This window comes from Symphalangus syndactylus, chromosome 18 (assembly GCF_028878055.3).
Source record: "Symphalangus syndactylus isolate Jambi chromosome 18, NHGRI_mSymSyn1-v2.1_pri, whole genome shotgun sequence".
In the NCBI taxonomy this organism is placed as follows: Eukaryota; Metazoa; Chordata; class Mammalia; order Primates; family Hylobatidae; genus Symphalangus; species Symphalangus syndactylus.
Window position 1 is genome coordinate 21,118,878 of NC_072440.2, and position 58,437 is coordinate 21,177,314.

The 58,437-nt window shown below is 43.0% G+C and overlaps 1 protein-coding gene across 6 annotated transcripts; it reads left to right on the forward strand.

Annotated features, from left to right (window-relative positions):
* Positions 1-578: 578 nt before the first annotated feature.
* Positions 579-56,933, forward strand: DMC1 (DNA meiotic recombinase 1). 6 transcript variants are annotated; one of them, XM_055253216.2, is made up of 14 exons: positions 579-2,151; positions 4,129-4,212; positions 4,797-4,841; positions 6,003-6,149; positions 10,668-10,750; positions 18,199-18,251; positions 20,913-20,954; positions 23,297-23,369; positions 35,034-35,125; positions 35,839-35,912; positions 36,042-36,156; positions 36,797-36,857; positions 53,840-53,956; positions 55,745-56,933. In XM_055253216.2, the coding sequence occupies exons 2-14, from the start codon at positions 4,162-4,164 to the stop codon at positions 55,812-55,814; spliced, it is 1,023 nt and encodes a 340-aa protein (XP_055109191.2). In that variant the 5' UTR covers positions 579-2,151; positions 4,129-4,161; the 3' UTR covers positions 55,815-56,933. The 6 variants fall into 6 exon arrangements, with proteins under 6 accessions (XP_055109191.2, XP_063479163.1, XP_063479164.1 ...); XM_063623093.1 differs by having other exon boundaries at positions 4,132-4,212; XM_063623094.1 differs by lacking the exon at positions 53,840-53,956.
* Positions 56,934-58,437: the final 1,504 nt, after the last annotated feature.

Consider the following 58,437-nt stretch of genomic DNA (forward strand, 5'->3'; position numbering starts at 1 on the left):
AAGAATGTGAAAAATTAGGCAAGCTATATTATCCAGTTAATAATTGACACAAAAGCTCTGGTTTGCCATGTTCTATATTGTGGATAGGAAAGTACCATTTTGCCGTGCAGGATATATTTTTTTTAAATATAAGCATACTTAACCAATCTTTCATGGCTTCTGAGTTTTGTAGCATGCTTAAAAAGACGTTCCTTATTACAAAGTAATTTTAAATGTCCCATATTTTCTTCTAGTACTTTTATTATTTTATTGTTCAGATTTAATTTTTTGATCTGTCTGGAATTTATTTTGGTATAATGTGTAAAGTGTGGTTCCAATTTTATTTTTCTTCCAGATGGTTACCTAGTTGTTCTAACACTATTCACTGAATTCATCGTTTCTCCACTGATGTGAAATGCCACCTTCATGATATCAGAGTTTTTGTATGATACAAAAGACTAATTTTTTTTGGTCCCGATTTGAGTGGAAAGGTCTTCATGTGCACTTTTTAACTATCCCAGAGTTTGTTGTTGTTTTAAATATTTTAAAAGTTGTCTCTAACCATCAATATGATACCCAAATAAGATTTTTCTCCTCCCTTCATGAATTTGTCATTACCCAGCTCATTTTAGTTTCTTTAAGTGTACTGCACACAACCTTCAAATATTATGAACATTTCTCTCTCCCAGCTGTCACTACACCAAACTACATATGTTATATTTCCCTAAATCATCTTGCTGTGCTCTTTGCAGCTCTTCTGTAGACTGTTGATGTCTTCACCTAACGAGTTGCTCAAAAGTTCCCATAATTATTTAGGTGAGGCCTCAGAGTGAAAGCCTTTCACCACTATCCAGTTCCTCCCCGAAATGGGCATTCATCTGCATATAACAAGGACGGCTATGTTTGGGGGAAAATGACAGATTTGGAAGTACAATGGCAGTTATTTGCTGGCTCTTGAAACAATCCACCTGTTGGGGGGGGCGTCCTACACAAAATGCCAGCTGCTATTGTGGGAATGTTTTGCTATTTATTCCAACAAAATGATTCAGACAGAAAAAACAAAAAGGATCGCCCTGTACTAGGTCTTGAACCCAAAGAACTGTTTGCACAGAGATTCATCCAAGATACATCACAGCCTCCACCTCGGCAGCTGCTCTCTCAAATGTTTCCTGACTCTCCCCAAGTCAGTCTCCACGTGAGGGGAGGAGGAGGACGCTGCCAGCGATGGCGCTGCTGGCACGAAGGCTGGCCTGCGACTTCTATTTAAAAGCTGAACCAAAATACACTTGGCGTCTGTGGTCTATTTAAAACTTCAAGTTAAGACAGAGAAAAAATTACTCTCCATCCTGAATGGGCCTTGGGTGTCTCAATCACAGACAAGAGTGGCAAATGGTGAGAGTCAGAAAGTGGGAAATTAGGAACGCTGAGGGAGCACGGCCAAACTCTGAAGCCAGCATGAAAACCTGGAGGTGAAAAGAGAAGCCATGGGCAGCGGGGGAGGGGGGAAACGGGCCTGGATTCGACCTTCTAACCCAAGGCTCCATCTGCGACCCTCGCGACCAAGACCTATCGCCAAATTCAGCCACCTCTGCTCATCGCCCCTCCCCCGACTCAAGGCTTCCTCCTCAGAATCCTCGCCTCAGGGTCTTCTCCCGGACTTTAGCGAGGTGCTCAGTTCGAGGGACGCCCCAGCCCAACGGTCTCCCTTCAAGGCCCCGCTCCTCAGCGCGCTCCCTCCACAGCGCCCCTCCCTCTGTTACCCAGCTCGCCACCAGCTGGAGGCTCCCCTTCTTTTCCCGCCCCTCAGCCTTCGCCCCGCCCCCGCGCCCTGCGCCCCCTCCAGGCCACGCCCTCTGGTCCCCCAACTGTGAGCCCGCTCGTCCGCCCCCTTCGGTCTTCGCCCTGCCCCCATTGCTCCCCGCCCCGCGTCGCCCACTGTGGGCCTGTTCGCTCGCCGCCCTTTCACCCTCACCCTAGGCCCCGCCCCGGCCCCTTGGTCCTCGCCTCGCCCTCCTCGTTTGGCGCCAAACCCTGTGGTCAACTGCGCGCGGGTCTCCAGGCTCCGCGTTCTGGGCCCGAGTTAGAATCCTGTCAGCTGAGGACTGGAAAGGTCGGGCGGGGACGGAGGGGCTTCACCTTGAAAATCTCGGGGAGACTGTGGGCACGAGGAGGGTAAGTGGCAAAAACGGACAGCGTGCGAAGACTCTGAGGGGACGCTCGTTTTGAGAAGGCGCGCTTCCCTTTCTCGCTCCTTTTTGGGGTCCCTGGGCTAGTGACTTTGAGCGTTCCGCTCCGACCCCTGGGGAGGAATTTTGGTGACCTTGAGGGATTTCCAACCTCCTTATTTTCAATCGAATCAGACCTAAGTCTAGGAGAGCCCGCCTCATCCTCTTGACCAGGAAATCCGGTGTCAGGAAAACGTGCGGCGGCCGCACGGGGTCTGCCCAGGCCTCCTGCTGAGGGAGGCGTCGAGGGCCACCCGACCGCGCTGCTGCCCCCACCAGAGGGGACAGCTGGGTCGTCTTAAACCGGGGGACTGGGGAACCCTACCTTCAATCCAACCGTTCAGTCCATCGACGGCTCCTTGAGAGATGGGGGACAATCTTTTCATCACGGGGAGAAGAAATGGATGACTTTTTTTCTTCGATGGGGACAGTAAATGTGGAATTGGGGTACTCATAGCTAGCCATCTGAAGGACAGTGCCCCCGAAGATCCCATCCAAACGGTCTCGGTTGCCTTCCATCCTTTGCCGTTTGAGGTGCTGGGTGGTAGGACCCTGCTCCTGCCCTGGTATTTTTAGTTCGTTCCCTTTGTTCTAGGGTCCAACCCCTGACTTTGGTATCAAATGAGGAAATGGAATCGACCAAGAAAAATGATTATTTGGACGGCATTTTATTGTAATAAACACAATCACGCCTTGTGGATTCCTGAAATTTCTTTTTGCTTCTACAATGTTAAAAAATTTAACTGCTTATCAGCCTTAATATAATATTATGATCCACCAATTTTTTTTTTTTTTTTTATTTAGACTGAGACTCTCACTGTCGCCCAGTGGTCTCGAACTCCTGACCTCGTGATCTGCCCGTGTCGGCCTCCCAAAGTGCTGGGATTACAGGCGTGAGCCACCACGCCCGGCCCTGTGCATACATTATTTCCTTTAATTGGTGCATTCGCCGTAGAGGGAGATAGTGTTCACAGTCTAACAGGATCAGGGTTAGGTAACTTGCCCAGCCCACCATATTTTTAAATCTTAAAAAAATCATGAAACTAGTAAATACTGTGAAAGAAAGTATAGCTAATGTTCTATGAAACGAAAAGGTAGATGTTACAGGAGTACCCATTCATAATCACCAGGCAGGAAGGCATTCATCATAGATGAGGAAAATAAAATCCATTTATTGAGGACAAAGTTGGAGGTGTCAGGGAGGACACAAGGAAGAATGATATAATGTCAAGGTTCCTAGAGTATTGTTGTTAAACATAAACAAGAAAGGTTAAAAGCAATATGCGGCCGGGCGCGGTGGCTCACGCTTGTAATCCCAGCACTTTGGGAGGCTGAGGCGGGCGGATCACGAGGTCAGGAGATCGAGACCACGGTGAAACCCCGTCTCTACTAAAAATACAAAAAAAAAAAAATTAGCCGGGCGTGGTGGCGGGCGCCTGTAGTCCCAGCTACTCGGAGAGGCTGAGGCAGGAGAATGGCGTGAACCCGGGAGGCGGAGCTTGCAGTGAGCCGAGATTGCGCCACTGCACTCCAGCCTGGGCGACAGAGACTCCGTCTCAAAAAAAAAAAAGCAATATGCAATTCTAAATAACATTCAAGGCAGTAATAAAGTCATGATTAGCTGTGCAATGGAAACCAGATGATAAGTGATCACTGCTGGGGAAAGAGAAGAAACTAAATAAGCACCCCCCAATTTGCCCCTCAGGCATCTGTGTGCATGTGGGGACACACACACACACGCACACACACACATACACACACAAGAAATAATGCCACACGCCTAGCAGAAAGAAGATAGGCTGGCCTCGTCTTTCCAAGCTAAATGCTTCTCTTATTGTCCTTCTAGTCCTTGTTGACTTTGAAATGAAATCAGAGGCCCCTGGACAAAGGACTACTTCTTACATAATATTTCTTATTTTCCCAGAAGTGATTATTTTTCTGTTGCTCACTTTTCAATATGAAGGAGGATCAAGTTGTGGTGGAAGAACCAGGATTCCAAGATGAAGAGGTATGACTAGAATGTTGAAAGATATATAGACATTCGGTCATTTCACAAAAATCAAGTTCCTTCTCTGTTAGCTACTATTTTTAGAAGCTGAAAGTAGAAATAACACATAGTTATATATTGCAAATATGTAACAACTTGTTTGGCAAGGATGCTAAGATTAGCTACTTAGCAACTGGTATGAAAGTATTTTAATAACTTAACAGCTGGTATGGCCATACTGGTACCTATACACACTGATACCGAATAGCAGCCTGGTCCTAGAGGAAGGAGTTTAGGATCTGGAGGGGAAGAGGGTTGAGAAAACATATTTAAAATAGGTCAAATGTTGTTCCAGTCCTTTGGGTAAAGGTTTTAAAATTTTAGGGAGGACATGACAAAGGTAACTGGATTCCCAGCCCTTTCAATGTTGGTGCTTCTTCTAAGTAGGTGTTTGAAAAACAGTATTGATCCTTCCTCAATCTCTAGAGAAGCGGAATTTGAGGCATTTTGGAGTGACTCATAGTATTGAATTACCTCTTTAAAAGATGTGAAATAGCTGGATATGAAGAATCAAAACTTCATTTTTTCTGTTTCATCTCCTTTAGGAATCTTTGTTTCAAGATATTGACCTGTTACAGAAACATGGAATTGTAAGTAGTTTTTCAATGCTGTGTTAAATTGTCTGATTTAGGATTTCTCAACATCAACCTTGTGGACATTTGGGCCTGGATAATTCTTTGTTGCAAGGGGACGTCCTGTGCATTGTAGGGTGTTTGCAACATCCTTGGCCTCTACTCACTCACTGCATGCCAGTAGCACCCCTGCAGCTGTGACAATCAAAATGTCTCCAGACATTGCCAAGTGTATCCAGAGGACAAAATTAAGTTCTATATGTCAGGCAACTGGAATAAATGATGTTGGCAGAAATCCAGCCTTTGAATAATGACCTGGGTGGATTTCAACAGCAATCAGTTGATAGTAAAACTGTGCTGACATTACCTGTTGTAGCCCTAACATTTAATCTCTTTCAGTGGTTTTAGAAAATAGAAGCAAGAGGGCCGGGCGCGGTGGCTCAAGCCTGTAATCCCAGCACTTTGGGAGGCCGAGGCGGGTGGATTACGAGGTCAGGAGATCGAGACCATCCTGGCTAACACAGTGAAACCCCGTCTCTACTAAAAAATACAAAAAATTAGCCGGGCGTGTTGGCGGGTGCCTGTGGTCCCAGCTACTCGGGAGGCTGAGGCAGGAGAATGGCGTGAACCCAGGAGGTGGAGGTTGTGGTGAGCCGAGATCGCGCCACTGCACTCCAGCCTGGGGGACAGAGAAAGACTCCGTCTCAAAAAAAAAAAAAGAAAAGAAAATAGAAGCAAGAGAAAATCCTGGTCCTTTGGTGATGTAGTTATTTGCATTCTCCAGGGGCAGAGGAAAAAAAATCTTTAAAAATTTAAAAGAACATGTTGGTAATGAAGTTCTGTAGAAGGAAGGAGCTGAACTGAGGGGGTGAATGTGTGATAAATTTGTTAGCTTTTCCACCAACAGGCTTTTCTTTTGAATTCCTTGTTACATTGCCATGGTCTCACTAACATTCTTGGGAAATCAGGGCACAGTCAGAACATTTGGCAGCCTGCTGAGTATGTTCTACTCAGATATTTCCAGAACATTTGGCTACATGGTGGGTGGGTTCCACCTGGCAGCTTGTATAAAATTGGCATCATGGTGGAAGGAGATGGACACAGAAACACATGACATAGTATGGGAGCCTTTCAGGCTGGCATCTTATCAGTCTGCTGTGCCCATTCTTTAATTTACAGAACGTGGCTGACATTAAGAAACTGAAATCAGTAGGAATCTGTACCATCAAAGGTATACAGATGACAACAAGAAGAGCTCTATGCAATGTCAAAGGACTCTCAGAAGCCAAAGTAGACAAGATTAAAGAGGCAGCGAACAAACTAATTGTAAGCAAAATCCATTCTTTGCTGTTTTAGCTTGGAAGGGCCTTGTGAATCTTTATAGGCTTTCTCATGAAAACTAGAAATTATTGTGGGAACTGGGTTCCTGTAGATCACAGTATATTATACTCCCCATGTTAACTTTTTATCACTTCAGTTTCAAAGCAACAGCAATTGATTTCTGAAAGATGAAGGTAGGGACTAAGAGACCTGGAACACTAACGAAGGTAATTATTTTTGCCAAAACTTTTTGTCTCTCTTTATATTACTTTTTCTGGCTGTCTCTGCCTTTCCTTCTCTTTTCCTTTTTTTTTTTTTTTCTTGAGACAGAGTCTTGCTCTGTCACCAGGCCCGAGTGCAGTGGCGTGATCTCAGCTCACTGCAACCTCCACCTCCAGGGTTCAAGCGATTCTCCTGCCTCAGCCTCCTGAGTAGCTGGGACTACAGGCACACACCACCACGCCCAGCTAATTTTTGTATTTTTAGTAGAGACGAGGTTTCACCATGTTGGCCAAGATGGTCTCGATTTCCTGACCTCGTGATCTGCCTGCCCTGGCCTCCCAAAGTGCTGGGATTACAGGCATGAGCCACCATGCTCGGCCTTCATTTTTATTTTTTACCTTTCTCCTCCTCAGTTTTGTCTTGTCTCCTCAAATGTCATACCTATGGCTGTTGTGAAGCACTCAGTACCAAAGAAGTTGCTCTCTCCTGGTATAGGAGATTGATATATAGCCAATTGATAAGAGAGCACTGGGTTAGAAAAAGACCAACAGTGGTTGGGTCTACATATGCGCAGTTGAGATAGACATGACCAAGCATGTGCTCACTGAAGCAGCTGAGCTAAGCTAACCCATACTGATGCAGGGCAGGTGAGCCCCCAAATTGGGGCTTAACCTGGGAGGGTTCTTGGCTTTGCCCAAAGGTGAGCCAGTGGTGTTGGACAGCAACTTTTGTTGAAGCAGCCCAGTACAGTGCAGCAGAGGTACTGCTCCTTGCAGAGCAGGGCTACCCCATAGGCAGTGTGCCCAGAAGTAGCAGCTCAGAGGCAGTTTTGCCATTATAGTTATACCCACTTTTAATTACATGCAAATTAAGGGGCAGGGGCAGTTTATGCATAAATTTCTAGAAAAAGAGTGGTAATTTCTGGGTCATTGGGTCATTGCCATGGAAAGGGGCAGTAACTTCCAGGTGTTGCCATAGCAATGGCAAACTGACATGGCACATTGGTGGGCATGTCTTATGGAAAGTTGCTTCTGCCCTGGACCCTGTTTTAGCTAGTTCTCAATTTGATCTGGTGTCTGAGCCCCACCTCTGGAGTCAAATCCCATCTCCTACCTTACTACTTTCTAGCAGGGCCCACTGACTGTGAGGGGCCTTTGCAACTGCCAGGCTGCCAGACAAAAGCATATATACCTTTGACCCAAGCTTTTATGTAGAGCTTTTGGGAATCACTAGAGGTACCAGCTCTTGAAATAGGAAAGCAAAGAAAGGTAGTCACTAAGTCTTCCTCTTCATTTAATAGCAGGCCTCTCCATTTCTCTATTGGTATGTGAGGGTCTCAATCCCAGTGAGTCTGAGAAGCTGTCTTCACCGACAGCCATTTGGTTTCCTTCTTCAGAGGCAGTCAAGGCAGGAGAGTGATGCAAGTGGCAGTGTGATCCTGAACTTGGAGAGGACTCAACCGAACTGAATTACTCTGAACCCAGCTCAGTTGCTCTAGCTTCTGAGTATACTCAGGCAGTGTACCCACAAGTCAATTCCACAACTGCCAGAGTGTTTAAGAAAGCCCTGGAGCAGTACTCAGGGTTTGGGAAACTGCTCTATGACATTAGAGTTGTTTTCTTTGGAAATTAAATATTATTACCAAAGAAAAGAACCTCTCTCTTTCTCAAGCACCCACTACTGCACCAAGAATCTTCTCCTTTCTTAGCTTAAACTGTTTATTCTTTTTTTATATTTATTTTTTAAGAGACGGGTATCGGGCCAGGTGCAGTGGCTTACGCCTGTAATCCCAGCACTTTGGGAGGCTGAGGCGGGCGGATCATGAGGTCAGGAGTTCAAGACCAACATAGTGGCCAACATAGTGAAACCCCGTCTCTACTAAAAATACAAAAATTAGCCAGGCATGGTGGCAGGTGCCTGTAGTCCCAGCTACTTGGGAGGCTGAGACAGGAGAATCACTTGAAACTGAGAGGCGGAGGTTGCAGTGAGGCAAGATCACGCCACTACGCTCCAGCCTGGGTGACACAGCGAGACTCTGTCTCAAAAAGAAAAAAAAAGAGAGAGAGAGAAGGGTATCTCACTATGTTGCCCACCCAGTATGGGCTTGAACTCCTGGGTTCAAGTGATCCTCCTGCCTCTGCTTCTGAAGTACATGGGACTACAGGAATATGCCACTGTGCCCAGTTTTATTTATTCATTTATTTTTTATTTTTATTTTTTTTTTTGAGACGGAGTCTTGCTCTGTCGCCCAGGCTGGAGTGCAGTGGCGCAATCTCGGCTCACTGCAAGCTCCGCCTCCCGGGTTCACGCCATTCTCCTGCCTCAGCCTCTCCGAGTAGCTGGGACTACAGGCGCCCACCACCACGCCCGGCTAATTTTTTGTATTTTTAGTAGAGACGGGGTTTCACCGTGGTCTCGATCTCCTGACCTCGTGATCCGCCCGCCTCGGCCTCCCAAAGTGCTGGGATTACAAGCGTGAGCCACCGCGCCCGGCTATTCATTTATTTTTGAGACAAGGTCTCACTCTATCACCCAGGCTGGAGTACAGTGGCTCAATCACAGTTGACTGCAGCCTTGACCTCCCAGGCTGAAGCGATCCTCCCACCTCAGCCTCCTCAGTAGCTGGGACTACAGGCACATGCTACCATGTCCAGCTAATTTTTTAAAATTTCTGTGGAGGCCGGACGTGGTGGCTCACGTCTGTAATCCCAGCACTTTGGGAGGCCGAGGCAGGCGGATCATGAAGTCAGGCGCCTGTAGTCCCAGCTACTCGGGAGGCTGAGGCAGGAGAATGTCGTGAACCCAGGAGGTGGAGCTTGCAGTGAGCTGAGATCACACCACTGCACTCCAGCCTGGGCAACAGAGCGAGACTCCATCTCAAAAAAAAAAAAAAAAAAAATTTTGTGGAGATAGGGAGTCTTACTCTGTTGGCCAGGCTGGTCTTGAACTGCTGGCATCAAGCAGTCCTCCTGCCTCAGCCTCTCAAAGTGCTGGGATTACAGGTGTGAGCTACTGCACCCAGTTGTTTATTCTTAGAGATAGAGAAAGCGATTGAGAGAGAGAGACAGAAAGAAGAGAGGAGAGAAAGAAAGGAAGTTAATTTCATAGTACGGTGGTTCTAAACATTGATGTGTATCAGAATCACCTGGTGTGGCTAATAAAGAAAACAGAAGCCCAGACTTGGCTCACTCAAGTAGGATAGGACCTGGGCTTGGCTGTCCCCATTCTCCAAGTTCTCCAAAGTTTAAGAACCACAGTCATAGTATAAAACAACAAAGAGGGACACCCATTAGACTACATTGGGGCCCATTTTCACTAGTCCTCCACTGCATCAGCTATACCTTTTTAATCAGTCAATAAGTAGTATATCTACCATGTGAAAAATGTTGTCTCAAGAATAATGAAAACTGGAATTTCTGTGCCCCTTGAAACTTCCACAGCTGGAAAAAAAAAGATGCTGTTGAGTGAAACAAAGTGAATTGCTAGTAAAATACCCTCTGCTTTATGCCATAATTATATCTCATTTGGCTGGGCACGGTGGCTCACGCCTGTAATCCCAGCACTTTAGGAGGCCGAGGTGGGTGGATCACCTGAGGTCAGGAGTTTGAGACCAACCTGGCCAACATTGTGAAACCCCATCTCTACTAAAAATACAAAAAATTAGCTGGGCATGGTGGCAAGTGCCTGTAATCCCAGCTACTTGGGAGGCTGAGGCAGGAGAATCACTTGAATCCAGGAGGTGGAGGTTGCAGTGAGCCGAGATCACACCATTGCACTCCAGCCTGGGCAATAGAGCGAGACTCGGTCTCAAAAAAAAAAAATATATATATATATATATGTATATACACATATATATGTATGTATATATGTATATATGTATGTATATATGTGTATATATGTGTATATATATGTGTATATGTATATATGTGTATATGTATATATATGTATATATGTGTATATATGTGTGTGTATATATATATAAAATTTAGTTTTCACAGCTACTCTTTGAAGAAACACTGTTATCTGTTTGACCCAAAAGAGGAAGCTGAAGTACAGCAAGATTAAGTAGTTTACTCCATATCATACAACTAATAACTATTAGAGACATGATTTGAACCTAGAAAGGGCAGCTCTAAAGCCTGTGTTCCTAACCATAATCTTGTACTACCTTCAAGGACAAGTGAACTGTAGCTTATACCAAATGATGATGTTAATAATTGAGTATATCATTTTGAGCAACATTTGAAAATAAAACCATGATCTTTAAACCCTTTTTGAACATTTCCTTTTATCTTTCTGTAGGAACCAGGATTCTTGACTGCATTTGAGTATAGTGAAAAGAGAAAAATGGTTTTCCATATCACCACCGGGAGCCAGGAATTTGAGTGTGTATCTTACATTTTTTATAATCACTATGCATAATCTTTGGAATACCATGTTTCTTTTCCTCTTTCTGGTTATTTCTACTATAAGTAGTAGAAGTAGCTTCTTCATTTGAAGTTTGGGTTTGTTTGTCTTTTTTTTCTAAATGATAACTGAAACAAATTCTAGACTGCTTGGAGGAGCAAGATTAAATGTCTTACAAAATTCAGACACAAAATCTAGTTTCTGAATCAGCCAATATTAATCTCAAACCACTTTTAAAAATCAGTTTAACTTTTCATTTACTTTCCTTCTCCATATGAAGGAGGTTTCATTGCATATTTTGGGTTTACTCAAAAAGCAATTGTTAGATTAAATATTTCAGAAATATTGCAGTTATTTTTGCTCTTCTGCAGGAGAAGTTTTAACATCCCTTTTTATTTACTATTTTATGATCCGCAAGACATATCATCTACTCAATGCAAGTTTACTAAAATGTGGGTTTTTTCTCCCTACTTTACTAGAAAGAATTAGTGTTTCATGTTTCACAGCAGTGCCCAAGAGCAATTAGAACAAAAGCAGTATTTCCTCTAAGTATTTCTCAAAACCCTGGCCTCACAAGATACATTAAGAAAAAAAGGATTTCATAGTCAAATATACCTCCACTTGAATGTCTAATCGATAGCTCAGACTTTACAGGTCCAAAAATCAAACTTCTGACCTTTGCCCCAAATCTGCTTCTCCCAGTCTCCCTCATCTTAGATCTATCTCTTTCCTGATCCTCTGACCTAAAACCTGGGTGTTATCCTTGACATCTTTTTTCTCTCACACACCCTAACTCTAACCCATTAACAAATCCTGTCTGTTCTACTTTCAAAATATATTTAGTCAGAACAAACCTCCCAGTTTCGTCAACAAATAAATTACAAGGAGGAAAAAAGAGATGGAGTCAGGGAGAAGACCTATAGATTAAAGAGATTTAAAAGACATATCACCGGCTGGGTGCGGTGGCTCCAGCCTGTAATCCCAGCACTTTGGGAGGCCGAGGAGGGCGGGTCACGAGGTCAGGAGATCGAGACCATCCTGGCTAACACGGTGAAACCCCGTCTCTACTAAAAATATGAAAAAAATTAGCCAGGCGTGGTGGTGGGTACCTGTAGTCCCAGCTACTCAGGAGGCTGAGGCAGGAGAATGGCGTGAACCCGGGAGGCGGAGCTTGCAGTGAGCCGAGATCGGGCCACTTCACTCCAGCCTGGGGGACAGAGCAAGACTCCGTCTCAAAAAAAAAAAAAAAAAAAAAAAGACATATCACCTGGCCAGGTGCAGTGGGTGACACCTGTAATCCCAGCACCTTGGGAGGCCAAGGCTGGAGGTGGGGAGGGGATCTCTTGAGATCATCCTAGCGACACCTGTAATCCCAGCACCTTGGGAGGCCAAGGCTGGAGGTGGGGAGGGGATCTCTTGAGATCATCCTAGCGACCTTGTCTCTACAAAAAAATAAAAATAAAAATAAAAAATAAAATTAATTAGCTGGGTGTGATCGTGCACACCTGTAGTTCTAGCTACTCAGGAGTCTGAGATAGAAGGATAGCTAGAGCCCAGGAGGTTGAGGCTGAGGCTCTAGTGAGCCATGATCATGCCACTGCACTCTAGCCTGGGTGACACAGAGAGAAACCTTGTCTGAAAAAAAAAAATTAAGGAATTACTAAATTTAAGTGTGATAGTGGGAATATGGTTGTTAAAGATGAGAGTCTTCGTCTTTTAGGGATACATACTGAAATATTTATAATGAAATGATATGTTGCTTAGTATATGCTTAAAATAATATGGGAAGGGAGGCAAATGGTTAGTGGTCTGTATGAAAAAAGATTTACTGGCTGGGTGTGGTGGCTCACGCCTGTAATCCCAATACTTTGGGAGGCCGAGGCGGGCAGATCACAAGGTTGGGAGATCAAGACCATCCTAGTCTAACTCGGTGAAATCCCGTCTCTACTAAAAATACAAAAAATTAGCCGGGCGTGGTGGCGGGTGCCCGTGGTCCCAGCTACTCGGGAGGCTGAGGCAGGAGAATGGCGTGAACCCAGGAGGCGGAGCTTGCAGTGAGCCGAGATCGCGCCACTGCACTCCAGCCTGGGCGACAGAGCGAGACTCTGTCTCAAAAAAAAAAAAAAAAAAAAAAAGAAAAAATTTACCCTGAGTTCATAGTTGACAATTGTTGGAGCTGAGTGATACACATGATGGTTCATTATTTTTTTCTACATTTGTTTATGCTTGATATTTTCTATAATAAAAGATTAATATATATTATTTTTATGTGTATATGTGTGTGTGTACATAGGGAGTGAGAATATAATTCAACTATTTCTTACCACCTCTACTGTTACCTCACTGGACTAAACTACCACCTATTAATATCTCCCCTGGATTATTATAATAACCTCTAATTAACCTCCCTCCTTGAGACCTTGCCCCTACTGTTGTTTTTTTTTAATTCACGAAAGAGCCAGAATGGTCACTTTAAAACATAGGTTAGGCTGGAATGCAGTGGCTCATAACACCCTGATGATTCCCCCCTCACTCAGAAAAAAAGCCAAAGTCCTCTCCAATCTCTAATATTTCACTTTTTAGTTTTCTATGTACCAGCCATAGTGACCTCTTTGCTATTCCCAGAACATGTCAGATACACTCCTGCATCAGGGCCTTTGCACTTTGTGTTGCCTCTGCCTACCATACTCTTTCCTCTTAGATCTACATGGCTTGCTGTCATCTCTTTCAGGTCTTGGCAAAAATGTCCACGTCTCAATGAGAACTTCTCTGATCACTTTATTTGACAACATACCCTCCTCACTTTCATACTCTGTCTTCCTTGTCCCCTTTCCTGGCCTTATTTTTATCCATACCATTTAATAACATCTGACGTACTACATATTTTACTTATTTGTGTTTATTTTTTATTTTATTTATTTATTTATTTTTCAGACAGAGTCTTGCTCTGTCACCTAGGCTGGAGTGCAGTGGCACGATCTCAGCTCACTACAACCTCTGCTGCCCAGGTTCAAGCGATTCACCTGCCTCAGCTTCCTGAGTAGCTGGGATTACAGGTGCCCGCCATCACGCCCAGCTAATTTTTGTACTTTCAGTAGAGACAGGGTTTCAGCATTTTGCCAGGCTGGTCTTGAACTCCTGATCCCATGATCCACCCGCTTCAGCCTCCCAAAGTGCTGGGATTACAGGTGTGAGCTACCAGTGCCTGGCCTATTTGTGTTTATTATCTAATCTCTCACTAGATTGTAAGCTTCGTGAGAGAAAAAATTTCTCTCTTTTGTTCTCTAGTTTATCCCAAGTGCACAAAACAATCCTAGTATAAACCAGGTGTGCAATAAATATTTGTTGAATGACTAAATGAATGAATAAACAAAAGTGAATAAGTTTGAGGAGTACGATATACTATATATTCTTCTTGAAGATTCACAGTGCACACTAGCCTGTGAAATCCTGCAGTGATACAAAACACCTGTTTTGGCAGGGCGCAGTGGCTCACATCTGTAATCCCAGCACTTCGGGAGGCCAAGATGGGTGGATCACCTTAGTCAGGAATTCTAGACCAGCCTGGCCAACATGGTGAAACCCTGTCTCTACTAAAAAATACAAAAATGGCCAGGCGAGGTGGCTCACACCTTTAATCCCAGCATTTTGGGAGGCCGAGGTGGGTGGATCACTTGAGATCAGGAGTTCAAGACTGGCCTGACCAACATGGAGAAACCCCATCTCTACTAAAAATACAAAAAATTAGCCAGGCGTGGTGGCATGTGCCTGTGGTCGCAGCTACTCTGGAGGCTGAGGCAGGAGAATCGCTTGAACCCGGGAGATGGAGGTTGTAGTGAGCCGAGATCATACCACTGCACTCCAGCCTGGGCAATAGAGTGAGACTCAGTCTCAAAAGAAAAAAAGAAAAAGAAAAAGAAAACACCTGTTTAACCCAGCATCATCCCAGACTTTTAAAATCACAGACCCTTTTTTCAAGTAAAGTTAAGGAAGAGGCTTGGGGAAATCCTATCCCTAGGCAAATTGGTCAAAATGAGGTTGATCAACAAAACACTTGATTCAAATGACAACCTGATTTTCTTTAGTTACTCTACCACATGGTGGTCTAAGAACCACTGATCTAAAGAAATAATTACTGTTACTGTGAGTTTTCTGGTGCCCTTGATGTTTGCTCTTGAGAACAGAAAAGATCATTCAGGAGGTAGGTTTTTTTGTTGTTGTTTGTTTGCTTTTGAGACAGAGTCTTGCTCTGTCGCCCAGGCTGGAGTGCAGTGGCATGATCTCGGCTCACTGCAACCTCCTCCTCCCGGGTTCAAGCAATTCTGCCTCGGCCTCCTGAGTAGCTGGGACTACAGGTGCATGCCACCACACCGGGCTAATTTTTGTATTTTTAGTAGAGACAGAGTTTCACCATGTTGGCCAGGCTGGCCTGGAACTCCTGACCTCAGATGATCCACTTGCCTCGGCCTCCCAAAGTACTGGGATTACAGATGTGAGCCACTGCACCCAGCCAGGAGCTATGTTTTAAAAAATTAATATTTAATTAATTAAAATATTATACATTTTCCCTTAAGCTTTAAGTCCCTTTACAAATCTAGCACATTTTAAGGGAGCTTTTATAACAAGATTAACTAAATTCTCTTAAACATTTTAATTATGTTTATACATTTAGTGTATTGTATTTTCTTTAAGAACTTCATTTGTCGGCCAAGTGCGGTGGCTCACGCCTGTAATCCCAACACTTTGGGAGGCTGAGGCGGGTGGATCACAAGGTCAGGAGTTCAACACCAGCCTGGCCAAGATGGCAAAACGTTGTCTCTACTAAAAATACAAAAATTAGCCGGGCATGATGGCGAGTGCCTGTAATCCCAGCTACTCGGGAGGCTGATGCAGAGAATTGCTTGAACCCAGGAGGCAGAGGTTGCAGTGAGCCGAGATCTATCCCCAAAAAAAAAAAAGTATAGTGAGTTGTAGGCACCCTTAAATGTTCAAATACTATTTATAAAATTAGTTGTTATCAGCTTGAAAATTGAAGGAATGTACCATTTAATCAGTCAGAGGCCAATCCATTACAAAAAGTTCAAATTATCTTAAACGTTAAGTCTCAAATAGCAAATATGCACAGGTTATTACCAAATTTATTTATTTATATTCTATTTTATTTTTTGAGACATAGTCTCACTCTGTCACCCAGGCTAAAATGCAGTGGCTCCATCACGGCTCACTGCAGCCTGAGTAGATGGGACTGCAGGTGCAGGCCACCATACCTGGCTAATTTTTGTATTTTTTTGTAGAGACTGGGTTTCGCCATGTTATCCAGGCTGGTCTTGAACTCCCAGGCTCGGGCGATCCACCTGCCTCGGCCTCCCAGAGTGCTAATATTACAGACATGAGCCACCATGCCCATATTGCCAAATTTAATATGAAAATAGTAATCTATGGGTTTGATTTGTGTCTCTATTTTTAAATCTCCCTATATTTAAAAACACTATTTCTACACTTAATTCTAAATTTTCTTGAGTCTCAAAAAGGAAACAATTGTACTATCCCAAATAATTTGGGGTATCCTCACAGGTAAATTTTGGGGTTACCTTTTCAGCTGATTGAGATTACATATCAACCAGAAATTTTGTCTGGGATTTTCCAGAGGTATAGCTTTCCAGGGTAATTTTTCTCAGGAAGAAGAGGGACAAATAAAGCTTTCTTTAATAGTTGCTAGCCCAACCACCATGGCACACGTTTACCTATGTAACAAACCTGCATATCTGGCACATGTACCCCTGAATTTAAAATAAAAGCTGAAGAAAAAAGTAGTTGCTGGGCCTATAAGATTTCCAAGTGTATTCCCTCCAAATGGGTTGATCACTTAGCCCATGTCCTTTAGATTTAAGTTGTGCAGGTCACTATCTAGATTTTTCTTTTCCTTATTGAAGTCTGCAGCCCTCACTAAATTTGTGGATAACTTCCAACATTGTTTCAATTTACATTGAAATTGCTCTCTTAAACTATGTAAATGTAAATCTATTGGATTATCTATATATCTTAAATTTTTGTCAGACCTGTGATCACATCCCAAAAAATCGTGTTAATAGACTACATACAAGGTTTTTAAAGTGCCCCTACCAGGTCTTAGCACAATTAACACAATTAATATGTGTTGCATTTAATGAATGAATGAGATCATGACTTAAATTTAGGCCTTTTCATATCCAGAACTTTACATGCACTACAACATTGGGTTACCAATTAAATGTGTGCTGTCAAAATCTGACACTCTTCTAACTGCTAGCATTACCTACAACATCTTTGAACATTTACTATTCTGACATGTTCTCCATAAAATTTGGTTTATGTGAGATAACCTGACCATAATGACAATCACTGGATTTTCCTAATATCTGTTTTTCATATGTTTTTCAGTATATTAAAAACTGAAGCCAGGCATGATGGCTCATATCTATAATCCCAGAACTTTGGAAGGCCAAGGTGGGCAGATCTCTTGAGCCTCAGGAGTTTGAGACCAGCCTGGGCAACATAGCAAGACCCCAGCCGTACAAAAAATAAAAAATTAGCCCTGTGTCAGGCGACAGAACAAGATCCTGTCTCAAAAAAGAAAAAGAAAAAACATTGAAAATTCAATTGACTTTAGAAACATAGTTCCAGCACAATATTAAATACCCAATTAATAACTAAGATGGGCTGGGCATGGTGGCTTATGCCTGTAATCCCAGCACTTTGGGAGGCCAAGGCGGGCGGATCACCTGAGGTCAGGAGTTTGAGACCAAACTGGCCAATATGGTGAAACCCCGTTTCTACTAAAAATACAAAAATTAGCCTGGTGTGGTGGCAGGCACCTGTAATCCCAGCTACTCGTGAGGCTGAGGCAGGAGAATCTCTTGAACCTGGTAGGTGGAGGCTGCAGTGAGCCAAGATCACGCCACTGCACTCCAGCCTGAGCGACAGAGCAAGACTCCATCTCGAAAAAAATAATAATAATAATTAAGACAATCTATAAGTCCAATTCGATTCTAAAGACTAGTAAGACATAAGGCCTTGCTAACCCATTTAATATTTTTTAAGTTTTTTCTTAAAATAATTTTTTATTATTATTTTTTAAGCATACAGCATGCAATATTCCCAGGTTCCATTTACTATTGAAGTAAGAACGATAGGGCTTATCATTTGTTTTGCTGATCCACTTGCCCATACACAATAGAACCTGTGATCTGAGCAAGTGGCATGCTATTTGTTCAGCCAAGAATTGCTGTTCATGTTCTGTAAATAGATAGGTAGATGATAGAATAGATGATAGATAGATAGATAGATACATAGATAGATAGGAAGGATACTAATGATATGAATACTTTCTCCTCTCTTAATATTTCTATTTCTGTTCCTGTTACTAATGCTTTCTTTCTATTTCCAGTAAGTTGCTAGGAGGTGGAATTGAAAGTATGGCAATTACAGAAGCTTTTGGAGGTAGGTAGAACCTTAATATTTTGTTAAATGAAATATTATACACACACACACACACACATCTATGTGTATACATACACATATAATTAAACAACAAATAATAAACTGTAACTATTTTGGAACTTATAAAATCTCAATTATCATAACATGAGATCATTCTGTACTGCAATGAAAATATATACGAACATTAGCAGATGGGTCTTATTGACACTTTTCATCTTTTATTTGTGATTCCTATAGAAGATAGATTTTTTTTTTTTTTTTTTTTGAGACGGAGTCTCACTCTGTCACCCAGGCCCAGGCTAGAGTGCAATGGCGTGATCTCGGCTTACTGCAAGCTCCGCCTCCCGGGTTCACGCCATTCTCCTGCCTCAGCCTCCCGAGTAGCTGGGACTACAGGTGCCTGCCACCACGCCCAGCTAATTTTTTTGTATTTTTATTGGAGATGGGGTTTCACCGTGTTAGCCAGGATGGTCTTGATCTCCTGACCTCAGCCTCCCAAATTGCTGGGATTACAGGCGTGAGCCACTGTGCCCAGCTGATAATAGATTTTTTTTCACTTATTTGTTCAAAAGGTAATTGAATAATGAGGCTGATTTTATTTCTAGGCAATTAATGTTCCATGAACATAGAGACTAGATTCTCTCTTCCCTGATTATATCCTCTATTTTTTTTTTAAATAATAGATACAGGGTCTTGCTATGTTGCCCAAGATGGTCTTGAACTCCTGGACTCAAGCAATCCTCCCACTTTGACCTCCCAAAGTATTGGGATTACAGGCATGAGCCACTGTACCCGTCCTATCCTCTACTTTTAAAAAGCAATTCATGCATAGCTACCCTGTGTATCACATCTGGGAATTCCAGTATTTGCTGTCCTTGGAGAACTAAATCTGTTTTTTGTTTTTTTTTTTCTGTTGACTTGGGCACTAAATCTGGTTTTCATTATTTCTGTCGACTCAGTCTTAGTGGCTTACCTTCTTCTGTATTTATTGGTGTTTCTGAGCTTATTGTTTGATTTTAATCTGTGAAAGTTCAATGGACCTGGATTAGTAAGTAGGAAAGTTTTCCTCCAGAAAGAATTTGCTTTTGCTGGTAGCTAGGGGATGGCACCAGTTTAAGACTACTTCAGCTCCCCTTTAAGGACCTCAGTTCAGTAGGGGAACCCCAGGCTTTCTTTCCTGTGGTAGGATCTTTCTCTTCTTTTCTATTTATTTATTTATTTATTTATTTATTTATTTAGAGATGGAGTCTTGCTCTGTCTTCCAGGCTGGAGTGCAGTGGTGCCATCTCGGCTCACTGCAACCTCTGCCTCCAGGGTTCAAGCAATTCTGCCTCAGCTTCCTGTGTAGCTGGGATTATAGGCAACTGCCACCACGCCTGGCTAATTTTTTTTTTTTTTTTTTTGGAGATGGAGTCTTGCTCTGTCACCCAGGCTGGAGTGCAGTGGCCTGATCTCAGCTCACTGCAACCTCGGCCTCCCAGGTTCAAGCAATTCTCCTGCCTCAGCCTCCCAAGTAGCTGGGACTACAGGTACACGCCGCCACACCCAGCTAATTTTTTATTTTTTAGTAGAGATGGCATTTCACCATGTTGCCCAGGCTGGTCTCGAACTCCTGAGCTCATGCAGTCTGCCCGCCTCGGCCTCCCAAAGTGCTAGGATTACAGGCATGAGCCACCATGTCCAGCTAATTGTTGTATTTTTGGTAGAGATGGGGGTTTCACCATGTTTGCCAGGCTGGTCTCGAACTCCTGACCTCAAGTGATCCATTCATCTCATCCTCCCAAACTGCTGGGATTACAGGTGTGAGTCACTGCACTTTACCCCAGGTGGTAGGGTCTTAAGCTTTCTTTTTTTCTTTTTTTTTTTTTTTGAGACGGAGTCTCGCTCTGTTACCCAGGCTGGAGTGCAGTGGTGCGATCTCGGCTCACTGCAAGCTCCGCCTCCTGGGTTCACGCCATTCTCCTGCCTCAGCCTCCTGAGTAGCTGGGACTACAGGCGCCCACCACCACACCTGGCTAATTTTTTGTAGTTTTAGTAGAGATGGGGTTACACCGTGTTAGCCAGGATGGTCTCAATCTCCTGACCTTGTGATCCACCCGCCTCAGCCTCCCAAAGTGCTGGGATTACAGGCATAAGCCACCGCGCCCGGCCTTAAACTTTCATTTATATGACTGTTACTAAGGAAAACTTGGTTTAAATTAATTTATATTAAACAAATAAGGCCGGGCGTGGTGGCTCACGCCTGTAATCCCAGCACTTTGGGAGGCTGAGGTGGGAGGATCACCTGAGTTCAGGAGTTTGAGACCAGCCTGGCCAATATGGTGAAACCCCAACTCTACTTATAATACAAAAACTAGCCGGGTGTGGTGACAGGCACCTGTAATCCCAGCTACTCAGGAGGCTGAGTCGGGAGAATCACTTGAACCCAGGAGGCAGAGGTTGCAGTGAGCCGAGATCGTGCCACTGCACTCCAGCCTGAGTGACAGAGCAAGACTCCGTCTCAAAAAAAAAATAAAAAATAACACCCGAGATACTTTATAAGTAAGATTTGCCAGTTGGAAAAGAAAAAGAAAAGAGTAATATTCTGAAGCCATGTTTTATTCTTTATGAAAATATCAGGAAATTATGCATTTTTAAAATCTTTTTTTCTGTATTTCACAGAATTTCGTACTGGAAAAACCCAGCTCTCTCATACCCTCTGTGGTAAGGATATATAACAACAATAACAATAATAATCATAGCTATTACTTATCAAACATCTACTATGTGCCTGATGCTCTAATCTCATATAATCTGAACATACTTGCAAGGAAACTAAAACACAGGCAGATTAAGTAAACTGCCCGTGGTTATACAGCTGGTCTTTGAATGTGTGATCCTTGAGGTGATGTATGTGCTGCACTATGAACACCTGAGTAGAAATAGAGAGAAGTTGAATGGGTATATGAATGTGTTGGTGAGGAGTCCACTGTCTCAATTTTTCCCATTCCATCTTTTCTATATCTTTTTTAGAAGAGTGACACAAAATCTATTGAGTCCTAGAATCTTTCACTTTCCATGGCATAAAGTTGGCCCTAAGACAGACTTAAAAACAAAATTGTTTTAAACAAAACAACCAAAGATATCTCCTTTTCCACAAATACACTACTGTGCATTTCTTTGAGCTATGGAGAAGGAACTTGGCAAAGTGGTTAAGAAAGGAGTTCTGGAATCAAAATGCTGGACTTCAATCCTGGTTCTGTCATTAGTAGCTGTGTGACCTTGGGAAAGTTGTTCTACTTCTCTAATTTCCCCCACCAATAAAATTGAAATAACGACAGTGCCAAATCTTAGGATTGTTTTGAAAAGTAAATGAAATAATGTATGTACCTGGTATAAAGTAGCTCCTTAGTGTTAACTACTACTACATAAAAAGTAATTGCAGTCAAGCGTGGTGGCTCACACATGTAATCCCAGCACTTTGGGAGGCCAAGGCGGGAGGATCTCCCCAAGTCAGGAGTTTGAGACCAGCTTGGTCAACATGGTGAAACCCTGTCTCTACTAAAAAATACAAAAATTAGCTGGGCCTGGTTGAACGTGCCTGTAATCCCAGCTACTGGGGAGGCTGAGGTCGGAGAATCACTTGAACCCGGGAGGCAGAGGTTGCCGTGGGCCGAGATTGTGCCACTGCACTCCAGCCTGGGCAACAAAGTGAGACCTGTCTCAAAAAAAAAAGTAAATGCATTTTTAAAATTTGACATACATTAATTGAAAGGTAACTTAAATTAGTTATATAGCATAAATTATATTTGTGACTATTTCTTTTTTTTTTTTTTGAGACAGAGTCTCGCTCTGTCACCCAAGTTGGAGTGCAGTGGCGCGATCTCAGCTCACTGCAACCTCCGCCTCCCAGGTTCAAGCGATTCTCCTGCCTCAGTCTCCTGGGTAGCTGGGATTACAGGCACGCACCACCATGCCCGGCTAATTTTTGTTTTTTGTATTTTCAGTAGAGACGGGGTTTCACCATGTTGATGAGGCTGGTCTCAAACTCCTGACCTCATGATCTGCTCACTCGGCCTATTTGTGACTTTTCTTTCTTTTTTTTCTTTTTTCTTTCTTTCTTTTTTTTTTTTGAGATGGAGTCCTGCTCTGTCACCCGGGCTGGAGTGCAGTGGCATGATCTCAGCTCACTGCAACCTCCGCCTCCTGGGTTCAAGCAATTCTCCTGCCTCAGCCTCCAGAGTAGCTGGGATCACAGGCATGCACCACCACACCTGGCTTATTTTTGTATTTTTAGTAGAGACAGGGTTTTACCATGTTGGTCAGGCTGGTCTTGAACCCTTGACCTCAAATGATCCACCCACCTTGGCCTCCCAAAGTGCTGGGATTACAGGCATGAGCCACCACGCCCGGCCATATTTGTGACTATTTCTTGTAGAAAGAAATTTAGTAGGTTGGGCGCGGTGTCTCAAGCCTGTAATCCCAGCACTTTGGGAGGCCGAGGTGGGCAGATCACGAGGTCAGGAGATCAAGACAATCCTGGCCAACATGGTGAAACCCCATCTCTACTAAAAGTACAAAAATTAGCTGGGCATGGCAGTGCGTGCCTGTAGTCCCAGCTACTTGGGAGGCTGAGGCAGAAGAATTGCTTGAACCCGGAAGGCGGAGATTGCAGTGAGTCGAGATTGCGCCACTGCACCCCAACCTGACAACAGAGCTAGACTCGTCTCAAAAAAAAAAAAAAAAAAGAAAAAAGAAAAGAAAAGAAAAAGAAAGTTAGTAATATTTAAATTTTATTTCCATTCTTTGGGAGAACTTTCACGAATATCTTCCATTGTGAAAGATAGTGAAATTATTTGTTGAATTACAACTATGCTGGCAGAATACTTATAGTTTCACACTGGTTAAGTAATATGAAAATATATCATGTTGTTTAGAAACGAAAGGATCATGACTCTGCAAAATGTACTAAAGAGTTGCAACAGTAGATTCCATGTGTATTTTATATAGTCATTTGTACAAAGTTTATTCACTCCTATTAATATAAATTTTTAATTGCTTCCTAGTGACAGCTCAACTTCCAGGAGCTGGTGGCTACCCAGGAGGAAAGATTATCTTCATTGATACAGAAAATACTTTGTAACCTTTTTATTTAAAGTTGCTAACATAATAGTGTGATATAGGAATGTTACCGCTAAAGAGTTTGTCTGAGATATACAATCTTTGTAGTCATTCCATAAACCAGTAGTAATGAGACAAATCAAAGGGAAAACAATTACTGGTTAAGTTCTCAAATCACCTTTTATTTAATGAGGTTTCACTTCTTCATATGGGTTTATGAGACAAAACAAATACATGAGAGGAAATTATATCATCTTCATTTTTAATCCTCTTACTTCTCTAAAGATTTTGCTTAAATAGTTAGAAAAAATATTTTTTTTTTTTTTTGAGGGAATCTCCCTGTTGCCCAGGCTGGAGTCCAGTGGGGTGATCTCGGCTCACTGCAACCTCCATCTCTTGGGTTCACCAATTCTCCTGCCTCAGCCTACTGAGTAGCTGGGATTACAGATGTGTGCCACCACACCTGGCTAATTTTTTTGTATTTTTAGTAGAGACGGGGTTTTGCCATGTTGGCCAGGCTGGTCTGGAACTCCTGACCTCAGGTGATCCGCCTGCCTCGGCCTCCCACAGTGCTGGGATTACAGGGGTGACCCACTGAGCCTGGCTGAAAGATTATTGACTCACTGAAAGTCATAGTACCAAATGAAGGGAAAGGTAGGAAGAGGGTGAAAGTTCATAAGGAAAACAGGCAGAACCTGTTTGGGTAACACAAAGAATTGCAGTTTAATTAAAGTGTAAGATATTCCAGGATATGGGCTAGAAAGATGATTGGGATCTTAGACATGAAAGGCTTTGAAACAAGATAGTGGGTGTAAACTGGATACTTTAGCAATATTCTAGGCAAGTAATGAGAACTTGATCTAGGTTGGAACTGGTAAGAATAAAAAGAAAAGGAAAAGAAGTATTAGAGAGGAAAATTGATAGGACTTGATGGCTGTATTTGGTAGACAAAGGAAAGATAGGTTTGAGAAACCGCTCAGGTTTTTTGTCTAAATACTAGGAGAATAGTTATGTGATGCTAACAGTAGAACTGGAAAGATCATGTTTCAGAGAAAAGGTGATGTTTCATTTTAATGTACTAATTTTACTTTTTTTTTTGAGACAGGATCTTTCTCCATCACCCAGGCTGGAATGCAGTGGTGCATTCTCAACTCACTGCAACCTCAGCTTCCCAAGTAGCTAAGTTTACAAATGTGCACCACCACACCTGGCTAATTTTTGTATTTTTAGTACAGATGGGGTTTCGCCATGTTGGCCAGGCTGGTTTTGAACTCCTGACCTCAAGTGATCCACCCACCTCGGCCTCCCAAAGTGCTGGAATTACAGGCATGAGCCATCACGCCCGGCCTAATTTTTTTCTTCTTTTGAGACAGGGTCTTGCTCTGTTGCCCAGGCTGGAGTGCAGTGGCCCAATTACACTCACCGCAGACTCAAACTCCCAGGGTCAAGTGATCCTCCCACTTCAGCCTTCAGAGTAGCTAGAACTACAGACACATACCACCACGCCTGGCTAATTTTTTTTTTTATCTTTTGTAGAGACCAGGTTTCACCACGTTGCCCAGGCTGATCTCCAACTCCTGGGCTCAAGTGATCTGCCTGCCTTGGCCTCCCAAAGGACTGGGATTACAGAAATGAACCACTGCACCCAGCCTTCATTTTAATGTATTGAATATGATGTACATGAGGATATCCAGATGGCACTTGGAAATACTGAATTCAGCTTGAGAACGGGGTAGGCCCAGAAATATGGGCGAATTAACCAAGTGGGAAAGAGAACTTATAGAGAAAGAAGAGAGGAGAATTGAGAACATAACTTTGAGGTATGTTTATATTTAGGAAGAGGACTAAAATGAGAAACCCAGAGACAGAGGAAGTAGAAGGAAATCTGGTTGTAAAAGTCAAGCAAAAGGAAAGTTTCAAGACAATAAGAGTTGTCAGCAATGTTACGCACACACGGATTTTGAGGATACAGCCTGAGAAAGATCACTATAAGTTCAAAATTAGGAGTTCAAGCGAACATTTGCCATAGGGTGATGTGATAGAAGCTTTATGTAAACAAACAATAAGGGAGGGAGGCAGTATGAAATTGACCAATGAAAGGAAGAAGGCTAGGCACCGTGGCTCACGCCTGTAATCCCAGCACTTTGGGAGGCTGAGGCGGGTGGATCACCTGAGGTCAAGAGTTCGAGACCAGCCTGACCAACATGGAGAAACCCTGTCTCTACTAAAAATACAAAATTAGCTGGGCGTGGCGGCACATGCCTGTAATCCCAGCTACTCAGGAGGCTTAGGCAGGAGAATCGCTTGACCTGGGAGGCGGAGGTTGCGGTGAGCCGAGATCGTGCCATTGCACTCCAGCCTGGGCAACAAGAGGGAAACTCCGTCTCAAAAAAAAAAAAAAAAAAAAAAAAAGGAAGAAAAAATATACTAGTTTGAGGAGGTATTGAGAGGAAATTCTTTTTAATAACAAAGAAGACCTACGCACATTTGTAAGGCTGTTCACAGTGAAGCCCCAGCCTGCCCCTCCAAGCTCAGTACTCACCATTGCCACTATTAGAGGCAAAGAGATGAATCTGTTTTAGTCCATCCCATTGCCTGTAAACATACTTTGTTATCAAAATTTGCACGTATGTCTAGTCTCACTCCAGTGATCCCAGCACTTCGGGAAGCCAAGGCAGGAAGATCACTTGAGGCCAGGTGTTCAAGATCAGCCTGGGCAGCATAGTGTCTCTACAAAATAAATTTTAAATTAGCCAGGTGTGGTGGCTATAAATCCCAGCTACTCGGAAGGCTGAGGCAGGAGGCTCATTTGAGGCCAGGAGTTCATGATTAGCCTGGGCAACATAGCAAGACTCTGTCTCTACCAAAAGAAAAAAAAATCTAAAAACATTGTACATCAGCAGTTATTTAGATTTAACTATAAAGATTTTTGTTTTCTTTGTTCATTATGGTTTCTTGCATCCCAAATGTTATTCTTTCCTGTATTTTTGTTTTGCTGTAATACTTAAGTATTTCTTTCAGAAATGTAATCTAGGTAGTAAACTTTGAACCTTAGTATGTCTGAAAGTGCCTTTATTTTGCTCTCACTCTTGGCTGTTAATTTGTCTGGTCACAGAGAACTTTGCATGGTATATTTCTATCTTCTTGGGTATTTGCTCCTTCCATCCCCATCTCACAGTCTTTCTGAATTATACAAATCATTTAAGGCTCTCATTTCAAGGCCTGCTTTTTCTAATCTTCCCTAATTACTCAATTTAGAAAATCTTGTCCTTCTTGACCTATTATAGAATTTACTATCTAAAATACTCACTTAGAAAACAAAACAGAGAACTGTTTGTAGAAGTCCTTTTTCAGAAATGCCAGGCATGAGAAGACTCTGAAAGAGCCTTTTAACTTGGGGAAGGAGGGTGAAATGTTGGATAGGGCTTTAAAAAGGGTGCTCAGCTGGCGTTCAGCTGGTGTCAGAAACAATTGATTAAGGATGATTCTTATCTCAGAGAGGGAAGAATTGTTCTCGCAGAGTAGCAGCCACTGTTTGGGCAATTTGGATTTTTTTTTTTTCGAGATGGAGTTTCATTCTTGTTGCCCAGGCTGGAGTGCAATGGCGCGATCTTGGCTCACCGCAACCTCTGCCTCCCGGATTCAAGCGATTCTCCTGCCTCAGCCTCCCAAGTAGCTGCGATTACAGGTGCATGCCACTACGCCCGGCTAATTTTGTATTCTTAGTAGAGACAGGGTTTCTCCATGTTGGTCAGGCTGGTCTTGAATTCCCGACCTCTGGTGATCCACCCACCTTGGCCTCCCAAAGTGCTGGGATTACAGGCTTGAGCCACGACTCCCGGTCTGCAATTTGGATTTTATTAAGAACAATAGGAATAGTTAGGAGCTAAGTCATATGCAAGAGAGAGTGGAGAAGAACAGCTGGGTGGTGGTGCAGGGCACTGTGGCAAGGGCCACATTGGAATGTTCTCATTCTTTCGGTGTCTCTTATTTATACTGCTGTCTCTTGATATTTTTCTTTTTATATGTTTATATTTTGCCTCCTTAATTATGTTTTAAATTTACCTAGGGCATAGGTTGTCTTAGGACTCCTTATATCCTCCATAATGCTTTGCCTTGGTAATTGGTTAATATGGTAATTAATTCCATATGGTAATTGGTTAATAAATATTTATAATTGATCTGAACTTCCCTTCAGTATAAGCCCAAGTTTTTTCATTTTAAATTGTTTTGGCCAGGTGCTGTGTGGCTCACGCCTGTAATCCTAGTACTTTGGGAGGCCGAGGCGGGCAGATCACGAGGTCAGGAGATTGAGACCATCCTGGCTAACACAGTGAAACCCCGTCTCTACTAAAAATACAAAAAATTAGCCAGGCGCAGTGGTGGGCACCTGTAGTCCCAGCTACTCGGGAGGCTGAGGCAGGAGATGGTGTGAACCCAGGAGGCGGAGCTTGCGGTGAGCCGAGATAGTGCCACTGCAGTCCGGCCTGGGTGACAGAGCGAGACTCCATCTCAAAAAAAAAAAAATTGTTTTGTTTTGTTTTTGAGACAGGGTCTCGCTCTGTTGCCTAGGCTGGAGTGCAGTGACGTGACCATGGATCACTGCTGCCTCAACATCCAGGACTCAAGTGATCCTCCCACCTCAGCCTCTCAAGTAACTGGGACTACAGCATGCCACCATGCCCAGCTAATTTTTTTATTTTTTTGGTAGAGATAGGGTCTCACCATGTTGCCCAGTCTGGTCTCCAACTCCTGAGCTCTAGTGATCCTCCCACCTGGGCCTCCTAAAGTGCTGGGATTACAGGCATAAGCCACCATGCCTGGTTTTGTTATTCCCTGTCTTTTGCATAAAAGCCATATTAACTGGGGTGAGATGATATTTCATTGTAGTTTTGATTTGCATTTCTCTGATGATCAGTGACATTGAGCACATTTTCATATAGCTATTTGCCATTTGTATGTCTTCTGTGAACCCAGAGAATCTGAGACAGGTCTCAGTTAGTTTAGAGAGTTTATTTTGCGGCCGGGCGTGGTGGCTCATGCCTGTAATCCCAGCACTTTGGGAGGCCAAGGTGGGCAGATCACGAGGTCTGGAGATCGAGACCATCCTGGCCAACATGGTGAAACCCTGTCTCGGCCGGGCGCGGTGGCTCACGCTTGTAATCCCAGCACTTTGGGAGGCCGAGGCAGGCGGATCACGAGGTCAGGAGATCGAGACCATGGTGAAACCCCATCTCTACTAATACAAAAAATTAGCCGGGCGTGGTGGCGGGCGCCTGTAGTCCCAGCTACTCGGAGAGGCTGAGGCAGGAGAATGGCGTGAACCCGGGAGGCGGAGCTTGCAGTGAGCCGAGATTGCGCCACTGCACTCCAGCCTGGGCGACAGAGCGAGACTCCGTCTCAAAAAAAAAAAAAAAAAAAAAAGAAACCCTGTCTCTACTAAGATACAAAAAAAAAAAAAAAAATTAGCCAGGCCTGGTGGCATGTGCCTGTAGTCCCAGCTACTCGGGAGGCTAAGGCAGGGGAATCGCTCGATTCCAGGAGGTGGAGGTTGCAGTGCGCTGAGATCGCGCCACTGCACTCCAGCCTGGGGACAGAGCAAGACTCTGTCTCAAAAAAAAAAAAAGAAAGTTTATTTTGCCAAGGTTGGGGATACGCCCATGACACAGCCTCAGGAAGTCCTGACGACGTGTGCCCAAGGTGGTTGGGGCACAGCTTGGTTCTACACGTTTTGGGAGACATGAGACATCTATCAGTATATGTAAGAAGAACATTGGTCCAGTCTGGAGAGGCGGGACAACCTGAAGCAAAGACAGGAAGACTCTAAGCAAAGCAAGGAGTGGGCTTCCAGGTCACAGATAGGTGAGACACAAATGGTTGCATTCTTTTGAGTTTCTGATTAGCCTTTCCAAAAGAGGCAATCAGATATGCATCTATCTCAGTAAGCAGAGGAGTGACTTTGAATAGAATGAAAGGCAGGTTTGCCATAAGCAGTTTCCAGTTTGAGTTTTCCTTAGTGATTCTGGAGGCCCAAGATATTTTCCTTTCATACTTCTTTTGAGAAATGTCTTTTCAGGTATTTTGCCCATTTTTAAATAAGATTATTAGATTTTTTTTTCCTATAGAGTTGTTTGAACTTTTTATATATTCTGGTTATTAATCCCTTGTCAGATGGATAGTTTGCAAATATTTTCTCAGCAGGGCAATTTTACTTCTATAAAAGGGTGCGACTCACTGATGGAGCAATGGCAAGAGCACATCTGAACAAGGGAGGGGAAGGGGGTTTTATTCCTGACTCAAGTAGTGCCTACTGCTGTGTCATTCCCCTATTGGCTAGGGTTGGACTGCACAGTCTAAGCTAATTCCGATTGGCTATTTTAAAGGAGCAGGGGTATGAGTCGGAGTGGTGGAGTGAGTAGTTTGGCAGGAAGGATGGTTAGGAACAGGTGACTAAAGGTGACTCAGGTCAGAGCAGGTGACCAGGGGTGACTTAGGACGGAGCAGGTGACCAGGGGAGACTCAGCATGGAGCAGGTGACCAGGGGAACAGATGTAAACTGCTGATTAGAACTGATGGAAAAGGTCGTTTACTGAAACTAGGGGCAAGAAAGCGAGAAGAAGGAGGAAGTTAAACTTTAAAATGGAGAACAAAGAACAGGGGAGCTGAACATACTGATACTTTGGTTCCTTGGAGAGGATCTCAAAACTCATTGTACTTAACAATTTACAGGCAGCTGGGCACGGTGGCTCACGCCTGTAATCCCAGCACTTTGGGAGGCCGAGGTGGGCGGATCACGAGGTCAGGAGATCGAGACCATCCTGGCTAACACGGTGAAACCCTGTCTCTACTAAAAATACAAAAAATTAGCCGGGCGTGGTGAACTTTTTATATATTCTGGTTATTAATCCCTTGTCAGATGGATAGTTTGCAAATATTTTCTCAGCAGGGCAATTTTACTTCTATAAAAGGGTGAGACTCACTGATGGAGCAATGGCAAGAGCACATCTGAACAAGGGAGGGCAGGTATTTTGCCCATTTTTAAATAAGATTATTAGATTTTTTTTTCCTATAGAGTTGTTTGAACTCTATAGGGCACCTGTAGTCCCAGCTACTCAGGAGGCTGAGGCAGGAGAATGGCGTGAACCCGGGAGGTGGAACTTGCAGTGAGCCGAGATCATGCCATTGCACTCTAGCCTGGGTGACAGAGCAAGACTCCATCTCAAAAAAAAAAAAAAAAAACAACAATTTACAGGCTAAAACCTTTGAAGAGGAATTTATTATATCCTACAGTTGACTGTGCTTGTGTGGTATTACTCAAGAAATCTTTACCCAGTCCAATGCTTCCTTTTAGTAGTTTCATAGTTTGAGGTCTTAGATTTAAGTCTTTAATCCATTTTTATTTGATTTTTGTATATGGTGAGAGATAGGGGTCTAATTTCATTCTTCTGCATATGGATATCCCATTTTCCCAGCACCACTTACTGAAGAGACTGTCCTTTCTCCAATATATGTTATTGGCACCTTTGTTGAAAATGAGTTCACTGTAGGTGTGTGGATTTGTTTCTGGGTTTTATATTCTGTTTCATTGGTCTATGCGTCTGTTTTTATGCCCATACCATGCTGTTTGGGATACTATAGCTCTATAGTATAATTTGAAGTCAGGTTATGTGGTTCCTTTAGTTTCGTTCTTTTTGCTCAAGATAGCTTTGGCTATTCTGGGTATTTTGTGGTTCCATATAAATTTTAGGGTTGTTTTTCTATTTCTCTGAAGAATGTCATTGGTATTTTGATAGGAATTGCATTGACTCTGTAGATTGCTTTGTGTAGTATGGACATTTTAACAGTATTGATTCTTCCAACTCATGAACATGCAATATCTTTCTGATTTTTGTGTGTCCTCTTCAATTTATTTCATCAATGTTTTATAGTTTTCATTGTAGAGATCCTTCACTTCTTTGGTTAAGTTAATTTCTAGGTATTTAATTTTATTCATAGCTATTGTAAATGGGATTAATTTTTGAATTTCTTTTTCAGATTGTTCTCTGTTGGTATTTAGACATGCTGCTGATTTTTGTATGTTGATTTTGTATCCTGCAACTCTACTGAATTTGTTTATCAGTTCTAATAGTTTTTTGGTGGAGTCTGGGTTTTTCCAAATATAAGATCTTATTATTAGCAAACAAGGATAATTTGACTTCTTCCTTTTCAATCTGGATGACCTTTATTTATTTCTCTTATCTGATTGCTCTAGCTAGGACTTTGAGTACTATGTTGAATAACAGTGGTGAAAGTGGGCATACTTGTTCCAGATCTTAGAGGAAAGACTTTCAGATTTTCCCCATCCAGTATGATACTAGCTGTGACTCTGTTGTATATGGCTTTTATGTTGGGTTATGTTCCTTCTATACCCAATTTTTTTAGGTTTTTTTAATCATAAATGAATGTTGAATTTTATCAAATACTTTTTTCAGCATCAATTGAAATGATCATATGTTTTTTGTCCATTCTGTTGATATGATATATCACATTGATTTGTGTATGTTGAACCATCCTTGCATCCCTGAGCTGAATCCTACTTGGTCATGATGAATGATCTGTTTAATGTATTGTTGAATTTGGTTTGCTAGTATTTTGTTGAGGATTTAAGCCCAAGTTTTACACCCCTGGTCACATTGTTCCCAGACCAAACTGAGGATCAGGCTGCTTATTCTTGTGGCCCAATAATGAGATGCAAATGAACTGGGAAAGGAGGGAGTTTTTGTTTCTGTAACCAGTTACAGGGAGAAGACCTGGAAAATAACACCAGACCAACTCAAAATTACAAAGTCTTCCAGAACTTATATACCTTCTCAGCTGTATGTTTATTTTAAGTGTGCATTCATCTAAAGACATAAGTCACTTTGAGAGGCCAAGGTGGGTGGATCACTTGAAGTCAGGAGTTCAAGACTATCCTGGCCAACATGGCGAAATCTTGTCTCTACTAAAAATATAAAAATTAGCTGGGCATGGTGGCACACGCCTGTAGTCCCAGCTACTCAGGATGCCCAGGCAAGAGAATCACTTGAACCAGGGAGGCAGAGGTTGCAGTGAGCTGAGATTGCACCACTGGACTCCAGCCTGAGCAACAGAGTGAGACTCCATCTCAAAAAAATAAAATAAAGTTTTTAAAAAAGATGTAAATGATTAACTTCTTTTGATCTATAACTAAGATCTGAGTCCTAAAGACCTTCCTCTGGAGCCTCAGTAAATTTACTTAATCTAAATGGGTCCAGGTGCTGAGGTGATTACCCTTATCTTGTCTCCTGCTAAATCATGGAGGTTTGGGGAGTTCCTTCAGACCCCCAATAACTTGTTTGTGGAGACCTGGGGAGTTTCTTCAGACCCCCAATAAAACTCGTTTAATCCTAAACAGGTACTGTTAAGAATTTCTTCGTTATCTTGTCATGCTTCAAGGCCCAGGAAAGGCCTGGGCAAAACTCTTGGTGGGCTTTTGTTACATTCTAGCCTTTGTATAAGGGCACTTTCAGCTTTTAATATTTAACTTAACCACTCAGTCAGTGCTGAAACAGTTGTTATGGAGGCCTGCATTAGTAAGACCTGGCCTGCCACAACATAGTATCTGGGATTTGTAGAAACCGACATGATGAAAATTTTTTTTTTTTTTTTTTTTTTTTGAGACGGAGTCTCGCTCTGTCGCCCAGGCTGGAGTGCAGTGGCGCAATCTCGGCTCACTGCAAGCTCCGCCTCCCGGGTTCACACTATTCTCCTGCCTCAGCCTCTCCAAGTAGCTGGGACTACAGGCGCCCGCCACCACGCCCGGCTAATTTTTTTGTATTTTTAGTAGAGACAGGGTTTCACCGTGGTCTCGATCTCCTGACCTCGTGATCCGCCCGCCTCGGCCTCCCAAAGTGCTCGGATTACAAGTGTGAGCCACCGCGCCCGGCCGATGAAAATGTTTTTATTGCCTCTTCCAATTCTCTGTCTAACTTGTCCACCAAAAACATCTACTGGGTATACTCAATAGCAATGGAAGATTTTTGTGGCTGTCACCAAAGCTCTAACAACAAGAACATATCTAGTGCATTAGGATATAAATAGCTGGGAAATCCTAAAGACAATTCAACTAAACATTTATTAAATTAATTGCAAACATCACAGATAAGATTATAAATGGTCCTGGCCGGGCGCAGTGGCTTACGCTTGTAATCCCAGCACTTTGGGAGGCCAAGGCGGGCGGATCACAAGGTCAGGAGATCGAGACCACGGTGAAACCCCGTCTCTACTAAAAATACAAAAAATTAGCCAGGCGTGGTGGCGGGCGCCTGTAGTCCCAGCTACTCGGAGAGGCTGAGGCAGGAGAATGGCGTGAACCCGGGAGGCGGAGCTTGCAGCGAGCCGAGATTGCGCCACTGCACTCCAGCCTGGGCGACAGAGCGAGACTCCGTCTCAAAAAAAAAAAAAAAAAAAAAGATTATAAATGGTCCTTTATTTACAGTTACTTATACTGGGATCAGTGTTATGTAAACACTATAAACAAAGTGAAATAAGGTCACAAACATGCATTTAATTTTACCTCATTTTACTTCAGACATATTGTTGGGATCACCAAAGACCTAAAAAAAATGTTTATTACTCCTTTATAGTTTATAGGTATAAGTGATTTTTAGCTTCTTCCAGAATACCTTTGCAGGTGCACTTAGTTTGCTTCCCTATGAATTTGCTAATTTCAGAAAGCTAACAACTCCTGGGTAGGCATGGTGGCTCATGCCTGTAATCCTAGCACTTTGGGAGGCCGAGGCAGGCAGATCACTTGAGGTCAGGAGTTTGAAACCAGCCTGGCCAACATGGTGAAACCCCGTCTCCACTAAAAATACAAAAATTAGCTAGGTATGATGGCTCGCGCCTGTAATCACAGCTACTCAGGAGACTGAAGGAAGAGAAAACAAAAAAAAAAAGCTAACAACTCCTTTAGAAGAAAGTAGATTTTAAACTCTATATACTTTCCAGGTAAGATTTGAAAAGAAAAAGAAAACCTATGCAAACAAAAAATCTTTGATCGATATTTCTCTTCTGGGCCCTTGAAGTTACCTTTTTGACTCTTTGGTTCATGTAGTCAAATTTATCATTTAACAACATGTGATTAATGATATAATAAACTATTTCATATTGAGCAAATGAGGGGTATGAAGAGAGTGAATTAATTCACTTTGCAGTTATTGAATTATAACTCAGTAATATTATCTATTACAGGTCTATTTTTATAGATCTGAGAACAAAAGGACTCACAAAGCTTAGTTCCTAGTTTTTCTCTTGTAACTGATTTGCTGCATAAGCTCAAGTCATTCGCCAAATCTCTGTTTGCCAGTGTCTTACGTTGTAAAATGTAAAATAGGCCATAAAAACTAGCTTCCAAGGTTATTGTAAAGATTTAATAATTTAATAGTTAAATTCATTACTGCCCCACATTTCTATGACCATTATCACTACCTATGGCAAATTGAGGCACTTATGAATAAACAAATCTTGTATAGACTTTAGATGGTTGCTAGCATCCTCTAGAATACCTTCACAGGTACATTGTTTGGCTTCTCTGTTAATTTACGTAAGATATTATGTTTTGTAGTGGTTGTCTAAACTTTTTCAGAATTGGCTTATTGGATCCTTAATCTTGGCATACTCCAGCCGTCCAGATCGCCTTAGGGACATTGCTGATCGCTTCAATGTAGACCATGATGCAGTACTGGACAACGTACTTTATGCACGTGCATATACTAGTAAGAGCCCCATGCAGTTGGATGCTTGGGTCAATCAATGTAAGGTTGGCAGCACTGATTTACTACTTGAGTGATACAACATTTTGATACTTTTTTTCTATTTTATTTTTCTCTAAATTAATTTACTCAGTCTATAAATTTTATCATCTGGTAAGTCCTTAGATAATAAAGTGCCCTCAAATTATTTATTATTCTTTGTCTTTGAAATTAACAGTAACATTCTTTTTGGATAATGTAGCATTTGGTATATATGCTAAAGCAGAATATGCAATAATTTTTTTCTTTTTTTTGAGATGGAGTCTCGCTCTGTCACTCAGGCTGGAGTGCAGTGGTGTGATCTCAGCTCACTGCAACCTCCAACTCCTGGCTTCAAGTGATTCTCCTACCTCAACCTCCCAAGTTGCTGGGATTACAGGCACACGCCACCACACCCAGCTAATTTTTGTATTTTTTAGTAAAGTCAGGGTTTCACCATGTTGGCAAGGCTGGTCTTGAACTCCTGACCCCAAGTGATCCACCTGCCTCGGCCTCCCAAAGTGTTGGGATTATAGGCATGAGCCACCATGCCCGGCTGCAATAATATTTAATAAAGTCATAAAGAACTAAGAGAATCCTTCAAGGAATTTCTTTTGCCTGGCTCCCAAGAATATGAATGACCTTAGCCTCTGCTTCTTTCAACTTTTATAACATTTTCTCACTGCATTTCCCATCAGGTGAACATCAGATGGAGCTACTTGATTATGTAGCAGCAAAGTTCCATGAAGAAGCTGGCATCTTCAAGCTATTGGTACAAGCTTTTAAATATTGCTTTCACAGAGCTATTTAGCATAATATTTTTCTTCTGTTGATCTCTATTCAAATAACGTCTTCCTTCAATTTCCAAATGCATGTTTATTTTTACATTAATCCTGTGTAGATTATTGATTCAATAATGGCACTTTTTCGAGTGGATTTCAGTGGCCGTGGGGAGTTGGCCGAACGGCAGCAAAAATTGGCCCAGATGTTGTCACGACTCCAAAAAATCTCAGAAGGTATATCTTTAAAATAAAATGGCATCTGTGACTATGTTTGTCAAGTATACTTTGCAGAGAAGCTTGGAATATAATGTCAGGAGGCAGCGATTTTTTTTTTTTAATAAAATTACCTTTATGAGGATACAACTCTTCTTTTTTTTTTTTTGAGATGGTGTCTCGCTCTGTTGCCCAGGCTGGAGTGCAGTGGCGCGATCTCGGCTCATTGCAACCTCTGCCTCCCAGGTTCAAGCGATTCTTCCTCCTTAGCCTCCTGGGTAGCTGGGATTATAGGCGCCTGCCATCACGCCCGGCCAATTTTTTGTATTTTTAGTAGAGACGGGGTTTCACCATGTTGGCCAGGCTGGTCTCGAGCTCCTGACCTCGTGATCTGCCCGCCTCAGCCTCCCAAAGTGCTGGGATTACAGGCATGAGCCACTGAGCCCGGCTTTACAACTCTTTTTTTAAGCCAAAAATATTTATTCTAACCTTAATAATAATAATAACAAATAATTTCTGTTGTCAATGAAAAATAGGAAATGATATTATTTATAAAATAAATTCATGATGCAATATTTCTAAACTCTGAAATCTAAACAATGAACTTTTAAATATCTATATTGCCTTTCTCATAGTTGTAAAATTTTATCTCTTGATGCAGAATATAACGTGGCTGTTTTTGTGACCAATCAAATGACTGCCGATCCAGGAGCAGCTATGACGTAAGCCCCAATATTCTACTTTTTATTTCACAGAGGTTAATATAAAGAGGGTTAGAGTGTAGAATAGAAAATAATTTCAAGGCCTGGCGTGGTGGCTCATGCCTGTAATTCCAGCACTTTAGCAGACTGAGGCAGGCGGATCACGAGGTCAGGAGATGGAGACCAGCCTGACTAACATGGTGAAACTCCGTCTCTACTAAAAATACAGAAATTAGCTGGGTATGGTGGCACACACCTGTAATCTCAGCTACTCAGGAGGCTGAGGCAGAAGAATCACTTGAACCTGGGAGGCGGAGGTTGTAGTAAGCCGAGATCGCGCCGTTGCACTCCTCTCTGGGCAACAGAGCAAGATTCCGTCTCAAAAAAAAAAAAAAAGAAGAAAAGAAAAGAATTTAAAAATCATTAGTCTTTATGTGGGCACAAATATATCACAAATCACTTTATTACCGGGCGCAATGGCTCATGCCTGTAATCCCAACACTTTGGGAGTCCGAGATGGTTGGATCACCTGAGGTCAGGAGTTCGAGACCAGCCTGGCCAACATGGTGAAGCCTTGTCTCTACTAAAAATACAAAAAATTAACTGGGTGTGGTGTCGTGCGCCTGTAGTCACAGCTACTCGGGAGGCTGAGGTGGGAGAATCACTTGAACCCGGGAGGCGGAGGTTGCAGTGAGCCAGGATCACGCCATTGCACTCCAGCTTGTGCAACAAGAGCAAAACTGCATCTCAAAAAAAAAAATCACTTTATTGCACAGTGTATATGACTTCATAATTGTAAATATCACTACTTGGTATCCAGAATCTATTTTTCTCTAGTTCTTTATAGAATAAAGCGATACTTTAACCATTTTCAGCAGTACTTTGGGCTTCTCTTTGGTCTAGGGCTAAAGGGGTATGGGAGGACAATAAGAAATAGATCCTAGGGAAAGAAAAACTAATATTGCAGCTTATCAGTACAATAAAAACCATTCATAAAAACAAAAAAGTCATCTTTCTACAGGATATACATGAGATATATTTATCAGAGGCACTATGGGAGAAGTCTCCTGTTTGAAGAAAAAGAATTTCAGTTCACACTAGGCATATTCAGAATTTGTTGAAGTGTTTGTGCCCATAACTATTGATGACTCTGAAAGACGGCAGTGAATAGAAATACACAGAGAGCTAAAGCAGGATAATAAAAATAGATAAATCAAACAAAGGTTTGTTGCCACCATAACAAATTTTGAGCGTTATGTGTCTGAATAAGCAATCAAAATAATCCTAAATACACACCACTGCACTCCAGCCTGGGAGACAGAGCAAGACTGTCTCAAACAAAGCAAAACAAATCTAAATTCATGATAATGCTTTTTAAAAGTGTGTGTGTTTTTTTAAGAGACAAGGTTTCACTCTTTCACCCAAGCTGCAATGCAGTGGCACCATCTCTGCTCACTGCGACCTCTGCCTCCCAGGCTCAGGTGATGCTCCCGCCTCAGCCTCCCGAGTAGCTGGGAGGCACACATCACCACGCCTGGCTAATTTTTTTATTTTTAGAAGAGACAGGGTTTTGCCATGTTGGCCAGTCTGGTCTCGAACTCCTGGCCTCAAGCGATCCTCCCACCTCGGCATCCCAAAGTGCTAGGATTACATGTGTGAGCCCCCTTGCCTAGCCAAAAAGCTTTTTAAAAAATCTTTTAAAGGTTGGGTGCAGTGGGCAGTGGCTCACCCCTGTAATCTCAGCACTTTGGGAGGCCGACGTGGGTGGATCACCTGAGGTCAGGAGTTCAAGACCAGCCTGGCCAACATGGCAAAACCCTGTCTTTACTAAACATAAAAAAACTAGCCAGGCATGGTGGCGTGCACCTGTAGTCCTAGCTTCTTGGGAGGCAAAGACAGGAGGATCATTTGAACCCAGGAGGTGGAGGTTGCAGTGAGCCAAGATCGTGCCACTGCACTCCAGCCTGGGTGACAGAACAAGACTCTGTCTCAAAAACAAACAAAAAAAAAAGATTTTTTTAAAGGTTTTTATTTAGAAAATATTTTTACCAGAGAGAAGTTAAAAAACTAGTGCAATGAATTCATGCCACTGCATTTCAGCCTGGGAGACAGAGCAAGACATACTCATTTATCTAGATTCATCAGTTGTTAAATTTGCCACATTTTTTTCTCTCTCCTGTGTGTGTGTGTGTGTGTGTGTGTGTGTAGAGGTGTACATACACCTTTGTTTCTCCACACATACACACATTCTCATATGTATATGTATGTGGTATGTGTATACGGTTTTCTCCTGCCTCAGCCTCCCGAGTAGGTGGGATTACAGGCGCCTGCCACCATGGCCGGTTAATTTTTGTATTTTTAGTAGAGACGGGGTTTCTTCATGTTGGCCAGGCTGGTCTCGAACTCCTGACCTCAGGTGATTCGCCCACCTCAGCCTCCCAAAGTGCTGGGATTACAGGTGTGAGCCACCATGCCCAGCCTGTATATGTATTTTTTGGTGAACCATTTGAGAAGTTTCTTCTGAACCACTGAAAATTATTCGCAGACATCATGACACTTCACCTCTTAATACTTCAGCATATCTCTTCTAAGAATAATGATGTTCTTCTACATAGCCACAATATAATTATCACATTCAGAAGGCCGGGCGCGGTGGCTCACACCTGTAATCCCAGCACTTTGGGAGGCCGAGGCAGGCGAATCATCTGAGGTCGGGAGTTCAAGACCAGCCTGACCAACATGGAGAAACCCTGTCTCTACTAAAAAAAATATATATATATAAAATTAGCTGGGCGTGGTGGCACATGCCTGTAATCTCAGCTACTCAGGAGGCTGAGGCAGGAGAATCGCTTGAGCTCAGGAGGTAGATGTTGCGGTGAGCCGAGATTGCGCCATTGCACTCCAGCCTGGGCACCAAGAGTGAAACTCCGTCTCAAAAAAAAAAAAAAATTATCACATTCAGAAATTCTAACATTGGCATAATAATGTTATCTAATATACAGTTGTATTCAAGTGTCTCCAATTGCCCCAATAATGTCCTTTATAGTTGTTGGGGGTTTTTTTGTTTTGCATTCAATTCAGGATCAATTGAAGAACATGCACTGCATGTAATTGTCATGTCTCTTTAGTCTCCTTTAATCAGAACAGCTCTTCAACCTTTGTTAGACTTTTATGACACAGACATTTTTGTAGAACACAGGCCAACTGTTTTGCAATGTCCCTCAATTTGAAGTTGATTTTTTTCTTCATTATTTAAAATGTTAAGCATTTTGACAGGAAAACTACATAAGCAATATTATGGCCTTCTCAGTATATCATATCGGGAGACACATGATGGCAGTTTGTCCCATTATTGGTGATGTTAATTCTGATCATATGATTAAGATGATATTCACATGATGTCTCCATTGTAAAAGAAAATTACAAAACTTCTCTTTTATATTTAATTAGCAATTTGTGGGGTGATGATTTGAGACTGTGCAAATATCTTGCTCTGCAATAAGCTTTCATGCATTTATATTAGCATCCATTGAAGATTCTTGCCTAAATTAATTAGAGTAAATTAATTATTACTCTGATGGTTGCAATACAAAGTGCTATTACTTTAAAACAGAAGCAATGCATCATATGGTAGCAGATTAAATGAATCATTGACATATATATATTAAAATATATTTGATATGCTGGAGTAAATTCTGTAAATTACATTGAAATGAATGTGTCTCTCTTTAGGCATTTTCCAAACTTACCCTTAACAATTTTGCTTCATCTTTTGCAGTTTGATATCTATCTCTCACTTTTCAAGACTCTTTTTTTGTGTGTGTGTGACGGAGTCTTGCTCTGTCACTCAGGCTGAAGTGCAATGGCGCGATCTCGGCTCACTGCAAGCTCCGCCTCCCAGGTTGACGCCATTCTCTCACCTCAGCCTCCCTAGTAGCCTGGGACTACAGGCGCCCGCCACCACGCCCGGCTAGTTTTGTTTTTGTGTTTTAGTAGAGATGGGGTTTCACCGTGTTAGCTAGGATGGTCTCGATCTCCTCACCTCGTGATCCGTCTGCCTCAGCCTCCCAAAGTGCTGGGATTACAGGCATGAGCCACCGCGCCCGGCCTCAAGACCCTTTTTTTTTTTTTTTTTTTGAGACGGAGTTTCTCTCTGTCGCTCAGGCTGGAGTGCAGTGGCGGGATCTCCGCTCACTGCAAGCTCCGCTTCCCGGGTTCACGCCATTCTCCTGCCTCAGCCTCCTTAGTAGCTGGGACTACAGTCACCCGCCACCACGCCCGGCTAATTTTTTTTTGTATTTTTTAGTAGAGACGGGGTTTCACCGTGTTAGCCAGGATGGTCTCGATCTCCTGACCTCGTGATCCACCCGCCTCGGCCTCCCAAAGTGCTGGGATTACAGGCGTGAGCCACCGCGCCAGGCCAAGACCCTTTTATAAGTATTTTCTACTTAGTTACAAGAGATTCCTATGAAAAATATTAACTACTCAAATGTTATAAAGCAAGTTAAAAAAATTGAGCAGGGGAAATCATTTATTCACTCAATGAATATTTATTGAAAATCTACTATGTAACAATATTCTGAGAATTCACTAGTGAACAAAAAAGACAAAAATCCTGGCCTCGGCCAAGCACGGTGGCTCACGCCTGTAATCCCAGCACTTTGGGAGGCTGAGGCAGGAGGATCACTTGAGCCCAGGAGCCTGAGCCACATAGAGAGACCTCGTCTCTACAAAAAATTAAAAATTAGCCAAGCATGGTGGCACATGCCTGTAGTCCTAACTACTTGGGAGGCTGAGGCAGGAGGATTGCTTGAGCCTGGGAGGTCAAGGCTGCAGTGAGCCATGTTTGCACCACTGCACTCCAGCCTGGGCAAGAGAGTGAGAACCTGTCTCAAAAAAAAAAGTCTTGTGGCTGGGTGTGGTGGCTCACTCCTGTAATCCAGCACTTTGGGAGACCAAGGCAGGTGGATCATGAGGTCAGGAGATCGAGACCAGGCTGGCCAACATGGCGAAACCCCGTCTCTGCTAAAAATATAAAAATTAGCTGGGCGTAAATGCGCGTGCCTGTAATCTCAGCTACTTGGGAGGCTGAGGCAGAAGAATCGTTTGAACCTGGGAGGGGAGGTTGCAGTGAGCCAAGATCGCACCCCTGCACTCCAGCCTGGATGACAGAGTGAGACACTGTCTCAAAAAAAAAAAAAAAAGGAAGGACAATAAATGATGTCCATTCAACTCAAAATTTTAGTCTTGGTAAGTCACACATTGTCTATAGTAAGGCAATCATCTCTGTTTATGGGATGACTTTCATACACAGGACATGAAGTGCTTCACAAAGAGAATAATTTTAAACTGAAGAGAAATGGAAGATTTTTAAGGCTCGTTTTAAAAAGAGAAAATGACTCATTGGCTTAGAGGGAGGAAGTGGGTTGCATTCAAATAAAACAGTACAAGTTAAAGAGCAATGTTCTTTCTTCAGGTGTCGGGAGGGAACATTGAAGAGGCCAAAACTGTCACTCTAGAGTTAGAAGGCAAAGGAAATCAGCGGAAATTAGGTCAGATAGGGGTTCTTTTTCTTATATTTGTAGAAAGTTTCAAAAAGAGTAAAACAATTTTGAATTAATTCCAGTAAGACAATGAAAGAAATAGAGAGGTGACAGATAATTGAAGAGGGAGTTGGAATGGGGAGGAGAATGAAAATGAAGAAGCTAAGTAAAGTGCTAGACAAAGTAACAAAGGCTAGTATTTTAACTGGGTAAGTCAACTCTGAAACATCATCTCCTCCACCTAGCTGAATTGTTAGGAAACAGGGTTCACTATAATTGGTATGTTAATAAAGTATATTAAATTATAACAATACAAATTAAATGCTTGTCTTTGTATAAAGCACAAAAGTTGCCACAGCTAAATGGGGGAAAAAAAGGACAATTTTAAACTAAAGGATTTTAAATACTATTAGGAAACCTCCCATAAAGAAAATATCTCTGTTTCTCAGTGTTGAGAAACTCCAAGCTGCAGTTCCCCTGGGGCCTGTCAGGGAACTATCACTATAATTGGTATGAGTCCGCAAGTACACTGACAATAATTGGGGCTTATATCCCATGCATTATACTTGATTGCACATCTTATTAAAAAGGAACGAAATTATAGAGGTGAGGAGCTGCCATACGATATAGCAAGAGGAGTAGCTCCTAGATGAGGCTTACAGATACAGACTTTAGAACTGGAATGATCCAGTTGATGAAGACTTGGAGATAAAAAGTCAAAGTATCAGTCCATAAAGTCCCACACTGGGGCAAATAACAAGATGAACAACAAATAAGACCATGATGTTGTCACCTACTTCATTTGCGTATTTGTTTTGGGAAAACAAAAAGTCACCATAGAACATTTGCAGTCTTGTAAATGTACAGTCAGTTTATTCTCTAAGGATGTCACCTTCTTTTTGTTTGTTTGTTGTTGCCCAGGCTGGAGTGCAATGGCACGATCTTGGCTCACTGCAATCTCCGCCTTCCAGGTTCAAGAGATTCTCCTGCCTCAGCCTCCTGAGTAACTGGGATTACAGGAGCATGCCACCACACCTGGCTAATTTTTGTATTTTTAGTAGAGACAGGGTTTCACCATGTTGGCCAGGCTGGTCTTGAACTCCTGACCTCGGGCGATCCACCCGCCTCAGCCTCCCAAAGTGCTGGGATTACAGGTGTGAGCCACCACACCCGTCCTAAGGATGTCACCTTCTGATCCAACATCATTAGCATAAATTAAGAGGCAATATGATTAGAGAAAAAACATTAAACCAGGGTCACTAGCGTAGTGAACTTGTACAAGTGATTTAAACTATTTGAACTTCATTTTCCTCCCTCTCAAAATTAATTTATGTTTATTGATTACTTACCATGTGCCAGGTGCTTTTATGCATCATCTTATCTAATTCTCATGTGACCCCGATGTAACTCATATCCTCCTTGGACCTCCCTGTTGTTTTTGTGAAGCCAATCTCAGTATGTTGTTGAATCCCTCTCCATCTCACCTCCTCCCCCAAAAAAGAACCCAGAATTACATCTTTAAAATGTTGAAAAAAGTATATATTTTTCTGCGTATTTTGGGAGAAGACAGAGGGGAGAATTACTTAACAAAACTTCTTAAACATACCCTTTTTTTTAACCACCTCTTCTCTTTCCTCAAAATTCTTCTCCTTTGGCAGTACTCCCCTTTCCCCCATCTTCCCAAAATCTCAAAGCCTCCCCTGCCAGGCATGGCTCACAACTGTAATCCCAGCACTTTGGGAGGCTGAGGCAGGTGGATCACCTGAGGTCAGGAGTTCGGACCAGCCTGGCCAACATGGCAAAACTGCATCTTTACTAAAAATACAAAAATTAGCCAGGTGTGGTGGTGGGTTCCTGTAATACCAGCTACTTGGGAGGCTGAGGCAGGGAGAATTGCTTGAACCCAGGAGGCGGAGGTTGCAGTGAGCTGAGATCATGCCACTGCACTCCAGCCTGGGCGACAGAGCAAGACTCCATCTCCAAAAAAGCCTCCTCATTCTTGGGCAAGTTCAATCTTTCTCTCCTCAATGGACCACTTCTCGAAAATGCCATCTGTAATCTCACTCCTTAGCAAGTAAAAAGCACCAGGAGTACTTACTGTCCCTCAAGCTTGCCCTTGCCCATGCCCCTCAAGATCCACACTCTAACCAGTATTTGAGGTAGGCATGATGATTATTCCTAATTTATTTTTATTTATTTTTTTTTTTTGAGACGGAGTCTTGCTCTGTCACCCAGGCTGGAGTGCAGTGGCGCAATCTCGGCTCACTGCAAGCTCCGCTTCCCGGGTTCACGCCATTCTCCTGCCTCAGCCTCTCCGAGTAGCTGGGACTACAGGCGCCCGCCACCACGCCCGGCTAATTTTTTGTCTTTTTAGTAGAGACGGGGTTTCACCGTGGTCTCGATCTCCTGACCTCGTGATCCGCCCGCCTCGGCCTCCCAAAGTGCTGGGATTACAAGCGTGAGCCACCGCGCCCAGCCAATTATTCCTAATTTGTAAAGGAGGAAACAGAGGCTCAGAATACTTAGTGTTTGCCCAATTCCAGAATTTAAAAATGTGGGAGCCAGGGGCCGGGCGCGGTGGCTCACGCTTGTAATCCTAGCACTTTGGGAGGCCGAGGCGGGCGGATCACGAGGTCAGGAGATCGAGACCACGGTGAAACCCCGTCTCTACTAAAAATACAAAAAAATTAGCCGGGCGTGGTGGCGGGCGCCTGTAGTCCCAGCTACTCGGAGAGGCTGAGGCAGGAGAATGGCGTGAACCCAGGAGGCGGAGCTTGCAGTGAGCCGAGATTGTGCCACTGCACTCCAGCCTGGGTGACAGAGCGAGACTCCGTCTCAAAAAAAAAAAAAAAAAAAAAAAATGTGGGAGCCAGGATTTGAACCCAGGTATCTTTGACGTCAAAGTTAATGCTACTTGAACCTCACTGTACCATCCTCCCCATCCTATACCATAACTCTATATATGTTTCATGACCCCAGCATCCTAATTTGACATTGCCAGGTCAGGCTGTTTTGGGTCTTCCCTCAACAATATAATATGCCATATCCTGTTCAACGAGAGGGGGAGAAGTGAAATATTCTCATCCCCTCTTTACTACTAATATCCATCCCCATCTCTTCCTCCTCGCCATACTCCCCAGTTCCCTGACAAAAGGAAGAAAGAAGAAGAGAAGAAAATATAAAAGAAGAAGAAATAAAATGATAGGCTCAAAGAGGGTTGTGGGTGGTTTTCTGAAGCTGTTTTCACTTGGTCAGAAATAGAAGAAAATTGGCCGGGTGCGGTGGCTCACACCTGTAATCCCAGTACTTTGGGAGGCCAAGGCAGGTGGATCATGAGGTCAGGAGTTCAAGACAAGCCTGGCCAAGATGGTGAAACCCCGTCTCTACTAAAAATACAAACATTAGCAGGGCATGGTGGCACACACCTGTAGTCCCAGCTACTTGGGAGGCTGAGGCAGGAGAATCGCTTGAACCCGGGACGTGGAGGTTGTGGTGAGCAAAGATGGTGCCATTGCACTCCAGCCTGGGCGATAAGAGTGAAACTCCGTCAAAAAAAAAAAAAAAAAAGAAAAGAAATAGAAGAAAATTAAAGCCCTCTAAAAGAATGTGGAATGCCATTACACCTTCTTGTACTTCACCTCAAGACTTGGTTATAACTGCTGTAATAGTCAGGAAGTTCAAAGAAACTTTAAGAAAAGTTTCCTGGTCTACTTTTCACTGACAGATTGACTGTTTTAGCTGAATTGTTTAGTTAAATAATAGTTATTCTATGTATTATTTTAGTTTAGTTTAGTTTTTGAGACAGGGTCTCTGTTGCTCAGGCTGGAGTGCAGTGGCGTGATCTTAGCTCACTGCAGCCTTAGCCTCGCAGGCTCAAGTGATCCTCCCACCTCAGCCTCCAAGGCAGCACAGAACCAGGCACATGCCACCACACCGGGCTAATTTTTTGTACAGACAGGGTTTCACCCTGTTGCCAGCCTAGTCTCAAACTCGTGGGCCTCCAAGGGATCAAACAAGGGGTCTGCCCACCTTGGCCTCCCAATGTGCTGGGATTACAAGTGTGAGCCACTGTGCCCAGCCAATAATTATCCTTTATTGAGGATCTCTTATGTGCCAAGGTTGCCGTAAGGATAGAACAAATGTATGTAAGTGAACAGGTACAGTTCCTGGCACATAGGAGCCTTGTATGTATAATATTCAAGATTCAGGCCGGGTGCAGTGGCTCACACCTGTAATCCCAACACTTTGGGAGGCCAAGGCGGGCAGATCATTTAAGGTCAGGAGTTTGAGACTATCCTGGCTAACATGATGAAACTCCGTATCTCCTAAAAGTACAAAAAAATTTGCTGAGTGAGGCCGGGCGCGGTGGCTCAAGCCTGTAATCCCAGCACTTTGGGAGGCCGAGGCGGGCGGATCACGAGGTCAGGAGATCAAGACCATCCTGGCTAACACAGTGAAACCCCATCTCTACTAAAAATACAAAAAAATTAGCCGGACGTGTTGGCGGGCGCCTGTAATCCCAGCTACTCGGGAGGCTGAGGCAGGAGAATGGCATGAACCCGGGAGGCGGAGCTTGCAGTGAGCCGAGCCGAGATCGCGCCATTGCACTCCCGCCTGGGAGACAGAGCAAGACTCCGTCTCAAAAAAAAAAAAAAAAAAAAAAAAAAAAAATTTGCTGAGTGTGATGGCGCACACCCGCAATCCCAGCTACTCAGGAGGCTGAGGCAGAAGAATCGCTTGAGCCTGGGTGGTGGAGGTTGCAATGAGCCGAGATCATGTCACTGCACTCTAGCCTGGGTGACAGAGTGAGATTCTGTCTCAAAAATAATAATAATAATTCAATATATCTTGAATTCTCACAATGCCCTAAGAGGTAAAGTCTTTTTATTCCCATTTTTTAGTGAAAGAAACCGAGGTTCATAAAGGTACCCTAAGGTAATATAGGTAGTAAATGTTTAAGTCAGGATTAGTAAAACAGGTAAATAATTGTAGTCACTGGGCCGGGCGCGGTGGCTCACGCTTGTAATCCCAGCACTTTGGGAGGCCGAGGCGGGCGGATCACGAGGTCAGGAGATCGAGACCACGGTGAAACCCCGTCTCTACCAAAAATACAAAAAAAATTAGCCGGGCGTGGTGGCGGGCGCCTGTAGTCCCAGCTACTCGGAGAGGCTGAGGCAGGAGAATGGCGTGAACCCGGGAGGCGGAGCTTGCAGTGAGCCGAGATCGCGCCACTGCACTCCAGCCTGGGTGACAGAGCAAGACTCCGTCTCAAAAAAAAAAAAAAAAAAAAAAAAAATAATTGTAGTCACTGGAGTTATGCCTTACCTGAATTATTTCATTTTATTTTACAACTATTAAGTACAGTTATTATCCCCCATTAAAAATGAAGAAGTAAGGCCGGGCATGGTGGCTCACACCTGTAATCCCAGCACTTTGGGAGGCTGAGGTAGGTGGATCACCTGAGGTCAGGAGTTCGAGACCAGCCTGACTAACATGGCAAAACCCCGTCTCTACTAAACATACAAAAATTATCCGGTATGGTGATGGGTGCCTATAATCCCAACTACTTGGGAGGCTGAGGCAGGGAGAATTGCTTGAACCCGGGAAGCAGAGGTTGCAGTGAGCCAAGATTGTGCCATTGCACTCCAGCCTCGGTGACAGAGCAAGACTCCGTCTCAAAAAAAAAAAAAAAAAAGGAGAAAAAGGAGGTCCAGTGCAGTGGCTCACACCTGTAATCCCAACACTTTGGGAGGCCGAGGTGGGTGGATCACTTGAAGTCAGGAGTTCAAGACCAGCCTAGCCAACATGGTGAATCTCTGTCTCTACTGAAAATATAAAAATTAGCCAGGCATGGTGGTGGGCACCTGTAGTCCCAGCTACTCCAGAGGCTGAGGCAGAAGAATCGCTTGAACTTGGGAGGCAGAGGCTGCAGTGAGCTGAGATCCTGGCACTGAACTCTAGCCTGGGTGGCAGAGAAAGATGCCGTCTAAAAAAAAATAAAAGAAGAAGGAGAGATTTAGAATGGTTAAACAATTTTCTCAAGTCATATGGCTAAAAAGCCAGAATTTGAACTCAGGTCTAACTCCATAGCTCATACAATACACAGTATATCAGGACTGCTTCTGCCTGGGGAATGGCTGGTATGCTGTCACCTGAGAGGTTTTGCAGGGATGTATCCATTTCTCCAGTGAACTGACCATAGTCCAGAGCCCTCAGCCTTGCAGGCAGAGATTTGATTTGGTCAGCTTACTAAGAACCAATCTGTTTCTTGGCGGCAGACACACATTAATCAAGCTCATGAGACTGAATGAAGAACCAGAGGGCCAGTTTATTGATAACGAAAATGTTGCTACATTTGAGATTCATGTGACAGCACATTCTCTCCCTGTAAGTAGACCTCAATAGGAATCCAAATTTTAATCTGAAATTATTTACTCGATATGGAATCCAAGCAAAGGGAAAAATTTGATGACTTAGAAGAATGTCTGCCACATAGCAAGGACTCAGTAAATCTTAGTTATTATTATTATTATTAATACCCATGTATACCAGAGAAGGGGTTATGAATTTCGCAGACTTACACAAACATTTTTGTGTGTGTGTATATGTGCCCCTTTTTTGGTGGGTGGGGGGATGTTTTTATTAAATTATCAAAGTGTTAGTGACCTACAAGAAAGGCTAAGAGCCATAAATTTGGCCAGGCGTGGTGGCTCACACCTGTAATCCCAGCACTTTGGGAGGCTGAGGTGGGCGGATCATGAGGTCAGGAGTTCGAGACCAGCCTGACTAACATGGTGAAACCCCGTCTCTACTAAAAATACAAAAATTAGCCGGGCATGGTGGCATGCACCTGTAATCTACTACTAGCTACTCAGGAGGCTAAGCTAGGAGAATCGCTTGAACCCGGGAGGTGGAGATTGCAGTGAGCCGCGATAATGGCACTGCACTCCAGCCTGGGCAACAGAGCAAGACTCCATCTCAAAAAAAAAAAAATCCATAAATTTGACAAAAAATCCTGAACACCTTAGTGGAACAAACAAAATTTGTTTGTTTTGCTTTCTTTTAAACCTATGGATTATATCAAACAAACAAAATTTGAATTGGCTTGATATTCTCCTGGAGCTAAGGCTGCTATGTCACAGCCTATTTTGATATAACTTCTTAGTTTATGAATCATTTGTTAGACTTTTTTATCCCATAATATCTTTCTTTTTCTTTTTTTTCTTTTATTTTATGTATTTTATTTTATTTTTGAGACAAGGTCTTGCTCTGTCACCCAGGCTGGAGTGACTGGAGTGCAGTGGCACAATGACCACTGACCGCAGCCTCAACTTCCTGGACTTGAGAGATCTTCCTGCATCAGCCTCCTGAGTAGCCAGGGCTCCAGGCATGCACCACCATGCTCAGCTAATTGTTGTATTTTTGTAGAGATGGGGTTTTACCATGTTATCCAGACTAGTCTTGAACTCCTGGGCTCAAGGATCCACCTGCCGCAGCCTCCCAAAGGGCTGGGATTGCAGGTGTGAGCCACTGTGCCCGGCCTCATTCCTATATGTTTTCTTTGCCCTTTTGCAAATGCTATAATCTATTTCCCCATTTGGGTGATTCAAAATCATCTCCTTTTGGAAATAATGTTCTTAACATTCAGGCTCTTCACCTACAGTAATGACAAGCAATTGTCTCTATTCTTTTTTGCACATCGGGTACCACACTAGTAACAGTAAACAATGGTTTGCTAAGAAAAAAAAATCATGGCTATACATCTAGAAGCTCTAGCTTCCCAGTCTTGTTTAGGTTATCTATAATGGCATGGGAGGCATGGTGCTTCAACTGGGGAAATCTATCTTCTTTTATATTTGCCTCTGTCAGAACACACTTCAAAAGTTCTCTGAATTACAGTTTTGAAGATATGACACAAATCTGTGTCCAAGAAGGACCTAGACCAGGGAGTCCCAAATTGTCATCTCTGTATTCATTCCACAATATTTATGAAGTGCCCTGTATATTATAGGCACTTTTCCAGGCACTGGAGTTTCAAAGATGAACAGATATTTAGCATATAGTTGGGGAATAAGACCCATACATTTAAAATTACCATGTAGTGTGCATTATTTATTTATTTTATTTATTTATTTATTTATTTATTTTGAGACGTAGTCTAGCTCTTGTTGCCCAGGCTGGAGTACAATGGTGTGATCTCGGCTCACCACAACCTCCGTCTCCCAGGTTCAAGCGATTCTCCTGCCTCAGCCTCCTGAGTAGCTGGGATTACAGGCATGCACCACCACACCCGGCTAATTTTGTATTTTTAGTAGAGACGGGGTTTCTCCATGTTGGTCAGGCTGATCTTGAACTCCCGACCTCAGGTGATCCGCCCGCCTCGGCCTCCCAAAGTGCTATTGCGCCCGCCTGTAGTGTGCTTTAATAAAAGAATACAGACTGTTGGAAAGCACAGAAGGGGCCAGTTTCTACTGTTTCAGGGAAACAGACAAGGGTTCCTAGAAGGGAGGACACTTGAAGGCTGTGTAGGAGCTGAATGAGCAGACACGGTGGGGAAAGGAGCTTTCATTTTAGAGGGAATAATGTGTGCAAAGTCATCAAGGATAAGAAGACTTTCTGAAATCAGAAAAAAGGAAGTTTTAGAGGGAAGGAGAAAACATGAGTACAACTGTAGTTACGTATATAGGTGGTGGATAGAAAGAAGAAGTTGAGGAAGTGTCCTCCTAAGAGCCCTTATTTTCTTTTTTATTTATTAGTTTTATTTTATTTTGTTTTATTTTATTTTTTTGAGACGGAATCTCGCTCTGTTGCCTGGGCTGGAGTGCGGTGGCACGATCAGCTCACTGCAACCTCTGCCTCCTGGGTTCAAGCGATTCTTCTGCCTCAGTTTCCTGAGTAGCTGGGAGTGCAGGTGCATGCCACCACACCCAGCTAATTTTTGTATTTTTAGTAGAGACAAGGTTTCACCATATTGGCCTGGCTGGTCTCAAACTCCTGACCTTGTGATCTGCCTGCCTCAGCCTCCCAAAGTGCTGGGATTACAGGCATGAGCCACCGCGCCCGGCCGAGCCCTTATTTTCTTTATAAAGTAGCAGGCAATGTTGTCCAAGGTGAGGGGATAAGAATGCAAAAGGGGGCTTAAGGAGACTACTGAACGTTAGGCAGTAAAGCCAACCATGCTCACACAGGAGAATGAGCAGCATTGAGAGACTAGCTGGGAGAAGCAGTAGCATTGTGTTAAGACTTCTCTCTGCCCATTTAGCTAACCTTGACTATCCGTTCTTAGCTCCTTTTGATAGAAATTTCCAACTGGTCTCAATTTTATTTTTTCTTAACTTCTGTGAAAACACCAATCTTTTTGCAGTCCAATATTCCCCTTGGAATTGTTGTAGCATAAATATCTTAAGCTGAAAAAACTTTTTTTTTCTGAGACAGAGTCTCACTCTGTCACCCAGGCTAGAGTGCAGTGGCGCAATCTCAGCTCACTGCAGCCTCCGCCTTCCGAGTTCAAGCGATTCTCCTGCCTCAGCCTCCCACGTAGCTGAAAAAACAATTTTAAACACCCACTGTGTGCCTGGTTGTGCAGGACTAAACACAATATAGTCTGCCCTTAAGGAGCTTAGTGATAGAGAATAAGAGAGGAATTGAGAAGGGATACAATAAGTAAATAAACAATAGTGCTAAAGGCAGAACATGAAAAGTACATTACAGAAGCATAAATACAGTGTTTGCAGGCTCGGAGTTCATAGCCCAATTAAGAATATCCTCAGGGTCTCAAGCAGCCCATCTATACAGAACATAAGATTCTTTTAAAACCATGAAGAACCACCTGTAAGGTAGGGTGACCTGAAAAGTTAAGTGGCATCGATCCGTAAGCATTACAGAGACAACTCACTTATCTAGCTATTTTATCCAACTGAGAAGGCTTTATTGCTTTACTAACCTGTCAGGTGCCCGGCAAAGCAACCTAGCTTTCTGACTTCTTAACTGCTGTTAGTCTCGACTGTCTGGCTGCCACTTTCTTGATAGTGGTTCACTTCAAAACTAACTCTTTGTCCTTGTTCCTATGTTGGACCTGCTGCATTATATATATAATTTTTTAAAAAATGTTTTAAAGAGGGCCTCACTATGGTGCCCAGGCTAGCCTCTGAATTCCTAGGCTCGAATGATCCTCCTGCTTCAGCCTCTCAAGTAGCTGGGACTACAGATATGTGCCATAGTGCCCAGCTTCTACTGAATCTTAATCAATCCTATTCAGCGCCAACCAGGGATCTTCTGGTCCTAACCTCTGAGCCATTTAATCAAGTAGCAGTTTATCTCAGCAAACTCCTTTACCAAAGAGCTTCTTATCCCGACCAACTACAGTCTAAATATTTAACCTCATGCCAATCAGCTACATCCTTGCTATACCAAGCCTGAAGCTTAGAGTAACCAGAATCATGAACACTTCCATGGAGCAAGCACAACTTGAATTGACTTGTAACTATATTCTTCCAGAACTGAAGCTATTATGCTATATCACAGTTTATTTTGATCAAGTATAACCTTTAGTTTGTGCTGTTCCCTTATTGGTGATTTCTAAGCCCACATTTTCTTTTTTTTCTTTCTGTTTTTTTTTTTTTTTGAGAAGGAGTCATTCTGTTGCCCAGGCTGGAATGCAGTGGCTGATCTCAGCTAACTGCAGCCTCCACCTCTTGGGTTCAAACAATTCTCCTGCCTCAGCCTCCCAAGCAGCTGGGATTACAAGTCAGGCGCACGCCACCACACCTGGCTAATTTTTGTATTTTTAGTAGAGATGGGGTTTTGCCATGTTGGCCAGGCTAGTCTCGAACTTCTGACCTCAGTGATCCGCCCACCCCAACCTCCCAAACTGCTGGGATTACAGGCACGAGCCACTGCGCCCAGCCTGTAATCTCATTTTTTAAAGTCAGGCTGGGCACGGTGGCTCGTGCTTGTAACCCCAGCACTTTAGGAGGCTGAGGTGGGCAGATCACGAGGTCAGGAGTTCGAGATCAGCCTGGCCAACACAGTGAAACCTCATCTCTACTAAAAATACAAAAAATTAGCTGGGCGTGGTGGTGGGCACCTGTAATCCCAGCTACCTGGGAGGCTAAGGCAGGAGAATCGCTTGAACCCAGGAGGCGGAGGTTGCAGTTAGTGAGATCACACCACTGCATTCCAGCCTGGGTGACACAGCTAGACTCCATCTCAAAAAAAAAAAAAAAGTCAAACAAAATATAAACTATTTATCATAGGAATCTCAAAAGCCTAGACTAGATGGGGTATATAGTAGTTCCAAAACTCACCCCACTCCATAGTTTATGAACAAGCCTCTGCTTGTTTAGAATATACACTTATTCCAACTCCTGACATCCACCACAGAAAGATTGCCTTGTAATTGCAGATATTGCCATATATAGTCCATATGATGAAACCTGAAAGGGTATTTTATTAATTCAGCTTTCAGGCAGATCCCAAAAAACCCATTGGGGGACACATTCTGGCTCATGCTTCAACAACAAGAATAAGCTTGCGAAAGGGAAGAGGAGAGCTCAGAATTGCCAAGATTTATGACAGGTAAATATTTTTTATTCTGTGTGTGTGTGTGTGTGTGTGTGTAGAGACAGGGTTTTGCCATGTTGCCCAAGCTGGTCTCAAACTCCTAGGCTCAAGCGATCCGCCCACCTTGGGCTCCCAAAGTGCCGGGACTATAGGTGTGAGCCACCGCAAGGCTGTAATTATTACTGCCAGATGCTGTGTGTTTGAATTTCCTTCTAAAAAATTATTCAATTTATTGGGAAGTCCCTACTGTGTACTAGGTACCAGGGATTAAGGGATTCTGTTGACACGTAGACTTGGTCCCTGACCTTTCAAAGCATACACCTAGATAATAAAATCATCAATTCCAATTAAATTGTGTTAAGTGCAAGGTAAGTATCAAGTATGGGAACATATCCTCCTTTCTTTTTTTTTTTTGAGATGGAGTCTCACTCTGTCGCATAGGCTGGAGTGCAGTGGTGCAATCTCGGCTCACTGCAAGCTCCACCTCCCGGGTTCACGCCATTCTCCTGCCTCAGCCTCTCCGAGTAGCTGGGACTACAGGCGCCCGCCACCACGCCTGGCTAATTTTTTGTATTTTTAGTAGAGACGGGGTTTCACCGTGGTCTCGATCTCCTGACCTCGTGATCCGCCCGCCTTGGCCTCCCAAAGTGCTGGGATTACAAGCGTGAGCCACCATGCCCGGCCCTCCTTTCTTTTTGCCAAGTTAACTCTATTTGTTTTTCAGGTTTCATTTTAAACATCACTTTCTCAGGGAACCTTTCCTTAACCCTTACAGTCTAGGCTACTCAGTATATTATACCCTATATTCTTTCTCAGCACTTTACGTGTTTAATTAAGAAACAGATTTTGGCCGAGCACAATGGCTCACACCTGTAATCCTAGCACTTTTGGGAGGCCGAGGTGGGTGGATCACCTGAGGCCAGGAGTTTGAGACTAGCCTAGATCGTGCCACTGCACTCCAGCCTAGGCGACAGAGCGAGACTCCGTCTCAAAAAAAAAAACAAAAACAAAAAACAAAAAAGAATTAGATAACCTGGGAGGATGAGCTAGGCAACCTATGTTTCCACGGAAGGTACTCAGTAATCTTTTAATTTATTTCAAAGTATTTTATAGTTTGCTCCTCCATTAGTCTAGTCATGAGAAAGGTGCATACCTCTATAGAATCAGATAAACCTCTAAGGGGCTGCTATACAATGCCTGACACTATACTAAAATAACATCCAGTTGGCCAGGTGCAGTGGCGCACGCCTGTAATCCCAGCACTTTGGGAGGCCGAAGCAGGCGGATCACCTGAGGTCAGGAGTTCAAGACCAGCCTGGCCAATATGGTAAAACCCCCGTCTCTACTAAAAATACAAAAATTAGGCTGGCGTGGTGGCAGGCACCTGTAATCCCAGCTACTCAGGAGGCTGAGGCAGGAGAATTGCTTGAACCCAGGAGGCAGAGGTTGCAGTGAGACGAGATATCACCATTGCACTCAAGCCTGGGGGACAAGAGCGAGACTTCATCCAAAAAAAAAAAAATTAAAATAAATAAATGAAAGAACATCCAGTTATCCTTTCACCTGTTTCCAAGTTTGGGGTAATTTTTCTTGACATTCAGACCTTTATATATAGAAGTTGCTCAATAAATGTTTGTGAGGGTTAATAATACTTGTGGGTAAGTTCTGTAGGCCACATTTGGTTGTACTAACTCAGATGTCTCTGGAGACTCAGACTGATGGGCGCATAATGCCTGTGACATGAATATAGTATTTATAGAAATAGAGCTTTTTATAAAATTCTGTTCCCTTGTATTCTGTTAGTCCTGAGATGCCTGAAAATGAAGCCACCTTCGCAATAACTGCTGGAGGAATTGGGGATGCCAAGGAGTAGGTGGTGAATTGATGCAGATTGCTTCTTAGTGCTTATTAGGAGCTGAAGAAATGGAAAAGCAGTCTCCAATTTCACATCTTGAAATAGAGGTTTTTTCCCACATGTTACTAAAGTCAGCAAAAGAGATTTAAATCTTATATTTATCTTAAAAGTCCCTGATTTGTGATAACTATACATTGTATGTAAATTTAGGGATATGTATATGTATGTTTGTGTGTGTGTGTGTGTGTGTGTGTATACCTGACATATATAGTAGATATATATACCTATTGAAATTCTCTCACTCTGTGTCTGTATATATACCTATGGAAAATTGTTGCGAAAGGGGTATGTGATTCCCTCCCTTTCACTTTTCAAAGTGAGCCACTAAGCAGATAGAAAGTCTAAGAGTTCAGAAATGTCCCATTCTCCTGAGGACTTTCCCTTCACCATTTTTCTAGGGTACAGTGCCACTGACTGACAGAGCTGGATGTTTTTCCACAAGAGGATTTAAGGGAGGAAGGTTTATAGGACACACACAAAAAAGCTCTTTCTATTTATAATATCAAACTGCATATTCACCTTTATAGCAACAGAAAACAGACATTAAATTAAGCCAAATTTTAAATCATTTGACTTTGACAAGCAGAAATTACTTTTAAAAAATGTATTTATGGCTGGGCGTGGTGGCTTACACCTGTAATCCCAGCACTTTGGGAGGCTGAGGCAGGTGGATCACTTGAGGTCAGGCGTTCAAGACCAGCCTGGCCAAAATGGAGAAACCCTGTCTCTACTAAAAATACAAAAATTAGCCAAGTGCAGTGGCATGTGCCTGTAATCCCAGCTACTCTGGAGGCTGAGGCAGGAGAATTGCTTGAACCCAGGAGGCAGAGATTGCGGTGAGCCAAGTTGGCACCACTGCACTCCAGCCTAGGTGACAGAGTGAGACTCCGTCTCAAAAAAAAAAAAAAAAAAATTTTTTAAATGTTAAAATTAATTTAAATGTAAAATTTCTGAATACTAATCTTAGAAATGTGTAAAAGATATTATTTTGATTGTTAAACAAAAATAAAATCCTGTTTTCAAAATGCATGTATGGTGAAAATATGTAAAAATAAATATACTAATGACAACATACAATGAAGAGCTTTATAGACTTCAATCTTTATAGACTTTAATGTTACATCAACTTACATGAAAATTCCAGGGCTGGGCGTGGTGGCTCACACCTATAATCCCAGCTCTTTGGGAGGCCAAGGCGAGTGAATTGCTTGAGCCCAGGAGTTTGAAGACCAGCCTGGGCAATATGGCAAAACCCCATCTCTCCAAAAAATACAAAAAAATTAGCCAGGCATGGTGGTGTGTGCCTGAGGTCCCAGCTACTCAGGAAGCTGAAGTGGGAGGATCGCTGGAGCCCAGGAGGTGGAGGTTGCATTGAGCCAAGATAGAGCCACTGCACTCCAGCCTGGGTCACACAGTGAGACCCTGTCTCAAAAAAAAAAAAAAAAAAAAAAAAAGAAGGAAAGAGAAGAAAATTCAAGTATTCGAAGTACCATTTGTTACAAAAGGTATTTGATTATTCATGAAATTATTCACTCACTAATTATTATTGTTAAGCGCTAAAGAATAAACAAGGAAAATGTGGTTCCTACACATAAAGAATGTGTACACTAGTTAAGAGAAAAGACTAATATTGGCCGGGCGCGGTGGCTCACGCTTGTAATCCCAGCACTTTGGGAGGCCGAGGCGGGCGGATCACGAGGTCAGGAGATCGAGACCACGGTGAAACCCCGTCTCTACTAAAAATACAAAAAAATTAGCCGGGCATGGTGGTGGGCGCCTGTAGTCCCAGCTACTCGGAGAGGCTGAGGCAGGAGAATGGCATGAACCCAGGAGGCGGAGCTTGCAGTGAGCCGAGATTGCGCCACTGCACTCCAGCCTGGGCGACAGAGCGAGACTCCGTCTCAAAAAAAAAAAAAAAAAAAAAAAGACTAATATTTAGGAAAACAAGAGAGCAAGTGATTATATAATTAATTCATAAGCAGTGTAATCTTGGATTGACCCTTAAAGAAAAAGTAAAATTCTGCTGGGTGCGGTAGCTCATGTCAGTAATCCCAGCACTTTGAGAGGCCGAGGTGGGTGGATCACTTGAGGTCAGGAATTCGAGACCAGCCTGGCCAACACAGTGAAACCCCATCTCTACTAAAAATATGAAATTAGCTGGGTGCGGTGACGCACATCTGTAATCCCAGCTATTCAGGAGGCTGAGGCAGGAAAATCTCATGAACCCGGGAGGCGGAGGTTGCAGTGAGCTGAGATCATGCCACTGCACTCCCAGCCTGGGCGACAGAGCGAGACTCCGTATCAAAAAAATAAATAAATAATAAGTAAAATTCCGAAAATGGGAGGGGAAAGGTTAAGCTGAGAGACTGCAAAGGTATAGGAGCTGGGATATGGAAAGAAAACAGAGGCTAACTAGGCAAGCAGAAATTGTTCACAATGCAGGATACTGGGAAATTGGAGCTTTTTTCTTCCTTTTACCTTTTGAAAACCACAGAAGCTGCTTCCCTGAATAAGCAGAAATAAAGTCATCTAGGAGCAGATTTTCTGCATTCTGCAAAATCACTTAAATGGCTTATTTTCG

What these genes read in the sequence shown, in the direction of transcription:
- DMC1 (XM_055253216.2), top strand. Translation starts at nt 4,162, where the DNA reads ATGAAGGAGGATCAAGTTGTGGTGGAAGAACCAGGATTCCAAGATGAA. An exon ending in ACCGGGAGCCAGGAATTTGA is followed by an intron (nt 10,751 to 18,198) that starts GTGTGTATCTTA and finishes TTCTATTTCCAG; the next exon opens with TAAGTTGCTAGGAGGTGGAA. An exon ending in CTGGCATCTTCAAGCTATTG is followed by an intron (nt 35,913 to 36,041) that starts GTACAAGCTTTT and finishes AATCCTGTGTAG; the next exon opens with ATTATTGATTCAATAATGGC.